Below are 70,980 nucleotides of genomic sequence, written 5' to 3'. Positions count from 1 at the left end.
GCCACATATAGGCTGGAAAGGTGGACCGGACAGCAAAGCTGCCAAACCAAGCTGGACAAATAGAGAACTGTGCCAGATCTCTAAAGTTATGGAACTTGTGCACAGAGGGAGGGCATCGGGTTGAGGAAAGTTTTCTTGTAGAAATATGCTAGAACTGGAGATTCAGCCTTCATACAAATCTGCCACTATAATATTTTGCCTGTCCCTAAAGAAGGGAGGGAACTAGTAAATCAATTGAATGTTAATTATGTTCCTTAGAGTTGGATAGAAGGCAATCGTTGATAGAAGTGAGTAACCATTGGTTCTCCAGATGTTTCTGTTGGCATCGTTGAGCAATGTCTACAAGATTGTGGGTTCTCTTAATCTGATCTACAATTACTGGGTTATTTACAGCTTAGGACAGATTTCTGAGTCTCACACAACTGGCTTACCTTGATATACAGCAGGTCACTGAGGGCTCGGACAGTGAAGTCAGCCATATATTGCAGGCTGGTGCTGGGGAGAACCTGGTTGGTGCTGATGCTGCTAACGAAGGCAGAACTCATATGTTCATAGCTCTTCCAGCTGATGCTGCTCAAACGAGCTGCAGAGCTGGCCTCAATCCCTAGGCAATGTAGACAAGGAGACAAGAATTGTATCCTCTGCTTCAATCCTCTCTCCAACTTGTTCGTCGTTGTATTCTCCTATCCAGTGGTGGGGTTCAAATAACTTAACAACTCGTTCTCTGCCTTAATGATTTCTTCCAACAACCAGTTCACCAAACTGTTCAGAAAGTTAACAACCGGTTCTCCCGAAGCGGTGCGAACTGGCTGAATCCCACCACTGCACCTATCCATCACTCCAGACTTAGTGTGATGACCCGGGGTGTGGCACAAAGGCAACACAGTCACATAAGTAAGAAAAGTCCCTTTAATACCTCCAACTTTTCCACCAGTGTCCAGTTAGTTACTTTCGGCTGGAGAAAAAACTCTCCCAAGAACAGTCTTTAAGTGGAGGAAATTCAGTCCGAAAAAAAGTACATACAAACTGTAAATAAAAATCCACACAAACCACATTGCAGCAATTAACTGGACAGGGCAGGATAAAGAATTGCAGACTTCAAAGGCCAACAAAACACACACAATTGGGAAGACACCAGGAACCCAGATAAGCCTCGATAAAACAAGATAATACAAAATTTGTTTCCAACAAGTTGCTGTGCACAAACTCCCTTTTTAAACACTGTGTTCCCAGCTGCAGCTAATGAAGGGAATCAGGCCCTTTCCTCCCCCGTAAGCCACGCAACTCACATTGCTCCCTTCTCCGTTCCTCCCTGTGTGCCCTAGGATGAAGAAGGGGTGGGCCTGGATCTTCCTCTGAATTCCCTTTGCCTTGCCCTACCTCTCCCCTGCTCTGCCCAGCCGGACTTTGCCCTTCCCCAGTTTCTTCCACAGCCAACAGAGCCACACTCCCGCTCCCTATCAGCTGCTCAGCCTCCCCCTCAGAATCAGATTCCGACAGGGGCATGACTCTAAGCCTTTTCAACTGGGGCATTTACTATGTACTAAAGCATGGTTTATTTAAGCTTCCTTCTTTGAAGATGCCATGGTCCCTTTAATTAGGTTTATAAACTATAATGACTGGATTCACACAGCAGAAGCAGGCCAACCCTTTTGGGACTGAGCAGGGTGGGGAAATGCAGCCGTTGACTAGTTGGGCTCCTCAGAGTTTCAGGAAGAGCTTCTCTAGCTCTTGAATCACCCAGAGCCAGAGAGAGTCGCTTTGAAATGAGATGGGCAGTAAATAAATGTAATAATTAACTAAATTACAGCCTCTTTGAGCAAATACAGGGGCAGCCAGATTTTCTAGCTACCACAAGTTCCCCCTTTTCCCCTTAGCTATCTTTCAAGACTTCAGAGAATGATTAGGACTGCAGAAAAAACAACTACTACCAACCTGCCTTCAATCAAGAACCTGTATACTGCACGAGTCAAAAAGAGGGCTGTGAAAGTATTTACAGACCCCTCACCCCATTTATTTATTTATTTGATTTGTCAATCGCTTACATAAACTGTTTCAACTCCTTCCCTAAAAACGATGCTATAGAGCACTGCACATCAGAACAACTAGACACAAGCACAGTTTTTTCCCAAACGCCACCACTCTGCTAAAGAAATAATTCCCTCAACACTGTCCAACTATTTACAAAGTCTGCACTACTATTACTATTAATCTTCTCATCACTCCTTATCACCCATCCACTCCCACCTGCGACTGTATGACTGTAACTTTTTGGCTTGTATCGTTACGATTTTTGTATTGACTGTTTCCTAGTATCATTCAATTGCTTATTGTACCCTATGACTATCATTAAGTGTTGTACCTTATGATTCTTGACTCTTGATGGTTGTATCTTTTCTTTTATATACACTGAGAGCATTTGCACCAAGACAAATTACTTGTGTCCAATCACACTTGGCCAATAAAGAAATCTATTCTATTCTATTCTTCAAGGTGGCTTTCATGAAGAAGACAAAGTAAAACATGCAACACTTTGGTTTTTACTTTGGTTGTTAAAACTCAGTTTGCACAACAGATTGAGTTTTAAGCTCACAGCTGCTTTTGCAAGATAGGCAACCATGCTAATTGGTTCCAATTGACAAGATACTAACTTGTTTTCATCTGGTTAATTTTGGAAAGGTTTAGCAGGCTGTATAACTCCAACTTGCACCTTTTGATGATGATACTGTAGGAAGCCCGCCCGCTTCTTCTAGAAGAATGAAATATTTTGGGAAATATTTAAAAAGGCAGGATAAAATATCTCTCCTAAAGGAGAAATGGGAAAAAAATCTTAAGGGAGGCAGACACCAACCCCAGTTTCACTGCCCCAAGCAGAAACTGAGCAGGCCAGCTTTTAGAAATGCAGATTTGGTCATCCATTCAGAAAGACTGGGTCAAGACAGAACCTCAGATAAGCAACAAATAAAAAGTTGACAAAATTAGCCCAGACAAACACCTAGGATGTACATTTCTTCTTTTGCCTATAGAGTCAGCCATGACCCTTACATGACCCCCGTAGGAATCCAGAAGGTATAAAATTCTACCCACTTTCAACTCCATTTTATCAGCTGTACCAGAACCACAAACCCTGGTGTTTCTGTTCACCAATAAACCTTTCTTTCCAATCAGCCTCCAGCCTCCATGTTGTTTCCAGTGTCTTTCTCCCAGCTTGGAAATGAACCAGGTGGGTTTTTCTTCCAACAAGTCAATGCATTGTGCAAACATGAGTTAATTCAATCACTAGCATAAGAAGGTTGTGAAAATGCAGCCTTTGCCTAGCTCTTTTCCAGAAAAAAATTGGACCATTTGTCTGAGATGAAATAAGATCTCCTGTCTTGGGCAGCTGGTTGGACTAGAAGACTGTGATTGTTATACTCTGAGCATAGTGATGGCATTCTACCGGTTTGGCCTGGTGCTGCCGAGCTGGTAGCGGCAATGAGCAGCGGAGACTGAACCGGTTCTCTCCCATGCTCTGCCGTTGGGCCTACCCGCCTGCATGGGCTCCCATATTCACCTTTATCCCCTGCTTTTGAAGTGCAGCTGCTTTGTGTGGCACAGCACATTGCCGTGGGCAGCTGCTGAAGCGTCAGGAAGAGCGCAAGATTGCAAGAGGTGACTCAAAACGCCTCTGAGTCAAAGTGCATTTGGGGGGGTGCATGCGCAAAGTGTGTGCACACACACAAAGCGTGCCCCACCAAGCCACGCCCATCGAATCAGTAATAAAAATATTTCAAACTCAACACTGCCTATGCTCTGTCTTACATATTGGCAGAAAAAATCAGAAAATAAAATACAAGCTAAATAGTCAAGACCTTTTTGAGGATCCAAACTCTGTCAAGGACCTTGGAGTACTCATCTCTAATGATCTAAGTGCTAGAGCCCACTGTAACTACATATCCAAAAAGGCATTAAGAGTTGTTAATCTAATCTTACGTAGCTTTTTCTCTGGTAATATCACACTACTAACTAGAGCATACCAAACATTTGCTAGACCAATACTCAAATACAGCTCATCAGTCTGAAACCCACATTATGTATTTGATATTAACACAGTTGAGAAAGTCCAGAAATATTTCGCAAGAAGAGTTCTCTACTCCTCTACTCGTTGCAGAATACCTTATGACACCAGATTCGAAATTCTAGACCTAGAAAACCTACAACTATGCCGCCTCCGGTCCGATCTAAATATAGTATATAAAATCATACATTGCAATGTCCTACCTGCAAATGAATACTTCAGCTTCAATCATAACAATACAAGAGCACACAATAGATACAAACTCAAGGTAAACCTCACCAAATTTGACTGCAGAAAATACGACTTCAGCAACAGAGTGGTCAATGTTTGGAATACTCTACCTGACTCTGTGGTTTCTTCCCCAAACCCCAAAAACTTTAACCTTAGACTGTCTACTATTGACCTCACCCCCTTCCTAAGAGGCCTGTAGGGGGCGTGCATAAGTGCACCAATCGTGGCTACCGTCCCTGTCCTATTTTTGTTATTTTTCTTATATGTATCTATCTCATATATTCAAAACTATATTTATTCTTTATTCTATATTTATTCTTTAAATAATCCTGTATCTTGTAAGCGATTGACAAATCAAATAAATACTAAAAATACTAAACTTTTTAAAGGTAGAGAATTAATATGTAAATGATGCTACAATTCAAACCACCAGAGGGCGCCAGATAGCATTAGACTTACCAGTGTCCTTGATTAATCAGCAAAGAATCTTAAATCACATCAAAGATATGATACGATGCTGGTAGAATCTTAGGCCAAGGACAGCAATTAAACCTTATAACTTGGATGAAGCTTCAAATCTCATGCTATAAGAATAGGGGTCTTCAAACTTGACAGCTTTAAGACTTGTGGATTTCAACTCCCAGAGTTCCTCCTCCAGTCATGTTAGCTCAGGAATCCACGGAGTTGATGAAGACCCTTGCTATAGAATTGTGGGTTTTTTTGTTAAAAACAAACAAACAAACAGCTGTAGTTTCTATCACCCCCTCCCCCACCCCATAAATGTTAGGTTTGCTCTGCCTTGGGCCCAGAAACAGAGAAAGCCCATACAGTATAGATGGTCCTCAACTTATGACCACAACTGGAAGCAGAATTTCAGTTTGTTAAGCAAGGCAGTCGTTAAGTGAGCCATGCCCCAGTTTACAACTTTTGTCCACAGTTGTTAAGTGAATCATGCAGCGGTTAAGTGAATGTGAGTTCCCATGTTGACTTTGCTTGTCGGAAGCCAGCGGTAATCAAAGACTCTGGGATGCTACAACCATTATAAATACGTGCCAGTTGCCAAGCATCTTAGTTTGTGGTCTTATGACTGTGGGGAAACTGTGATAGTCATAAGTGTGAGGACCGGTTGTAGGTCACCTTTTTCAAGGCCTGTTGTAACTTTGTACAGCAGCTGTTGAGGATTACCTCTACGCTACGATGGTTGCTTAGTAAAATAGGACAGGGAAAGGAGAAATAATAGAAAACTAGAATGAGCTAGAGGGAAGAGAGAAGGTGTGTGGAGAGGGAGGGGGGAAAAGTGGGGTGGAGAAGGAAAGAGAGGGAGGGAGGGAAGGAGAGAAGGATGGAGAGGGAAAGATAGAGGGAGGGAGAGGGAGGGAGGGGTGGAGAGGGAAAGAGAGAGGGAGGGAGGGAGGGAGGGAGAGAGAGAGAGAGAGAGAATTTGGTCTAGTGAAAGAAAAGCTACTTTGGTCTTGTGGTTAAGGCACCAAGCTAGAAAAACGGAAGATTGTGAGTCCACAAGCCTTAAAGTTGCCAAGGTTGGACACAACTGCATTAGGCAAAGCACACAGGTGAGCAGAGAATGCAGAGCGGCAAATTACCTGCTGAGATAGATGGCCCAAGAGCCATGAACCCGTAGTAGGAGAAGGGTCCATTCTCAAACTTCATGTTTTCTTTACACGCTTCTACCTCTACCTTCCCCTGGAATAGAGAGAAGGTTATAGTCGGGAAACCATCCTGGCGGTGAAGAATTGAACTGGGCTGCACCTGGGATGACAATAGCACTTTACGTGGAATATGGAAGTGGGGCTCCTGTGCCACCCTGTGCCACTCATTCAGCAGGTTCTGACCAGTTCTGAAGAACTGGTAGCGGAAATTTTGAGTAATTCAGAGAACTGGCAAATCCCACCTCTGACTGGAGATTTCCTTCCCCTGCCACGCCCACAGAACCAGTTGTAAAAAAAATTGAATCCCACCACTGGAGGGAACGGGATTATACAGTAACCTTCCCCCAGGAGTGGGGAAAAAATGGAGATTTTACAGTATCCTTCCCCTGCCATGCCCACCAAGCCCATGCCCACCAAGCCCACGGCCACCAATCCATGCCACGGCCACAGAACCAGTAATAAAAAAAGTGATTCCCACCACTGCCCAGTTGTATTAGTGGAAAAGGCCTATTCATGAGGCTGAAGGGAGAAGAGAAGACTGCATGGTACCTGCAAGATGAGGATGAAGTAATCTGCCATCTTATTCCGTGTGTACAAGTAATGGTGGGGGGAGTCCTTGAAGTTGTCGTCAAATTTCAGCTCACAAATGACATCCCGGTGCTTCAGCAGGCGCAACAGGTATTTTTCAGAGATGAGGCTGGGGCCAAATTGCAGGATCTCTGCAGGATAGGGGAAAGGCCATAGGCGTGAGTGTTCCCAAGAACTAAAGTCTCAGGGCATAAATATTCCTCCAAAGCTGTAACACACAGTAAGTAACAGAGTTGGAAAGGACCTTGGAGGTCATCTATTCCAACCCCCTGCTCTCGCAGGAGACCTATACTATTTCTGATCGATGGCTATCGATGGCAGTCTCTTCTTTAAAAGGCTCCAGTGTTGAAGTTGAACACTTTATTTCAGCTGCTGAAATAATAAAGTCTTCCTCTGCCAACTCAGATAGAGGTTGTCCTCAATTTACGAGCACCATTGGGATCGGAATTCTTTACGCTAAGGAAGATGGTTCTTAACAGAGTCATAGACTATTTTACCACCTTGTTTGCCCGGGTGGGGGGGAGGAGAGGGGGTTAGGTGAATCACTGCCATTATTACCAGAATCACATGATCATTCAACAAACCCAGCTTCCCCTATTTGCTTCGTTTGTCAGAAGCCCCTGAGAAGATGGCAAATGATAATCACATGGCCCTGGGGTGAGCAGTCATCATAAATACCAAGAGTCCAAATTTTGATCATGTGTCCGTGGAGATGCTATGACAGTTGTCCAAGAACTGGTCACCAGCCACTTTTTTCAGAGCCTTTGTGACTCAGGATGGTTGCTTAACAAATGGTTGTAAGTTGGGAAGGAGGCGGAGCCTCCTCACTGACGGACGGTAGATCGCGACTCTCTGCGGCTATGGTCCGTGCTCTTTCGTTGGAGAGCCCCAATTATTATGATTAGGGGCTGAAGCTGCCTTGGAGGGGCAGCGGAGTAAGGGGAAGCCGCAAGCCAGGTTGAGGGGAGCCGCATCTCCCCCCCCCGGGCTTGGTTTTTTTTCCCCCTGAAGACGACTGCAGTGGTGGTTTAAAATGGCCACCCTGAAGAGGACGACTCAGCTGGATTAAGATTTGTGCAGGAGGGAAGAAAGTTGTGGATAACATCTGAACCGGGACAACTGGGCAATACAACTAAACAAAAGTACCCCGGGATTAAGGTAACATGGAATTTTTAAGAAAAGAAAAATGAGCGGCGACATTACAAAGGGACAGAGAAAAAAAAAGAAAATATTTTTGACAGCTAAGCGGGGCTTCGAACCGGGAAAGGAAGAAGCTGGAACTAAAGATTTAACTAAATTGGACTAAAATATTTTGGGAACAAACAGGCATAAAATAAAGCTGGGTTTAAGATTGTCAAAAAATAATAATAATAAAGTTTACAAATTGGAGACTGGACTGTGCTGGAATATTGAGGTTCAAAAAACCCTAAATAAAAAAATAGGGGGAAAAGGTGAAGACTTTGTATAATGGAGAGTGTCACCTTTTGACAAAAACTTGAGCTCAAACAAAAGGGAAAGCATCCTGTTTCTGAATGAACTTGTGTGGATATAACATTATAGAAATATTGAAACAAAGTAAGAATCTTAGAAAGTAAAAGCAGAACCAGAATAAAGAAAAAAGCAAGGAAAGACTGACTGTGGGATTGATTGATGTTTTTGGTATAGACCCTGGGCTGGAATAACTGAGAACTTTAGAAAATTGAAAGAAGAAAGAAGGAAAGTAAAAGTGGGGTTTTTTGTGGACTTTAACAGTCATAAAATATAAGAGTGTGTAATGATGATATCTCTTTGGGAATTAAAAATGGAACTTAAAAATATGAGATAATTACTACAGGAAAGAGGTGAATCACTTTGCTCTGTGTTAGAAAAAATGGAAATGGCGATTGAAGAACAAGAAGAAAGAGCTTCAGAGGAGGAGGAGTCGACTCAAGGAGAAGACATTTTAAATAGACAATTAACACAAAGAAGTGGGGAAAGAAGGAAGGTTAAAAAGTTGAGACTTAAGAAGGCAATCAAAAGAGGGAATACCTGTGAAGGCAGGAAAGGCAGAAAGACCCAGCAGAAAAGGGGAAAGGAAAATATTAAGAAAGAGAGGGATATAAACTGGAATGAGAAAAGATATGGGGAAAAGAGGGGGAGGAGAAGCAGTAAGAAACAGGTGCATGAAATAAAGAAATAGTAAAACGTTGAAAAGAAATTGTTTTTTCAGAGATAATGGTTGATGGATTAAAAAGGGGATTCTGCAGGGTGGCAAGGAGTAATAAGAATATTTCTGCAATTAAAAATATTTAGAAAATAGGGTAATATAGATACTGATAACCCTTATTAAAAATCAAGGGGGGAAAATATGCTGCGGAATCCAATTGAAAAGATGTAATGATTATTATTGTAACTTCTTAAAAATAATGGTTTATTGGGAATCAAGATGAGGGAATAAAGGTATATTTTAATCATTGAGGGGTCACACTCAAAACAGTAAAAGGGGGGAAACCTAAACTTGTTTGTTTTTGTTTTTTAGTGTTAAAATTTGTATTAATCTAGAATTCATAAAAAGAATGTGTAATGGAAAGGGAATATGACAAACTAAAGAACCAGCTAAATTAATAAATTAATATAGACTATTAAAAGCAAGGAGAGACATTGGTAACTTTATTATTGTTGTTGTTGTTGTTATTATTATTATGCAAACACATATTGCTTATCTTTATTTTTAAAATAAATATTAAAGGATTATATTTGAAATAATTAAAATGAAACAAAAAGATGTTTCGATTGAGATTAATGGAAGAGGCTAGAATTAATGTGTTTGTTTCTCTCCTTACTGAAAATTTGGAATGGAAAAGGTAATAATAGAATTAAGTATGCATATATGAATGTATAATTGCTGTCATATTTGCATGTAAAGGTGATGACCCGGAAATATGTTGTCCACTAAAAAGAGATTTTTGTTTTTAAAGTGAAAAACTGAATAAAAGTTGTTTAAAAAAAACAACAACAAACGGTTATAAGTTCAGGGCTACCTGTTCAGTGCCAAGCATTGCCTCTGTTCCATTTATGCTGTTGCCAAGCAGGGCCAATTGATGAGGGATGAGTTGCTGTTGAGTTGCTGTTGCCAGAGAACTCCTGTGTAATGGAATGGACACCTGGAGAAGCAGTGGGGGTAGCGCCACAGAGAGAGGTCCAGATTAAGAGACTTCCCTGTCCTGAGCTGGATGGCAGGTGGGGGAAGAGATTCAGGGTAACCACACCCTAGAATCAAGGGTGGGATTCAATTTATTTAATAACTGGTTCTGTGGGCATGGCTAGGTGGGCGTGACTGGGTGGGTGTGACTTCTTGTGGGGGTTTTTTGCAACCCCCTCCCTTTTTTGCCACCTGGGCCTCAGGAAAACCTCCTGTGGGGGCATTTTTGCTCCCAGAAGGCTTTCCTGGAGCCAGGAAGGCAAAAAACAGAGCACAGTGGGGGAGCTCCCCCCGTTTCACCCCATGCCCCTTTTTGCCTCCTGGGCCTCAGGGAAGCCTCCTGGGTGAATCAGTAAGACAGCGAGGGGGATCCTGGCACAGTTGATCATCGGAACAGTGGATCGTCAGAATAGCCGATCGTCAGAACAGCCGATCGTCAGAACAGCCGATCATCGGGAGGGGGGGAAGAAATACCTTAAGGAGTGACTGGTTGGGGAAGAACGCAGTCAGTGATGGTGGGCATGCGCAATAAGGACTGACTGGGTGGGGAGGAGATGGGCGGGGCCAGCCAGGGGCACGATTTGCCAGTTCTCCAAACTGCGCAGAATCATAACAACCAGTTCTATAGAACCAGTTTGAACCAGTAGAATCCCACTCCTGTCTTGAACAGAAGTGGGCAATTAATCTTCCCAAGGAGGTCACATGGGAAACTGGAATTGTTATGGAGGACCAAACCAACAGGACCAACCCTTTACTGTCAAGGTGCATAGGCACACATGCATGCAGAAATTGAACGGGGAAAAAATTACAGTCACCTTCAAAGTAAAAGCCGTGGAGTTGCATTGCGTGCATGGCATACACTGATTTATTTTTGATTTCTAATGTCTGATTGACCTCACACAGACCGGGCAAGGACATTCAAAGGACCGGATGTGGCCTGGGGGCCGTAAAATGCCCTAGAAGTTCTGAGGATACATCAAGTAGGGAAGAAGGTTATAACTTTAGTTCAGCAAGATTCTGTCCATTTGGGTTTGTATTTTGTATTTGTATTTATTTGATTTGTCAATTGCTTACATGATACAGGTATAAGAATAAATATAGTTTTGAATACATGAAATAGATACTTATACAAAAAAAACACAATAGGACAGGGACAGTAGACACGTTGGTACACTTATGCATGCCCCCTACAGACCTCTAAGGTCAATAGTAGACAGTCTAAGGTTAAAGTTTTGGGGGTTTGGGGAAGAAACCACAGAGTCAGGCAGAGTATTCCAAACATTGTCCACTCTGTTGCTGAAGTCGTATTAAGCAAATAGAGGATTGGATTCGATTGGGTTGTGTGCGTCAGCTTTGGGCTTGTGCCTGGTGTCCTACCTGTGGAGAGGAAGCGATGGGCAGCCAAGAGTAGCTGCTTGGAGATCTTTGCTTCAGCTTCATAATCCCTGAAAGCAGAAAAATCCCACTTCCTGAGCCCAGTGACTTTTCTTTTAGATCGATTGTCAACTGCAAAAGTGAAAAGCAAAGAAAAGGTCACTTACGCATTCATGCAGGACACCCATGCTAGCCACTCGCTCTGTTTCACTGAGCACCACCAGGGTGGATGTTGTCTAGGAGATGGAGTTGAAGTGGAGAGAACCGGATTCAAATCTCCACTCAACTGTGTGCGACTCAGCCTACCCCACCAGCTTCAAATCCCATCAAGTCATATCTTTGTTACAGTCATAGACCAACATAAGGTGGGAGGGTGGTTGAAAAGCTGTAGAGGAAAAAAATATTTAAAAATTATAAAAAGTGAGAAGATATAAAAGATGTAGGGATGTAGTTCAAACAAGAATCTAGAAGAAAAAGTGGGATATAAATGCAATAAAATAGGAAATACAGGGAACTGTATTCCACAGTCACAAATATGGTTTATATAGAGTGTCCTGATGCTAACCCAGGAGCATATGGAAAGGAATGACAGTTATTTCCAGATGATAAAACTTTATGGGGATAGGAGGAGAAACCCATGTATTTTCCACCCCTTTGCATCAGTTTCAAGCAGTTCCAGCTAAATTGGAGGGAGGTGTTAAGAGGGGGTCTAGTTTAGAATCCTTGTGGTACAGAAAGCATCAGAAGCCTGACCTCCCACAGAATCCTTGAAGTTTTACCTGACCATTCCCAAGGGAATGCAGTTAGTCTTGCGAGATTCTTGTAACATAGGTGACTAGTAATAAAGCTTCTGTGTTCTGATTGTTTGCTCCTGGTAGTTCTCTTCCCTTCAGTTTGCTTAATTTTGCATATTTTTTCTTCATTATGCCTTCTGAAGTGACACAGAGACTGCCTATATTACATCAAGAAACTATGTTCCTGAGGAGCTTCATTTAAAGAAGCTGAATCTGGGGTAAGTTTCAACTTTTCTAAAACTCCTCACCCTTCAAAAGTGAGGCTCAGGTATATAATTATACAGGGTTTCTATCAAAACCATTTGCAGAAGAGAAACCATTAGCATCAGAAACAAAAAGGATGTTGTAGGATCTTCAAAGACTAATATGTTTATTATGATGATTACCAGAATCTTTTTGCAATAATAAACACACTCATCTTTAAAGTCCCACAAAATGTGTGACCATATAGAGTGAGATTCTGCCTGTTGTTGTCTCCCTCACATATGTGATTACAACCATTTTCTACAACTAATTAAGAATAAAACTAACCGTAAATATCTGATTCATCCACAATTTCAGACTTGATGATTTCTTCAATGACATCCTCCAAGGTTACTAAGCCTACCACTTCTGGTTCCTGGTTAAGATCATGCATCATTTGGACAATGGCCAGGTGAGACTTACCTGTGGGACAGATTAAGTTATTTTGTTGTGATCAGAGCCACATCAAAATAGTCCTTTAAAAATAGAATTCGGCTTTGTAAAATCTAGTAAAGGTTATGTCTGATGAACCTATTTCATGTCCTCTTGGTTCAGAGATAGGGGGCATAAAAGCTCAGTGGTTAAAGACGCTGAGCTGGTCAGGTGGAAAACTGACAGCCTGGGTTGAAGACCCGGGCACTGCACAACAGGAGGAGCACCCATTATTTGCCCCAGCTCCTACCTACCGAGCAGTTCAAAAGCATTCAAATGCGAGTAGATAAACAGGTACCACTTCAACAAGAAGGTTACTGTGTTCTGTGCACCTCAGCATATAGTCATGCTGACCACATGACCACAGAAACATTTTCGGACAATGCTGGTTCCCTCGGCTAAGAAACTGAGATGAATATCATGCCCTGGAGTCAGACACAACTGGACAAAGGAAGCCTTTATCTTTACCCTTCTGGTTCAGAGCAGGGATGCTTATTGCCTTACATATTGTCTTACTACAGTTTATACAAACTCTTGCTTCCATCTTGAACATAGAAGGCACTTTGGATCAATATTTTAGACCACGGGCGTCAAACTCGATCACATCACGGGATGTATCATGAGTTATTGTGGTGATTTTGGGGTTTGTGGAGCTGGGGTGGGTGTGGCCTACATGTGACACATCTGGCCCATGGGCTGCCAGTTTGAGTGGCCTGTTTTAGACATCTGTCTCTAGTCCTGTTCAATAATTATAGTATTAAAAGTGATAGAGAAATTCTACTGCAAATATACATTTTACAAAAAAAATTGTTACTGCTTTTTTTTTAAAAAGTAGGACAACCACTTTTGCCTGTCCTAAGCATCCCTTAATTGTTCTATTTTATAAACCATCCCAAAGCCGGCATGAAATCCACTCTGTCATTACCTTTTTTGAATTCTTCGAGCACAGAATCTAGCCTGGTGGTGTTGCAAACATAGTGGATTGGGTGATTGTAAAACTTGGTGATTGTCTTGAGCGGGGTGCGATCATCTGGATCGACAAATGCAAGATCTTTGACATACAGCATGTCAACAATGTTCGTCTTTTCCTTCGTGTAGATTGGGATCCGGGTGTAGCCACTCTGTAGGATTTCAGTCATTGTGTCAAAGTCCAGAATGGCATCGCTGCTGAGAAGGAAGCAGTCTTTTAATGGGGTCATGACATTTTCCACTGTCTTAGTCCTCAACTCCAGGGCTCCTTCAATGATATTCAGCTCTTCTTTCAACAAGTCGTTATAAGGCTGAGTCAATCGAAGCATCTCCATCAGTTTCTCTCGGTTGTATACAGTGCCCATTTCTTTCCCAAGGAGGTAGTCCAAGATCTTACTGATAGGGTAAGCGACTGGGAATGTGACTAGCATAACGAACCTGGTGATCAAGACAGTGTTGGCACCTACTGCCAAACCATGGCGGGAGCAGATGGCTTGTGGAAGGATCTCCCCAAAGAGGACGATGGAAATAGTAGAGAGCACAATAGACCAAATGTTTTCCCCAATAACTGTGTCCAACAATATGGTGAGAGAAGAATTGACTAAAACGTTACCAATCAGCAAAGAACAGAGCAAATAATTCCCCTTCCTTCGGAGGGGTTCAATCTTAGTGGCATATTCCCTCTCCTTAGGCGTGCCACAATTTTTCACAATGCGCAATCCCATTGGGTCAAGGGCTATTAGGCCTAGGGTGAGACCACTAAACATCCCCGAGAGCATCAGGAGGGTAATTACCACGGTAATTTGAAGCCAGCGCGGTAGGTGCAAAGCTTTGTCCTCTATCACTCGGAGGAGCAAATGACTATCCTTGAGCAACCGGCGTGATTTCCCATGACGGTCCTCAAGGCACATCATGTAGTCCTTGAAGTGGGTATTCTTCCGCAGGATTTGGACCTTCACAGAGAGTATGGCAGAAGTATTTTGCACATCATCGCTGTACGGTTGTATCAATAAATCGCTTGTTCTTTGAGGGCAGATTGAGAAGTTCCTCATAAAAGTAGTCAAGGAAGTCATCTCCACGAACCGAATCCTCCTCCAGCTGGATTTGTGGATGCCTGTGCCATAGATCCGAAGGTGGATCAGGCTTCCTTCCACCACTTGGATCATGCCCTTTTCCAAAATGCTTGTCTGGGCCTTGCTACTATTCTCCAGCCTCATGCCTATAATCTTGGTGTCATTAAGGGATGGCACTTCCTTCCCAGTACTATCTTGCCACGGGAAAAGAAAAAGAAGCATAAGAACCTTTGGAAGCATCAGTACCAGATCTGTGACCTAATCGCTTCCTTTCTGTCACCCACCAACACACCTCAACGGATCAAGTCTATGAAGAATTACCTTTATTTAGTGTATCCATGGATTCCCTCCAGTTACTCATTAAACCACGCACTAACTGGAGCTGTATATGTCATAAACCTATGCAGAGCCGCCCACTTCCTTTGCATTCTACATTCTTATCTGGCAACTTTGAATCTCACCACCATCATCAAAGCCTCTTGCAGTAGATTGGTTCGGTCTGAGTTGAAGGCACCAGAAATTTCTTCCTTTTTTTTTTCAAAAAGTTTTTTTTTATTTTTAACAACAAACATAAACAAACATAAACATAAAACAACAAATTAAACCTACTTTCAATTATACAGAGTGTCGGTTGGTACATATTTCTTGTGCACAATATCTATAGTCTTTTCCTCTTAGGTTTACATTCTTATTGCATTAATTAACTTTCTATGACATATTATTATTACATCATCATTAGACTTTAATTTCAAATCCACATTATCCTTTTGAGCAAAACTCAGTTCTTATTCATTTTTATTCATGTTATATAATTCATTCCAAAATAATCAATTGTAACATATCATTGCTCTTCAATTTCCTATCTTTCTATCTAACCATTGGTAAAATAAATCCCATATCTTATAATACTGTTTTTCTTCTTGGCTCTTTGACTGCTAATGTTAATCTACTAATTTCTGCACATTCCATTATTTTCTTAATCACCTCCTCCTCTATCGGAATTTTCTCATTTTTCCAATTTTGAGCAAATACAATTCTAGCTGCAGTTAAAACATTAATAATCAGGTATGTCAATTCTCTGTTGTAACCTTCAGATAAAATTCCCAATAAAAATGTCTCTGTTTTTAAGTCTATATGCTGTTTTGTCATTTTTCCAGCCATGTGTGTATTTTAGTCCAATATCTTTGAGCTTCCACACATATCCACCACATATGGTAATATGATCCAGGTATCTGATGACATATCCAACACTTCGCCAAATTATCCTTGAATATCTTTACTATTCTTGCTGTGGGTAGAAGCCACCTAGGCACCAGAAATTTCTATGTTCTGAACATGTTGAATGTTGTATTTTACAGAAGGGAGCTAGTTTTATGAAGACCAACATTGACCATCTCCCATAAGCTGATGTGTAGAGGGGTGGGATTCTACCAGTTTGGACCAGTTCTATAGAACCGGTTGTTACGATTCTGTGCAGTTCGGAGAACCGGCAAATTGTGCCACTGGCTGGCCTCTCCCCTCCTCTCGGATTTCTGCTTTCTAGCTAATCTAAATTGCTGTTGTACTGCTTTGTCTTGGCCTAGGAAGGTTTCCTGAGGCCCAATCAGGGTTGGTATTCAGCGGATTGGGAGGTGGGGGAGAAATGGCCTGAGAGCAGAGCTGAATATATAATACATAAATATTTACATAAATATTTACAATGTTTACATACAAGCCATGCCCAGCCAGCCACGTGACCACCAAGCATGCCCAGTCAGCAAGCCACACCCACCCAGTCACATGACCATGAAGCCATACCCACAAATTAGGCCATGCCCACAGAACCGGTTGTTAAGAAATTTGAGTCCCACCCCTGGATGTGTAGTATGTTTTATACTTCCATTGTCTCCAGTTAATGCCACTCTCATCGAGATGGACTTCTCGGTGCCTCATGAACATTCCTCTACTTCAGGGGTAGGGCAACTTGGCTCTTTTATTATTTATGGACTTCAACTCCCAGAATTCCTGAGTGAGCCATAAAAGGTTCCCCATCCCTGGCCTACTGGTTTTTCAGTTGTGGGGGAAATCAATTTTTGACTTGAATGGCACTGTTTAATATACAAATGTAGGACATATTTTAATATACAAATGTAAGACATATTCTTTATATGTCCTACATTTGTATATTAAACAGTCCCATTCAAGTCAAAAAGTGATTTCCCCCACAACTGAAAAACCAGTAGGCCAGGGTTAGGGAACCTTTTATGGCTCACTCAGGAATTCTGGGAGTTGAAGTCCATAAGTGATTGAAGAGCCAAGTTTCCCTACCCCTGCTCTACTTCCTTCCCTTATTTTGTTATGTGGGATATGAGACTGCCAATTACTGTAAAACAATATTTCTCAACCTTGGCATCTTTAAGATATGTTGACTTCTGCTCCCAGAATTCTGGAAGTTGAAGTCCACCCATCTTAAAATTACTAAGGTTGAGAAATGCTGTAGACAGTGGGTCTATGCTGGTATGGAGCTGATCTCCCTTTTTCCCAGCATATAAAAATCCTTGAATCCTGTCTTATATTGATCCAGAGCACTGATCTGAATTTCTGGATTTACCTCCTCGATTTCCCAGACACTAGATAGATATATTTTCCAGGTCTATTTGGAGACCCCCAGACTTGATTCAAGGACTTTTTTATACCCAAGGCATGGACCCCTAACCTCCCTTCATAACCTGTCTAAAATCCTGGCAGTTAAACTCGTGTTTCCAGGCCAAGGGGAAAAATGCAGCTGAAATGGATCCTTTTCTGTGGTTCCACAGCCCTCTTTGGATCTCAACCTCAGTTCACACACAGCTGCATTTACCTCTAAAACAAGGGTCTTCAAGACTCGTGGACCTCAACTCCCAGAATTCCTGAGCTAACATGACTGGAGGAGAAATTCTGGGAGTTGAAATCCACAAGTCTTAAAGCTGTCAAGTTTGAAGACCCCCTGCTCTAAAAGGACAGTCAGCGTGGAGTCTGCTGCTAAATCTTAATTGGAGAAAATTGTATTTTGTTCTGTACGTTGCATTGTTTTTCATCCCTGCCTACCACTCGTGTATGTCATCCCATCTAAGCAAGATATTGGGTTTTTATTTCCATATACACACCAATTTTGCAGGTTTTTTCAAGCACCCAACAATGCCTTTGCCTGCAATTTATAGTCTGTAGTGGGGGTGCTAAGTGTTTTCCCTCCCTCCAATTTCCATGAATCTAGCTCAGAAGGACTCCAATTTGGAATGAGGCTACTCTGGATTTCCCATGTGTAGATCAAAGGTATGAAATGCAAACTCCTGTACGCTTCTGCTGAAGGCTTTTTGAGTTGAAGGTGGTACTTTAGGCTCCATGGATGTTCATATGGTCCACAGGACCACTCACTCATAACCCACGTTCTTCTCCCAAGGTATCAATCTGTGTAAGATTTGCTCTCCTTGGCACTTCACCTTCCCCCACCCCAACCCACTTCTGATGCAATATCACGATTTACAGTGAAAAATATATTTATTTAGGTACAAATGATGCCTATGCTATAAAAACATACATTCATTGCAGGAATTATCCATCGGAAGTGATGGGGCCTTAAAATTATACAAGAAGTTGCTGTCTCTCTCTATATATATATAGGTGTCCACCTTGACAATTTTAAGACTTGTGGGCTTCAACTCCCAGAATTCCCTAGCCAGGATGGGTTGGCTAAGGAATTCTGGGAGTTGGAAGTCCACAGGTCTTAAAAGTTGCCAAGGTTGGACACCCCTTATGTAACTGGAGCTCTCCCTTGTGCTCCCACAAAGCAATTTTTGTAAGGGGCCTTTCCCCCACCCCCTCTATTTTTTAAAGCTATGCATAAAAGCTGCTCAAGTAACTTCAAGTTTTTTCCCACAGAGATACCATTGTAGGCAACAGAAGGCATTCCTGATGAAATATAATAAAGTAACATCAAGTTGTCCTACCTTTTTGACACAGGAATATTGCAGGCAGCTAAATCACAACAGATGTTAATCCTCCCTCAAAGTACATTTGGAACCTATGCCCACTTTTCTTTATCCAGCCTACTTTTTACTCTATAAATAAAAGCTGTTAACAAGCCATCTGGTGGACCAAAAGGCTAGGCTTTTTTAGGCTGCAATTCTATGCCCATTTAGCTGGGATTACAAAATGTCAAATTCTACAGGATTTACTTCTGTGTATACATTTTAGTATTACATTGACTGCTTTGGGAGAATATACTTAGCACAGTCAGCTAAATATCTAGCAGCTGTATTTACATTGCATGTTAAGTTCAGATAGCTTGGTTTTTAACTCATTTTCAGTGTGTTATATGAACCCAGCCAGTTAAATGATTCAATATACATCAACCCCGGAAAAAAAGATAAATCCAATAACCAAATCAATTATGGTGATGAACCCATCTGCTGTTAAGCCTACTGTATATTTCTGAGAAGAAAGTATTATATGCTCAGGAAATAGATGCACTTCATAGAAAACCTAACTTAATCAGGGAATGTGTTTTTGGTTTCATCCTAGCATCTATAATTTTCAATCAGGACAGCATTTAATTATAATTAAATCCTATCCAGGACTTCCATCTTTCCTCACCATCTCTCAGTCCTATTCTTCTGCTTTTAATAAAAACCTGACATGCAACCATTAAGACAACTCTTTTGGGTTTTTTTTGAATTGGTATATGATGCAATTTCAACCGTTGGTGCTTGTGTGCGCCTACAAATCATTGCTGATTCCTAGCAACTGCCTAAATAAGTCCCTGTAGTTTTCTTGGCAGGATTTAAGAAGTGGTTTGCCATTCTCTCTTTCCCAGGGCTGAGAGAGAGGGACTGGGCCCAAGGTCACCCATTTGACTCTCTGCCTAAGGGAGCACTAGAACTCATGGTCTCCCAGTTTGTAGCCTGGGGGGCTTAATCACCATACTAAATTGGCTCTAAGGCTGCTTAGACTGGAGAAGTAGTTCTAAATTGATGGAGCTACCCAATGGAAACTTAGTGAGACTTTTCTCCAAAAGCATTTTTAGGATGGGCTATTCGGTGTTCAGCTTCAAAGAAGCAGTGCAAATGTGGGGTGTGTATGTGTGTACACAGCATAACCTGCTAAATGAGATCAGGGTCACTGGGCCGAGCAGAATTCGACTGGAAGTTATGTATTATATTGAACGTTATAATTTTAAAGGCATAAATTGAAGCTTAAATAAGAGTTGAATGGATAAAATTAAAAGATATAAAGGTGTCATAATCCAATTAGTAACTATAGGGGAAAATTTGTTTAATGAGAAAAGATAATATGAAATGGAAACAGGACAGACAAAAGTATAAATATAATGATTGGAAAGACATTGAAACTTAGAAAAGGATATATAACTGAATTTAGATGTGAGATAATTAAAAATCAAAGTTGAGAAAACCAAGGGAGGGGAAAAATTATGGAGAAAATGTTAAAATAGTAATAAGATACGGAATAGAACACAAAGATGAATATGAAATTGAGTTTGTGTCTGTATGAAGAAGTGATAACCTGGGATCATGCTATTCTCAAAAAAAGATGTTTTATTTGTATTATGTTTTTGTGAAAACCCAAATAAAATTTATATTAAAAAAAAAAGATCAGGGTCACAACATTTTCTGCATATTGTGTTTCAGTTTAACACACTGCAGGAATTCAAAAGGCCAAGAAACTTGTATTGAAAGTGCAAGGGGGAAAAAAAGCATCCTAATTACTTAATTCTGCCCAGGCACATAAATTTCTCGTGTATGTCCAGAAACCTATGAATGTCCATCAATATTTCTTCTCCCTGGATTCCCAGAGTCAAGCAACCTTTGCCAGTGGCCATAATGATTAGGGATTCAGAGAACTGACGCTGTCAGAGAAGGGTGGACTAAAAAATGTTCTAAGATACAAAGATCACGGCAAGGCAACTATTGTCCTGATGACTAGAAATGAAGGTGACCTTATCAAACCAAGTCAGTGCACAATCCACCTTCTCCTGGCTATTTCCAACCTCTGCATCTCAGAAGCTGCAGCTAGATAACTGCAAAGCTGGTGTGTGTGTGTGTGTGTGTGTGTATGTATAATCAATTTACTAACATATTTTGTTTATGCCTGAACTAATGTTAGGAAATACGTTCCTTTTAAGTTTGTTGATAGAATTACAAGATAAGGTTGATAATTGTGTGAACATGAACTGATCTAGCTTTTTTAAAAAATAATGATTACTGCTTTGCGGGACATCATCAATACTCTGCATTAAAAATGTTTACTCAAGTATGGAATGTTGCAAAAATGAAATAAAATAAAATAAATAAAATAATTTAAGGTATCAAGCTAGGCAGATGAACATTGGAATTCCTGTCAGCTGGCAAGCATCTCCTCTCCATAGAAAATTTAGATATAACAGGAATTTCAACCACAATATTATTTAAAAAGGATTATATTGGAAAAATAACAGGAAGGGGTCCCCCAATATATATATATAGAGTAATATATTATAGAGTAATTATGGAATTAATCCTGTGTATTGGAAATTAATGCCCTGAAATGCAGAGCATATATATGCTCTGCATTTCAGGGCATTAATTTCCAATACACAGGATTAATTCCATAATTTATAAATAGAAAAATTACTAATGTCCCTGTACTTTTTCAGATATTATGCTAGCAGGTTATAAAACATTTCTCCAACCCCATCAGTTTGCTGAATTCACACAAGACACTTAACCCTGAGTCAACAAAACTCAATAGTGGTATTCATATAACATGCCATGCCCAAATAACTAGATGCTGGCTTGATACATAGCATAAGTCAAAGCTGTGGCTGAATTCCTGTCCATCAAACCCGAGATAAGTAAAGTCTAAAAGGCTGGGCAGAAGCCAGTCGGCGGGAGAAGAGCAGGCGAGCGGCCACGGGTTAAGGTTAATGCGGCGAGAGTCACGAGCATCGAAGGGAGGAACAGGTGCCGCCGCACGGTCCCCATTTCCCGCAGCCTCCTTTTCCCCTTCCCGGTCCGGATCGTCCCGGGTCTTGCGCGCTAGGTGTCAATCAATCATCAATCAATCAGAATCGAGCTGGAAGGGACCTCGAAGGTCTAGAAGGCTGCAGCCCTTCGGGGACGCTCACGAAGCGGCGCCTCTGCTCTTCCGCTGCTCCGCGTCGGACAAGGGCTCCGTCTCGCTCCGTTTCGGCGGGCTCAGAACCGCCGCACCTTGCAAACCCCTCCGGAACGGCGATTCCGGCGGCTCCGGGCCGCCCCCTCGCCTCATCCGGCAGGCCGCCCAAGGCACGCAGCTGCTGAGGGCCAGCGCCGAAGCCAGCAAGGCGGGCGGGCGGGCCTTTTTGTAGCGCCGCGCGGTCTTCTTCAGGCGCTGCCCGTGCGCCGTCAGGTGAAGCTCGGCCTGCGCCACGCCGCTGCCCAGCCGGCCGAGCGTCTCGGCTCGGGTGGCCATGCGTAGCTCGGCCTCGACGAAGACGCGATGCAGGTGCTGGACGCGGCTTTCCAGCTCCGAGACCAGGTGCCGCCGGCCCTCCGCCTCCAGCAACCGCCGCCGGGCTTCGGCCAGCTCCAGCGCGCCCCGCACCGCCGCGGGCAGCGAGGACGAGGCGGCGGCGGCGCGCACTTCCAGGTCCCGGCTGCTCGCTGCAGGAGCTGCCGCCGCCGCCGCCGCCGCCGCCACTTTCGCCGGCTTGGCAGCCTCCTCGGCTCTAGGCGACCTCAGGGCTGGGACGGCAGGAGGCGCAATGCCGCAGCCGGGCATGAAGGCTTAAGCGGCGAGGGAGGAAGGGAAGGAGCGTGCCGGTGCTTTGGAGCGCCCCCCAGCACCCGCACCCGGTGGAGATGCTGCGCGCCCGCGGGGCGGGGCGTGGGGCGCCTCGGGTCCAGGCGGGGAGCCCCGAGCCTTCCCACCGGCGCTCCACGAAAACGGCTTGCGGCAGGCGCGCTACTCCAACCCGGGAGAAACTCGGGTCGCAGCGTGCGGCCGCGCCCTTGACTCGCATCCACACATCAAACTCCCCTCGCTCAGCTCCGGTCTGGCCAACCGGCCTCCGGAACGCGCTTATAAGGCAGACATTCCCCCCCACCCGCCGGGGAGGGGGGGGAGGGACGGCGGGGAATTGAGAGACGCTTCGCTCAGCCAATCGCGGAAGCTGCCGGAGTTTCGCCCGTCTCTTTAAGTCCCGCCAGGCCGCTTTCCGGAGCTCATGGCGCCTCCGCCCGCTGTGCCGGCTTGTTTTCTTTCCTCACGTGGTCATAACGGCGCTTCGCAAATACATATAGGGCTGGGGGGGGAGGTCTTTTTCATTCCCTCGCCCCACCACCTTTCATCTCCGAAAATCAGACACGTTGTTCCTTCTGATCTGGCACAAATTGCTGGGACAACCGGCAGGAAACCTAAGGCTTTAAATTCCCAAGCTGGTGTCCTCCAAATGAAGATGGAAACTGATCAAGGAGAGATTCAGCCTTGGGTAGGGTAGGATAAGGGGGAAACCTTCGAGATCTTCTAGTCCAGCCCCCTGGAGAACCTATACCATTCTCAGATAAGTGGCTGTCTAGTCCAGGGGTCTTAAAACTTGACAGCTTGAAGACTTGTGGACTTCAACTCCCAGAATTCCTCTTCCAGACATGTTAGCTCAGGAATTTTTGGAGTTGAAGTCCACAAGTCTGAAACTTGTCCAAGTTTGAAGATCTTTGGTCTAGGCTCTTCTTCAAAACCTCCAGTGATGGAACACCCACAGTTTCTGAAGGCAAAGCTGTTCCACTGTCTACTTCTCCTCCCTGTTAGGAAGTTTCTCCTGAATTCCAGGTTGCTTTTCTCTTTGGTTAGTTTCCAACCATTGTTTCTGGTCCTGCCCTCTGATGCTTTGGAGAATAACTTGACCTCCTCACCCTTTTTTGTGGCAGCCCCTCAAATACTGGAATACTACTATCACATTACCCCTAATTCTTCTTTTCTTTAGACTAGACCCAAAATCTTCAGCTGTTCTTCATATGGTTTTGTCTCCAGGCCTTTGATAAGAAATTTCTGACAGTGGGAACAATCAACCAATGGAACAGAAGTTGCCTTCAGAAGTTGTGGGAGTTTTATCGCTCTTTCAAGAAGAGACTGGACTGCCATCTGTCAGAAAGGGTGTTGTCAGGGCCTCCTACTTGGGTGGAGGGTTGGACTAGATCAGGGGTCGCCAACCTTTTGGATCTCAGGGATCACCAAACTCAGCCGAGAGACCCTGGGAAACCCCCCCAAAAAAACTCGGCAGGAAAATTCCTCACCCCGTTTTCCTACTGATCGATCATTCTTTATTTGGGATCGCAGGATACTGTCTCCAGCTCTCTTCTCAGGGGGAGAGAGAGAGAGACTGTTGGCTTCATGCAAGGAAAGCAGCAGAAGTCTTTCTTTCTCTCCCCCAAACTCCGCCAGAAATGACTCTTTGTGAGACTTAAGATAAGATAAGATAAGATAAGATAAGTTTATTGTCATTGTACTCAGAAACCTGAGAACAACGAAACAAGGTGCTCCCTCACAACATACAACTGAACAACACCAAAAGACATATACAAACTTGTCACAACGGCGCAGCCTCTTGGAGCAGGAGGCCTTGCAGAGTCCCATGCTTTGAGATGACATTTCTATGCAGACCACCAAAATTTTCTCGTGGACCACCAATGGTCCCCGGCCCACTGGTTGGCAACCACTGGACTAGATGACCTCCAAGGTCCCTTCCAACTCTGTTATTCTGTTACTCCTCACATCTGAAAGCTGCTTAAAAGGCAGCTTTAGGTCTTAACTGTGCCCTTTCTCTCTTTGCTGTTTCATATAAAAGGTATCTATTGCAGGTCTGAATCAATTTCATTTTGTTCTGCTTTGACTCACCTTGACTTCAGGAAAAATAAAACAGAGATGGTTTAGAACAACCTCGTAACTTCCAGGAGGAGTTGTTTCTATAGCGATCCATGAGTAGTTATGGTCCCAGGGGAAGAGCTGTTGGAAAGAACATTTTATTGACAGAGTGAGTAAAAAGTCTCAAAGGCTAGCATATCTAAGCTGCAAAAATATAAATAATCACTAGTGGATATCTGGATTTTTGCTGCCAGATAGTGTAGCCCTAGTGACTTCATGACTGGGCTATATAAAGTTTTTTGACCCCAACATGAAAGTGGTTTATTTGTTTGCTTGTTTGTTATTTATTCAACTGGTTTTTTTCTCCATTTTGTTTAAGTTAGTCTAACAGATAACAGACAATCAGAGTTGGAAGGGACCTTGAAGATCATCTAGTCAAACCCCCTGCCCATATAGGAGACCCTACACCATTTCTGACAGATGGAAGTCCAATTTGAGACTCTTGAAAGTCTCAAATGATGGAACTCCCACAACTTCCGAAGGCAACTTCTGTTCCATTGATTGATTGTTCTCACTGTCAGAAAGTTTCTCCTAATTTCCAGGTTGAAACTCTCCTTGTTCAGTTTCCATCCATTATTCCTTTTCTGGCCATCAGGTGCTTTGGAAAATAGATTGACCCCTTCCTCCCTGTGGCAGCCCCTCAAATACTGGAAGACTGCTATCATGTCTCCCCTGCTCCTTCTCTTCACTAGACTAGCCCTGCCCAGTTCCTGCAACTGTTCTTCATATGTTTTAGTCTCCAGTCCCCTAATCATCCTGGTCTAACCCAGGGGTCCCCACCCCTGGACCGAGGTCCACTACCAGGTTATGGCCTGTTCAGAACTGGGCCACATGAATGGCTGGCCGGCACATGTGAATGCACAACTCAACTTGTGTGAGCAACGGGCTGGTGCACACATGCGTGTGCACGCAGGCCCACCCCTTGCATGGGTCAGTTCCCCTTTCCCCACACCCACCCACCAGGCAGCTAAGCCATAAAGGTTGGGGACTACAGCCTTGGTCAATAGGTCTTCCATCCTAACCCAAATTCACTGGTTTCAATGTATTCCAATTTGCAACAATGAAAGCTTTACATGAACTAAGAATATTTGCAGTGATGGAGAAACTCTTCCAGTTTGCCACATTTGGGCTTGTATTAAATGCTGTTAGAGAGGAAGAGTCTTTTGTAGAGATGGGGTATAAAATTTTGAACAAGAGCTAAGAATTGTAGAGAAGTATCAGGTAACTGATAACATCTAGATCAGGGGTCCCCAAACTTGGCAACTTTAAGACTTGTGGACTTCAATTCCCAGAGTTCTCCAGCCAGCTATCCACAAGTCCACAAGTCTTAAAGTTGCCAAGTTTTTTTGGCGGGGTAGATGGGGGGGACTGATTTAGATGAAAGAGCTGAGAGTCTGCCTGGTAACCTAAAATCCCAATGCAAACTCAACATAGCTGGCTGGAGAATTCTGGGGGTTGAAGTCCACAAGTCTTAAAGTTGCCAAGTTTGGGACCTCTGATCTAGATCAGTGTCTCCCAAACTTGTGGGCTTGAAGACGTGTGAACTTCAACTCCCAGGATCTCCCAGCCAGCCATTATGGTTGGGAAATTCTGGGAAGTCCACACCTCTTCAAGTTGGACTAATCTAGAGCTTTTTAACCTAAGAAGTGATACTTTGATCCTAATTCCACTTCATTTCAGAATAGAACCCCAATATGCTCCCTGCTCCCTCCATATTCTCTAAACAATGATTGAAGTTCTCACCGGTAGAAAATGAAGCTGAGGGAAATCGTTGCAGTTTTTGAATTATAGCATCCTTTCAAAAAATGGGCCACCTGATATTGCAGCGTGTCTGCCAATAGCGCGTTACATAATGATTTATTAATAAAGCTAAAGTGGGCTGATTTGGCAAGAAAGCAGAGTCGGTTAACGAGTCCTGTGACTGCTCAAATGTCATTGTCACATCTGCCTAGATTTAACCAAGCAGAAGGGAGCCTCATTTGCTAACCCTTTAAAGATCCGCTTTTGATTTTAGCTTTTGTACCAGATTGTTTAAAATTTAAAGTGGAGGGGGAAAGTCTGTACAGTTAGTCCTTGACTCAATAACTATAATTGAGGCCAGAATTTCTGTTGCTAAGAAAGGCAGTTAGACTTATATACCACTTCATAGTAGAGCCTTCTCTAAGCGGTTTTTCAGAGTCAGCCTATTGCCCCCCCCCCAACAATCTGGGTCCTCATTTTAGCAACCTTGGAAGGATGAAAGGCTGAGTCAATGTTGAGTTGGTGAGGGTCGAACAGAATGAGTTGGCAGAATTAGCCTGCAATACTGCACTTTAACCACTGCACCACCAGGAAGGATAATGAGAAAGGAAAGAAGAGAGGAAGGGAAGGAAGGAAGGAATATTATAAGCCACTTCATAATCCTTTTGCAGCCCTCTCTAAGGGGTTTATAGAGTCAGTGTATTGCCCCCAACAATCTGGCTCCTCATTTTACCGACCTTGGAAAGATAGAAGGCTGAGTCAACTTTGAGCCAGTGAGGAAGAGGTAAATCAACTCCGGTCGGAAAAAGGTAGACGGGAGCGAAATGAAAGAAAGTCAGAATTCCGTTGTGCCGGGTGCGGAGGAAACCATCCATGTTCCGAATGCCGTTTCTTCGACGCTATTTGCAGGTATTGTGAACAGCGGGGACACATAGCTAGGGCATGCCGAACTAAAAATAACTATGGCCCTAGACAAAGATGGAATACCCTACCAGAAAGAGGGAAAAGCAAATAGGGAGCCGTTGGAGTCAAGAAAACAGAAAGAAGCGATGGAAAGAAGCAAACAGAAAAGAGGAAACACATCAAACAATAACCATCGGGCACTTAAACTCAACCAATGCAAAAAAGGTACATATACAAGTCACCATAGAAGGCCAACCATGCGAGATGGAGGTGGACTCAGGCTCGTATTTATCAATGGTATCGTGGGATAATCTAAAAGGACTAATACCTGATATAAACAAGGGAGAGCTCAAAATACAAAAGCTCATCCTAAAGGACTACCAGGGAAACAGAATTCCTGTAGTGGGTACCGGACATTTCAAAGTTGAATTCAAAAAACAAATTAAAGTCCTCCCATTAACAGTAGTCGACCGGGATCAATCCAGCCTATTGGGACTCAAATGGTTTGCACCATTAGGAATCGGAGTAACTGGAATAAACAGCATTACTGAGACAGACTGGGAAGAGGACCTGATGAAAGAATTCCAGGACATTTTCAACGGAGAACTGGGCAAGTACCAGGAGTCCCCTATCTCATTTAACTTAAATCCAAATGTAGCCCCTATAAGACTAAAGGCAAGGCGAGTCCCTTTCGCGTTAAAACCAAAAATTGATAAACAATTAGATAAACTTATCGCACAAGGGGTATTAGAACCAATAGACCACGCAAGGTGGGAAACCCCAATTGTTACCCCTATGAAACCAGATAGGTCAGTACGTATCTGCGGGGACTACAAAGCAATCCTTAACCATGCGCTACAGCAAAGTGCATACCCAGTTCCAGTGGTACAGCACCTATTACATTCTTTGGGGGCAGGTAAAATCTTCGCGAAATTGGACCTTGCACAAGCCTACCAACAATTACCAGTTGATCCAGAAACAGTGGAAGCACAAAAAATTGTGACACATAGGGGGACATCAAAGGCTGCAATTCGGAGTTAGCGTGGCCCCAGGGGTATTCCGGCATTGAATGGAATGCCTATTGCAAGGAATAAAGGGGGTGGTACCATACTTTGACGATATATTAGTATCAGCCAAGGACAAAGAACAACTGAAAGACCACCTAAGGGAGGTCTTAAAAAAGTTTAAAGAGGTGGGATTTAAAGTAAAAAGAGAGAAGTGCCAATTAGCCACCGACAAAGTCGAATTCCTGGGATACCTCATCGACAAAGAAGAAATCCACCCCACTGAAAACAAAATCAGAGCAATAAAGGAAGCTCCCAGACCCCAAAATAAAACAGACTTGCAAGCCTTCTTGGGACTTATTAATTTTTACAATGTATTCCTACCACAGAAAGCAACAATAGCGGAACCACTGCACAGGTTGCTTGATAAAAAAGCCTGGACCTGGGGGCAACGAGAAGAAACAGCATTCCAGGAAATAAAAAACTTACTTACATCAGACTGTGTGCTAATACAATACAGCGAAACCCTTCCAATAACATTAACAAAAACTCTATCTAAACTGGAGCGGAATTACAGCCAACTAGACAGAGAGGCATTGGCCACAATAACAGGAATAAAACGTTTCCACGAGTGTATCTATGGCAGACCCTTTTCACTTCTCACAGACCATAAACCTCTTTGAGGAATCCTCACAGGAAACAAAGCTACACCTAACACACTGTCACCGCGGATGACGAGGTGGTCGGAATTCCTAGCTGCCTACAACTACAACTTGATCTACTGACCAGGAAAGAACATAACGCACGCTGACGCCCTGAGCCGTTCCCCCCCTACCTGACTTAGACGATGATCCTGCACCAACCACATCAACCCTTCAAATCGAGACGATGGCAAACATACCAATCACAGCCACAGACATTGCTATGGAAACCGCGAGGGACAAAAACCTGGCACGGATTTTAAATTGGATAGGTAAAGGGTGGCCAGAGACTGCAAGTGACGAGACTGTTAAACCATTTCGGAATAGACAAACGGAACTATTAACTTTAAAGGGGTGTATACTATGGGAGGATAGAGTCATCATACCAGACATATTAAGGAAATGAATACTTGAATTATTGCACGAGGGTTACCCGGGTATTGTCAGAATGAAGTCCCTGGCTAGGAGTTATGTATGGTGGCCAGGGATGGATAAAGACATTGGGGAATGGGTAGCAACGTGAAAATGATGCCAAGAATCTAGACCTACACCCTCTTCTGCACCTATACACGAATGGGAAACACCTAGAGGACCATGGTCTAGAATACACCTTGATTTTGCAGGACCAACTAAAGGACACACATTCGTAATAGTGGTAGATGCTTACTCAAATTGGCTGGAGGTAAGCATCATGCACTCAACCACAACAGAAGCTGTTATTAGACAACTAAGAAAACTTTTTACGACACATGGATTGCCGGATTTAGTTGTATCTGACAACAGACCACAATTCACGGCAATAACATTTGAAAGGTTCCTAGGGATAAGGCATGCACTAACAGCACGGGGACATCTGGCTATTAACGGATGGGCAGAACACATGGTCCGTTATACTAAGGAAACACTACACAAATTAGGACCTGGAGATATACAGGAAAAGATAGACAAACTACTAAGTATAACAACACATTACACCAAACACCACAACAAATAAAAGCCCAGCAGAATTATTAATGGGAAGAAAACTAAGATCAAACCTAGAGAGACTACACCCCACATATAGCCCAGAAAAGCCAGCAGACTCCTCCAGTAATGCCGCACATTCAAAACAGGAGACCTAGTATATGCAAAAAACCTCACGTGGGAACCATTGTGGATATCGGCAAAAATAACCCAAATAACAGGGCCCTGGTCATACAGGGTAGACACATAGGATGGGAGGAGCTGGAGGAGACACATAGACCAAATCAGATCGAGGACCACGCTGAGAAACACTAACAATCAGGAAGAAGAAGGGAGAGAACCTCCACAAACCTCTAACAAAAACAACCCAACCACAGAGGGGGGAGAACCTCCACAAATAAAAGAATTGACAAAATAAACCCTAACAACAACACAACAACCAATACTAACATTAGCCCCGATCGGAAATCGCAAACATGTACCTGAAACTGTAGAAGAAGAAAACAACTTGGGGATGCTGGAGCAGGCTTCAAAGAACCATTAGGAAGCCACGCCTGGCGGGAGTGGCTGAGCCAACTCAACCAGCCAGAAAAGGCCTGACGGGAGCGACATGGACGACTCTACCTTCCAGGAGGCCCCACGGAAAAGGATGGGAGAAACAGTCCAGAGGTGAACTCACGACTGAATTGCGCGGGTCCAGTCGGAACCATAAGAGCCTCACCTATTTTCGAGACTACGTAAGATAGGTGGGGCCCGGATTGGTTAGACTGGACCACATGGAGAAGGGTGTTATATATTTGCATATGTACCTATTATAGGTTGGTCCGAGGCGGCGGGAGATTTGAAGAGCTGTCATTGGACACGAGCCGCGAGCAGCCGGCTATAAGAAGACTGCCGCGGTTTCTCCAAAAAACGAGTTCCTAGAAGAAAATAAAAGTGAGAAAGTCAACTGGGTCTCGAGTCTCTTTTCCCACAATGCAACACCAGTAACCTGCTTTCCACCTCTGTTCTCCTGTGCAGGGCAACCAAAGAAGACCCAGCCTATCAGCTGGGACTTGGGAGGCGGAGAAGAGATGGGGGCGGGGCCAGTCAGAGGTGGGATTGGCCAGTTCTCCGAACTACTCCAAATTTCTGCTACCGGTTCTCCAGAACTGGTCAGAACCTGCTGAACAGCCCCTCTGATCTGGGTGCTCTCCTTCCATTTAGGCAGCTGGTTTCCTGGCTCCGCTTTATTCTGTTCCCGTTCTTCCTGCCAATTGATTAAAATAATAACATGCTCACCACCTGGTGGGTAATGTGGATGGATAGCAGTGATCATCTGCAGGTTAGAGAAAATTAAATACCAGCTCATTTCTGTGCTGCATGTTATGACTAAAAGCTTTCAGCCTTTCAAGCAGCTTGTCTCCCCCCCCAGCGCTACACACACACACACACCCCACGTCCTATTCATATCTGGACTGCCAGATACATCTGTTTATTCAATCCAAAGAAATGGATTATAAAGGCCTTTTACATAACGCCAGGCTCTCTCCAGGAGATTGGGAAGTGGGTTGATTCAACATTGCGTTTAGAACAAATCCCGGCATTCTACAATAATCTTTATCAAGCACAGCTGATTATCCTTTTTGTTCCACCACCCCCTATTACATCCTGCCAGTAAATTCGCCCCGTGGTTTTGTTTACCGATGGCAAATGTCAACCTACCCACCTCCTGTTCAATAGAGATAGTCCTTGATGGGCAACCTCTCATTTAATGACTGTTCGAAGTTACAACAGCAGCGGTGGTATTCAGCAGGTACTGACCAGTTCTGGAAAACCGGTAGCAGAAATTTTGAGTAGTTTGGAAAACTGCCTCTGACTGGCTCCACCAACCCCATCTATTCTCTGCCTCCCATTGAGTTCCAGCTGAATGGCTGGGTCTCCTTTTCTTGCCCTGCACAGGAGAACGGAGCTGGAAAGCAGGTCAGTGGGGTGGGAATCTTCCCCTGCCACGCCCACCAAGCCAGACACAACCCCCATGCTTATACTTATAGCTGTTATCTAATACTTGCTTGAGAAATAAAATAAATAAATAAACTGTTAGTAAAAAATTTGAATTCGCCACTGTACAACATCACTGAAAAAAGTAACCTATGACTTTTTTTTTTACACTTACGACCATAGTGGTATCCCAGGGTCACGTAATCAAAATTCAGACAGTTGCAGTGTCCTGGGATCATGGGATCATCTTTTGTGACCTCCTTCTGACCAGCAAATGGGCAAGCCAGATTCACTTTACAATCATGTTACTAACTTAACAACCACAGTGATTCACGTAAAGGTGGCAAAAAAAGGTCATAAAATGGGGCTTCGCTTAACAACTGTCTCACTTAGCAACAGAAATTTTGGGCTCAATTGCGGTCTTAAGTCAAGACTACCTGTATCCATGTTAAGTGGATATCCCATGGTCTTGTGTTTCCCCATTTCTGCTGAAAATAAACCCACCCCCCAAAAAATATTCTGTTGCCTTTACTGTTGATGCAAGAGATTCTCTACCATTTTCTCGGATTTTTCTCTCTGCCTTCATGCAACTTCCGTTCCTTCTTTTGCCTGAATTTTCTCTGCAATCCATCTGATGCCATGATATAGAGGTTTCCAAACTTGCAACTTTAAGACTTGTGGACTTCAACTCCCAGAATTCTCCAGCCAGCTCTGCTTCCGTTCCTTCTTTTGCCTGGTTTTGCTCTGCAATCCATCCGATGCCATGATATAGAGGTTTCTAAACTTGCAACTTTAAGACTTGTGGACTTCAACTCCCAGAATTCCAGCCAGCTCTGCTTCCGTTCCTTCTTTTGCCTGAATTTTCTCTGCAATCCATCTGATGCCATGATATAGAGGTTTCTAAACTTGCAACTTTAAGACTTGTGGACTTCAACTCCCAGAATTCTCCAGCCAGCTCTGCTTCCGTTCCTTCTTTTGCCTGGTTTTGCTCTGCAATCCATCCGATGCCATGATACAGAGGTCTCCAAATTCTGGGAGCTGAAGTCCACAAGTCTTAAAGTTGCTTAAAGTTGGGGACCCCTGCCATGATAGATGCTTTGTATCGGCTGGGCCCACCTAAGCAATCTACTGTTTTTGGCTTCATATGCTTTTCAATTAACCAGTGGGACAGCTTGCCTCCAGAAATCATGGGAGCTCCATCACTGGATGGTTTTTAGACTAGACTAGACAATGAATAATCTGAAATAGTATAGGGTCTCCTGTTTGAGCGGGAGGTTGGATTGAAGACCTCCAAGGCCCCTTCCAGCTCATCCTCTTTATTCTATTCTAGTCAAAGTTCTGACTTGAGCAGATTCTGCGTCCCAGCATGCTAGTAAACACTCACAGCCAATTCTGCAGCTATGCAAGCAACGTGAGGCCTCAGACTTTCCAGACGAGGTGACCCAGTGAAGCTAAATCAGCTTGCAAAAGGAGCTGGCTTTTGCTGATCCTTGTTCCTTTTGTCTTTGGAGCATAGGACGATTCCAATCTACAGGGCGTGAGGGTAAATATCCCAAAGCAGCAGAAAAACATGTACTGGTTCTTCATTTTTATGTACATAATTCAGCTACGGTGTTCTTACCCACACCCTTTTCCGACAAATCAAACACAATCCAAAAGGAACGGAAACCTTGTAATGCTTTTACAAAATAATTAGCTGTGATAAGCACAAGCCTTGCCAAACTGTGTGAGACTCGCCAAAAGATAACAGACAAGAAATAATTTGCAATACAAAAATGTTCAAATACAAACTCAGGACACTGGAATGTCCACGAGGCTGTAGTTTTAAAACGTCTTTGCCTTCTGCAAAGTACGTTCCTTTCACAGCTGGGTTTTATCTTCTTGTAGGAGGGGCCATTACCTTGCAGCCTTACTCCCGAGTCACCCATGCTGTTGTAGCTGCTCTTTCCTACGAGCAATCCTGTTGGCACAGGCTCCTTGGGAACCTCCTCATCACTGCTGCCAGCCCCCACAATCTCTGAAGGCAGCAGTCCACTCTCTAATGGTCCTGGCCCCTCATCTGAGTCCTCGCGCTCCTCAGCCATCTGCACTTGCTGCCGGTTAATCACAACATACGGAAAACAGTATATATCCTCCCAATATAATCCAGGCTCCATCTCTGGCAGGGAGGGGAACAGCTGGGGAAGTCTAGAATGGAGGCCTGCAATGAACAGCAGTCATTGGCAGGTGTTAGTGACCCCATACCCTCTCTTTTTTTAACATAATTGCCAGAAAGTTCTTCAAAGTTTAAACAAATCTGTTGTTTTCAATGGCAAAGTGGTGGGCATATATACATTAAGTAATAGACTGTACTCACTGTTGTGGTTCGCCGGCAGCCTGTGCAGATGGCAGCAGAGTCGGACAGTGGGGAGGAATGGGCCAGTCCGGGAGTTTGGGGAGGGTCCTACATCCAATGCAGAGATGGGGCCAGGACTATCTGGGAGTTATGTGCTGACTCCGGAGCCTCCAGAATCTGGCAACAGTGAGGCAGAGGAGCAAGGGGAGCCTGTTCCCAGTGCTTGTATGTGTAGAGCTGCCAGAAGGCAAGAGCAGCTAAGACAAAAGGGGTAACTCGGGAGTAAGGCTGGGAGATGATTGCCCCTCCCATAAGGTATAAAGGACATGCAAAGGTAGAGAAACCTTTGCAGGAAGCAATGTTGTTCACTCTGTTTGGATTAAACCTTGAAGCTCTGTGTGGAGTTTGTACTTTGGCTTTTTACAGTTAATTTGGCACTTTAGTTGTTGACAGCAATTCAAAGGAGATAAAGGTGGGTGCTTATCTCTTGGGACTCATTACAGGCTGGAAATGAACATAATTCCCAGCATTGAAATAAAACAAGAGTTGTTTGGATTAAGCGTGTGCTTAATTACAATCTCAGGAAGCCTTGGTCAGAACACTCACTTCCTGAATATAAATCTGATCCTCAAGATTACTCTGCATTGATAGGGCTCAGATTGTGTTGTTAATCAAACAAAGGCTTACAGGTACCCAGGGAGAATTTGTACATTACGCAAAGCAACTGATCCCCATAGTTCAGCATTATATTTAGTGGCTTTCCAGAGATCCAAGCTGGACTCCCTTTTAGCAGCATCCTGGGGTTGAACTTTGGAAATTGTCCAGGACAGCAGATGCTCCAGCAGTGAACTGTTACCTTAGAGAGGACCAAGCCCTCCACCTGAAGTCCTGAGAGGTGCAAGACAGATGAATCAGCGTTGCACTTGCCGTGAGCAAGGTCTGTCTGAAGATGCTAGAAAATGGATCACAAAATTTAGAGACACCCTACTTTCGCCATACAAATTTACCGTGGCTTTGACTTCACAGAGAGAAGTACTGCTCCAGCGTATTTTTTTTTCCTATGGTTATTATGTTACTTTCTACAGTGCCAGGTAAATGATAGAGACTTTGTTGTGGTTAGCCGGCAGCAGGTGCGGACGGCTGGGGAGAGGAAGAGTTTGGCAAGGCTTGTGCTTATCACAGGTAATTATTTTGCAGAAGCATTAAAAGGTTTCTGTTCCCTTTGGATTGTGTTTGATTTGTTGGAAAAAGTCATGGGTCAGAACAACCTTGTTCTGGCAACTGAATGAGAAGATAATACGGTTTTCAAGCTTCAGTGCTGTGGATGAGGGAAATTCAGAGAAATGTGGGAAATATTGCAGGTATTCCTCAGTTTAGAACCAGCACTGGGACTGGAAATCCAGTTATAAGTCATCGTGGTCGCCTTTTGAGGCATCTACACCAGGGGTATCAAGCTCAATTTCATTGAGGGCCACATTAGGGTTGTGTTTGAACTCGTGGGGCTGGAGTGGGTGTGGCCAGCTCGTCATTCATGTCAGGGGTGCCTATGGTGGGCCGAGTGGTCTGCCAGAGAAAATGGGCTCCCAAGCTCCGTTTTCGGCTGTGATGGCCTCCTGCAACCCTCTGCCAGCAAAAACAGAGCTCCGTTTTCACTGGCAGAGGCACTGCAGGCCAGTGCTTTGCTGTTTCCAGGGTGGCCCGCAGGCCCGAACTGGCCCCTGGGCCTTGAGTTTGACACCCCTGATCTACATGGCCAGACCAGTGGTGGGATTCACATTTTTTTACTACCGGTTCTGTGGGCGTGGCTTGGTGGGCATAGCAGGGGAAGGATACTGTAAAATCTCCAGTCGGAGGTGGGATTTGCTGGTTCTCCAAACTACTCAAAATTTCCACTACCGGTTCTCCAGAACTGGTCAGAACCTGCTGAATACCACCTCTAGGCCAGTCCTATTTTTTAAAACATTTTTGTCGTGGTCATTAAGCAAACCCATTTGTCTGAAAATGGGCAAATGATAATGAGACTGCTGTTCCCTTCACTTCAATGGGAAAATTTATTTTGCAGTGACATGGTAACACTGTATTTTTCTTCAGCCTCTTACCACCGATATTTTTTTTGGTAATCATGAAAGATGCTTCGGGACTACAGTTTTTCCTCTTACTCTGGAGATGCCATCCCAGATGTCAGATGGACCGTGGAAATGTTTGGAAAATAATTCCCATTGGTCTCCTGCCCTCATGGTCAACAAGATGCTGAGAATTACCACCTGATTCATTTGAGAGCTGTCAGGCTTGGGAGAGCAATTCTAAAAATAGAATGCTTAACAAAAAGAAAATAGGCTGCAACTCAATATTTCATGAGTAACTCCAATGACATAGATGTACATTTTTCCTTTCTTTTCGACCTGCTAGCTGGGATTCGCGTGATAAGACATCATAGCTCTGCCTTTTGAAATATACTTTAAAATAAAAAGCAAATTGGTTAAATCTCCAGGTGGATTTAACTGCCCGGATATAAACACCAGTGCAGCTGATCAGACTGATTTCCTGGAAAGCTGTCCTTCTCTGCAATTCTGAGATTTAATTAGCACCTTGTTTATTTGTTTGGCTAAGCATCTCTGGAACGATGGAATTTTCAACCAATCAATCATAGACAAGTAGGCAATAAATGTGGATAAAGTCACTTGGGGATCTTTCTGAGGAACCGACTGGCACAAAGCATTTCACTATACTCTGCCATGGCGGTTGAGCTTGGCAGCTGGAAAGCTGGTTACTAACTTATCAACTGCAACGCTTCACTTAACAACTGTGGCGAGGAAAGTCATAAAATGGGGCAAAACTCGCTTAACAAATGTCTCACTTAACAACAGAAATGTTGAGCTTAGTTGTGGTCATAAGTTGAGTATTACTTGTAAGGTACTTAATATAATTAAATGTTCCCCTCGTCCCCGGGGTGAGATTCAAATTTTTTAACAATTGGTTCTGTGGGCATGGCTAGATGGGTGTGGCCATGTGATTTGGTGGGCGTGGCTTTCTTTTTCTTTTTCTTTTTTTTGCAGCACCAACCCCCCCCCCCCAAAAAAATTTTTTGCCTCCTGGTTCTCAAGGAAGCCTCTGGGGGGGGGGGGGTGTTTTGTTCCCAGAAGCCTTCCCTGGGGCCATGGAAAGCAAAAATGAACACGGGGGGGGGTGGCATGCAGCATTTGCCAATTCTCCAAACTACACAGAATCATAACAACCAGTTCTATAGAACCGGTCAGAACCGGTAGAATCCCACCCTGGCCTTGCCCTCATCCTCCACCATGCCCCCCCTACATACACACAGACAAAGCTACCAAATAGTTCTGAGCTGCAAAACTTCAATGAATACTAAATGGCAGAAAAATATAATGAAAACCCCTTTTTGCTACCATCTCGTGGCTGTCTGTATTTGTGCAGACCTGTTCTGGTGGCCCTACCATTTTCAGTCATTTTTAGTAACTAGAGATGGCAATTTAAAAACTTATCGGAGAAAGCATTTATCTATCTTAGAGAAGGTTCCCTGACAGGTTGGCCTTCCGATGCGTTTGGATACCAGATCCCACCATCTACTACCAAATGGCCAGGGAGATAATGGAAATTGCCCTCTAAATACATTTGATAAACATCAGGTTAGAGAAGGACATCCGAAAAAAACAGCACTAGCAATAGCACTTAGACTTATATGCCGCTTCATAGTCCTTTTACAGCACTCTAAGCAATTTACAGAGTCAGCATCTGGGTCCCTATTTTATCCACCTTGGCAGGATGGAAGGTTGAGTCAACACTGAGTTGGTGAGGATCGAACTACTGGCAGTTGGCAGAATTAGCCTGCAATACTGCATTCTAGTCACCGCGCCACCATGGCGCAGAACTAGTAACCAACAAGAAAATATTTCCAAAAGTTCCTTTATTCATTATTTATTTAGCGTATGGCAAATACATGGACTCATAGTAGATCAAGTGTTAATGTCTAATCCAGCCAGCCATTCAAGGACAGGATGGTTTAAGTTGAAAAAAATCAGATATTGGGCCAGTGTAAGCTCTTGATGGACTATCGGATACAATGTGGTGGATATTTTGTCGAAGAGCACCACAGTCACACTGAGGGGTAGAGACAAGACCCCCACTTAAACAATGAGTCCTAGCAGATGCCATGTTGGTTACAGATCCTGTTCAGAATTGACCAATGCTGGCGAAGAAGATTAAAACCTGGCACCTTTTGTGTAGGGTCATCTATGTAACGGCCTGTATCTGGGCATTCAGTAGCCCACTATGTGTTGATGTCAAAGTTGTTAGACAGCTGTTGAGCGAGTGCCAGAGAGGGCTTCCTGGATTTAAGCCTGCCAATTCCTTTGTAATCTCCAGGATCTCTGTGTGTTTGTTCTCTAAGATTTGTGCATTGCTGCCTATAATGAAGGAAGTTCTTTCTTCTCCTTGCCTTTGTTTGTTTTTCTAAAAAGCAATCCAGAAACAGAAGCAATTTTCCATTGAGTCCTGCATGAGGCTGTTTGTTTGCCGTTGGCTCTGATTCTATTAAAAATAAAAATAATGATTTTAAGTTTTCAATCAAAATCTGGCGCACCAGCCTCTAAATTTACCAGGGATTTGCTCCACTGAGCTGAAAAGTCTTCCAGTTGCCAATCTATCCCGTTTCCCTGAAAATAAGACTCAACTGGAAAATAAGCCCTAGCATGATTTTTCAGGATGCTCATAATATAAGCCCTACCCCCCCCCCCAAAATAAGCCCCAGTTAAGATTGTCAGCCAGACAGACACATTTAGAACCAAATTTTCCCTAAAATAAGACCTAACCAGAAAATAAGCCCGAATGTGTCTTTTGGAGCAAAAATTAATATAAGACTCGGTCTTATTTTCGGGGAATCATGGTACCAATCCTCCAATCTTACAGGAAGTGCTTTCAAGTCTTCTGCCAGAGTGTTATCCATTTAAAAGCTCAGCTACTAATAGAAGTTTTGACATCAATGATTGCTGCTGTCAGGTGTAGCTGTCTCTGCAGCTCTGCTGACTAATAATGCAGCCTTTCTCTCTCTGCAGAGCAGCATTTAGGGGCCAATAGCATCTTCAGCTGCCTTTGTCCAAAGGAGGCAGCGCTTGCAGCCAGCGGTTCCAAAGAGGATATGACAAAATACATTACTGGGGTATTGCATATACAGCTAGTCCTCAACTTACCACCACAATTGAGCCCAAAATTTCCATTGCTAAGCAAGACAGTTGTGAGTCTTGCCCATTTTACGACCTTTCTTGCTAACGTTGTTAAGTGGATCACTTCAGTCGTTAGCAATACAGTTGTTAAGTGAATCTGGCTTCTCCATTGAATTTGCTTGTCAGAAAGTCGCAAAACGGGATCACCTGACCCCAGGGACACTGCAACTGTCATAAATATGAGTCAGTTGGCAAGTGCTTTGAATTTTGATCATGTGATCATGGGAAAAATGGTCGTAAGTCACTTTTTTCAGTGCCATTGTAACTTTGAATGGTCACTAAACGAATGGTTGTAAGTCAAGGACTACCTATACAGCTTTGGTTTTCAGAGCCCAAGGCCTTATGCTGGGTTGTCCAGACACCCCAGTGGTGTGTGATGTTTATCTACCTACCTACCTACCTACTACCTACCTACATTGTCTGTCTAACTCTATTTTCATCTATCTATCTTTATCTATCTTTATCTCTATCTATCTCTCTACCTCTATTTATCTATATCCATCTTTATCTAGCCCTATCTATCTATTTATCTATCTATCTATCTATCTATCTATCTATCTATCTATCTATCTATCTATCTATCCATCCTTCCATCTACCTACCTACCTATTATCTATCAACAAACTTATGAAATGATTCCAGGTACAACACTGAAAATCCACAAAATAAAACCCATCACTCCCACCCCACATCCAAAAGTGTTGCATGAATAAGTGTTGTTCAGCAGCCACATCTGGAATGCCACATACTGCCTACTGCTAGACCACCTGTGACAGGTGCATAATTTTTTCCTATGTTGGGAGGATGAACAGCAGAGGCCTGCAACTTTCATAACTTTGAGGGCCATACCAGACTTCGCATAGCTTCCAGGGACCCTTTGAAATGGAAACTCTGGCATATGAATGGTTTACATAAGCATCTGTAGGCACCCATGCTGCCCCTTAAAAGCTCAACCAAATGCTATGGCCCTTCCCACTCTGAGTGCCACAAGAGCAATGCTGCGCTTACACCCACCCATGAGTAAAAAAAAAAAAACAAGAAAGAAGGAGTATTTAACTCAGGAAAAATAATGAGCTGTGAAAACACTAGGCTGTGCTAGTGCCTTTTAAATCAATTTGCAAATCACTGTTTTCAAGAACACAAACACCCTGGCTTTTATAAGCCAGGAACAACAGCATTAATTAAAAGAGCACAGCGTTCTAAACTGCCACCTACTGGATGCAAATATCTAACACAGATTCCCCTTTTTATATCGATTTTCTGAAGCTTTTTTTATCTCAAAATATCTCAAAGCTGTTTATTTGCTTGGCTTAATTAACTGAGCCCAGTCTTAGAAAAGTCAGCGTCGTCATTTTCTTTTCATAGTTGCAGAACCACATACAGATAGTCCTGGACTTACAAACCAGTTGTTTTAACAACAATACAAAGTGATGACGGCAGTGAAAAAAAATGGCCTTTTGATTGGCACTTATGAACATTACATCATCCCGATAATCACATGATCAACATTTTGGCACTTGGCAACCAGCATATACTTACAATGGTTGCTGAGTCCTGGGATCACATGATTCCTCATTTGTGACCTTCCCAGGGGGCCTCTAACAAGCGAAGTCAATGTGCGGGGGAACTGGATTTGCTTAAGGACCACAATAATTTAGTTAATGGCAGCAACAAAGAAAAGGTAATTAAATCTGGCATGATTCACTTAATCACTGCATTGCTTCCCAATGCAAGTTCCAATTCCAGTTGTTGTTGCAGGTCAAGGACTACCTGTAGATATCTAGTGCTACTTTTTTTCTGGGCAGGCAGAAATCCTGCAGGTTCAGATCTTTCCAACCTGGTGGTTCAGAGATGGAGCACCAGTGAGATGGTAGCTGCTACCTTAGAACAGAGGGCAGAGTTGGTGTTGTCGGTTTTGCAATGTGTTTAGAAAAAGCCTTAAGCGGCTATAGGTAGTCCTTGACTTACAACCATTCTGTCATGCCCCTGTTGGAATCTGATTCTGAGGGGGAGGTTGAGCAGCTGACACGGAGTGGGAGTGTGGCTCCAGTGGCTGTGAAGGAAACTGGGGAAGGGCACAGTCCAGCTGGGCATTCAGAGGAAGACCCAGGGCCATCCCCTCTTTATCCTAGGGCACGCAGGGAGGAACGGAGAAAGGAGCAACGTGAGTTATGTGGGTTATGGGGAGGAAAGGGCCCTGATTCCCTTCATTAGCTGCAGCTGGGAAAACAGGATTTTAAAAGGGCATTTGCGCACAGCACCTTGCTGGAAGCAAAGCGTGAATTATCTTTGTTTGTCAAGTCTTATCTGGGTTCTGGCACCCTCCCAACTGTGAGTGTTTCGTTATCTTTTGAAGTCTGCAATTCCTTATCCTGCCCTGTCTTGTTAATTGCTGCAGTATGGTTTGTGTTGGTTTTTATTTATAATTTATATGTACTTTGGGTTCGGACTGAATTTTTTCCCTTTAAAAACTGTTCTTGGGAGAGTTTTTTTTTTCTCCAGCTGATGATAACTGGACATTGGGGGCCAAGTTGGAGGTATTAATGGGACTTTACCTACTTTTTTTTGTTCCTTTTGTGCCACGCCCCAGGTCATCACACATTCATTTAGTGACCGTTCAAAGTTACAACAGCACTGAATAAAGCGACTTATGATCATTTATCACAGTTACAACCGTTGCAGCATCCCCCATGGTCATGTGATCAAAATTCAGGCGCTTGGCAGCTGACACACATTTATAACGGTTGCTGTGTCCCAGAGGTCATTGTGATCCGCTCTTGCAATTTTCCAGCAAGCAAAGTCAAGGGGGAAACCCAGATTCACTTAACAACCAGGTTACTAAGTGAACAACTGCAGTGATTCACTTAACAACTGCAGCAAGAAAGGTCAATAAAATGGGACAAAACTCACTTAACAAATGTCTCGCTTAACAACATTAATTTGGGCTCAATTATGGTCGTAAGTCAAGGACTACCTGTATTGCCTAGGTGTGTTTTGTGCTTTCTTCCTCCTTCCTGTCCTTCTGAGCTAGCTTTTTCCAAATGGAGTGGGACTAGAGTTCTCCATATCCCAAACCACCATAGTATTGTTCCCACGAAATTCTGGGAATTTAATTCAAAGGCACTCACGCTGGACTCAGTTTAAATGGTGGAAATCAAACTTAACATGAATAGCTTGTCTCGTAGTTTAATCAGGGTTTGTGGATTAAATTGCAATTGGAAAGGCTCACACATGTGAAGCCGTTTATCATTCAATTTCAAAAAATGTGTCTCATTTCTCCAGTTACAAAATGATCGTTTTGTATCAGATGGGTTTTTTTTAATGTTACATACAAAGCATGCATTTAACAGTGGTTCTGAAGTCTGGGGGAGGCACCAGAGGTGGCATTCAGCAGGTTCTGATCAGTTCTGGAGAACCAGTAATGGAACTTTTGAGTAGTTCAGAGAACCAGCCAATACCACCTCCGACTGGCCCCGCCCCATCTATTCTCTGCCTCCCGAGTCCCAGCTGATCGGCTGGGTCTTCTTTGGTTGCCCTGCACAGGAGAATGGAGCTGGAAAGCAGGTTAGTGGGGTGGGGAGGGAATGGGGATTTTGCAGTATCCTTCCCCTGCCACACCCACCAAGCCACGCCTACCAAGCTACACCCACAGAACCAGTAGTAAAATAATTTGAATCCCACCATTGAAGTAGACCCACCAATAAAGTGGATCCTAGAACAGGAATAGAAAGAGGCTACCAGGAAGAGAGGAATGCAAGAGGATTCATTGTGAGACAATGGATTGATTACACCCCATTCCAGATAGATCTTTCAATTCATTCATTGATCATCACCCTGCTTTTTCATCCCTCCAGTTGGGTTGTTATAACCCCAATAATTTCCACCAAGGAGGATGGTAAAAGTAAAAAAGGAGCCTGTATGAATTTTACTTCACTAGTCATTGCCAACTATAGGGGGCAGTGCTGATCTCCATTTCAGGGCCATTGAGCCAACGGTGTCCACGCAGTCATGTGGCCAGCATGACATCACGGAGCGCTGTTACCTTCCCACTGAAGTGGTACCTATTTATCTAATCGTGTTTGCAATCCTAAATTGCATTAACAGAGGGATTCAATCAAGATCACATGAGGTACTCATACAACTCTATAAAGACCACACCTAGAATACTGTATCCAGTTTTGGTCACCACACTACAAAGAAGATGTTGAGCCTCTAGAAAGAGTGCAGAGAAGAGCAACCAAGGTGATTAGGGGACTGGAGACTAAAACATATGATGAACGGTTGCAGGAACTGGGCTGGGCTAGTCTAGGAAGAGAAGGACCAGGGGAGACATGATAGCAGCCTTCCAATATTTGAGGGGCTGCCACAGAGAGGAAGGGGTCATGCTATTTTCCAAAGCACCCTAAGGCCAGACAAGGAATAATGGATGGAAACTGAACAAGGAGAGATTCAACCTAGAAATAAAGAGAAATTTTCTGACACTTAGAACAATCAACCAATGGAACTTCGTGCCTTCAGAAGTTGTGGGAGCTTCATCACTGGAAGTTTTCAAGAAGAGACTGGACTGCCATTTGCCAGAAATGGTGCAGGATCTCCTGCTTGGGTGGGGGGTTGGACTAGATGACCTACAAGGTTCTATTTTATTCTAGGTTGCAGGAGCTGGGGCAAGAATGAGAGTTCACCCAATCGTGTGGCGCTCGGGTCTCGAATCTAGGTTGCCAGCTTTCCATCCAATAAGTCCAACTTCTTACCACCCAGCCAGCTTCTCAAGGTGGATGAAGACACAGATTTTTGTGCTACTGTACAGTACAACTGTCTTGAGAAGCAGTGTAGGAAGAGTATTGATAGCATTACACTGGTGTTGGAGAGGACTCTGAAAAATATCCTGGACAGTCAAGAAAACAAAATGATGAATCATCAAACAAAACAATTCAGGTTTCCTGCTTGAGGCACACATGACCAAGGTCAAATCATGGTACTTCAAACAGGTTGTGTGAAGATCCAACTCTTGAAAAATGGCCCAGTGGGGTGTTAAGGTGGAAGGAAAAAGGACAACAGCAGCAAAGTGGGTGCACTCAGTTACAATGCCCCAAAGGTGCTTTTTCCAAAAGGCAACCGGACTTGCTTTGTTTTTCCTTGAAAACATTTCTCACCCGCGAAGTTTCTTCTGTTCAGAACTGGAGAAACTTCTTGGATGAGAAGCAAAACATGTTCAAGGAAAAACAAAGAAAATCCAGTTGCCTTTGGAAAAAGCACTCTAGGGAGAACCATGACCTGGATAACTGAGAATCTCCATATAAACTAGTGATGACAAGGGCCCTGTTGGAAAGCTTTGAAAACCAGGGATTACCTCGAAGCAAACTTTTCTGTCTAGGTGGTTCTGAGGATTGAGAACAACTTGATGGAACATAATCAATCAATCAATCGCTTCCTTGCGATCTCTTGCCCTGCTGGAGGGCTCCAGACCTTGGAAGTCTGCTTTGAAAACTTTTCCATAAAAGTATTTATTTTGTTTTTTTGTTTGTTTGCATGTCCGCCAGCTTCGGAATTCCCCCAAGCGCTGTTGCCAAGGCTCTTACACAGAGGTCTCCCAAGTTAGCAACTTTAAGATTTATGGATTTCAACTCCCAGGATTTCCACCAAGGGGGATGATAAAGGTAAAAATTCTGGGAGTTCAAGTCCACAAGTCTTAAAGTCGCCAAGTTTGGGGACCCCCTGTTCTTATAGGTGAGTGGGCTCTCCGCCAGAATTCCGAATCGGAGAGGCGACGCCTCAGATGAGATTCCTCTGTGCCGTCGAGCATGCACAGAGTTCCTTCCGGAACCTCTCCCTCACTGCAAGATATGCTGATCTTTCTCGCTGCCCTGACAGTGCCCCGAGGGCAACCGAGCGCCCGCGATGGTCGGCGGCGCTGCTTCCCACCCCCCCCACCTCCCCGCCGCCCCAATCCTATCCCCGAGAGGGCTCGCCTGCCTTCCGGAGCGGCGTGTCCTTCCAGGCAGATCGTGCGTCACGTGGCCCAGGTAAAGGAGGGAGGGGCCCCAGACGCGGTTCACCTGGCTGGGCAGGTAATGCCAAGGCGGGGCTGGGGGGCAACGATTTCCCAGGAGGTGGAGGGGGGAGAGAGAAAGGCGACCCTCGGTGTCGGGGAAAGGTGAGCTCGTTCCCTCCCCAGGGAGACTCCGGAGCGGCTGGAGGCCTTCCGCCAGGAAGTCGAGGGCAGGCCTGGCCCAGGTAGCGTTTGGGGTGACACTTCCCCTTGGATGCTTCGCTCCCTTCCTCCGCCTGTGCAGCATTCCCACCCCCGGCTCAGTTTTTGGGGGACTCTTCCGTCGCTGCCCTTCTCCCCCCCACCCCACCCCCACCCCCGGAAGATCCCTCTGGGCAGGAGATCGGAGGCCAGGCCAACTCCGAAGGGCTCGGCCAGCGAAAGTTTGACATTTGCACCGCCGAGGGCTGCCGGCGCTGCGGACCAGGTAAACTCTTGTGTTTTGTCTTGTCTTGTGTAAAACTCAAGAAATGTTTTCAGCCCTCGCCTCCACCACCCCGCCAAAAAAATAAAAATAAAAATCCCTAAATTCGACGTCCTAAAGTCGGTTTGATCCCACGGCAGGCTTTCTATCTAATGAATAGGATAGGTTGCATTCTTACCTGTAGACAGTTTGTTGGGATCTAGGAGTTTAGCTACTCCGGGAATGGTGATGTACCCCCCAAAAAAGGGAAAGGGGGGAACGGTTCGACAGGCAGTTTAGTCTTGACAGGGAAAAATAAACAGCCCCCCCCCTTTTTTTTCCTGTCCAGATGTTTTGGACTTCAACTCCCAGAAGCCCCAACCAGCAGGGCCAGCAGCAAGGGTAGGGGTTATAGTTCGAAAAATCTGGAAGTCACGCAGTTGCCTTTCTTTCACAAGGCTGAGGTGCCTCTCAGGCCATTTCTTCAGAAGGGCTTCATTTGCATGTTTGATTAATGAATGTTATTGATTTGAAAGTTTAGCTAATCTGATGGAAGACTGTCTGCACACAGCTCTTCATAATGCTACAGGTCAGGCCAGATTATCAACACTCTGTAATATACTGTATGTATCCACCCACTTTCTTTTCAACCAGTGACTGGAACTTGATTTGAACCTTAAGTAGACCCCCACCTATACGTTTACAAGAGACTTCCTCAATAGAAAAGCCAGCTACTCAATCTTGTCTTTCCGTTCAGCAGAGTCCTGTATTAAAAGAGTTCAAATAATATATTCTTATTTTATTTACAAAGACAACATGACCAAAAAGAAGAGACACCTCTTCTCAAGTATTAGGTCATGGTTGATTATTGAGAAACATGGCTTTTTAATATTGGAAAAGTTGTGTGTGTCTTTTAGTAGGAGTAATAGGGGAATCAGAAGTATGATTGGGAAGTAACAGGAAATTAGTGATGGGTGGGGGCAATTCCCACAGGGAGTTTGTTAAAATGACACATAAGTCCATTCAAGTGATTTGGGAAAGGTTTGCAAATGTGAGCCAACTCAGATTTGTTCAACACAATATTGGTAAGTCACCTGTTTGTGTTCTAATGCAGAATATTAGCATGGAGGTTTATTATTCTTGGCTGTTATGCTTTGGACTTAACCTTTTAACCATATTAAGTGTTGTGTTACATAATGAAGCCTTATATCAGCCTCTTATGAAGTATTATTCTCAATGCACCTCCAACTTGTGAATGTACTCATTCCTTTCCTGTACAAAGAAATGAGATATTTATAGGACTATTCTACAAGAAGGAAAAAATCATGAATTTGTTCATCAGTTCACAGTATGAAAATAAATGTACTGCTGCCATCTAACACATTTTAATATGTTAGCCAGTCTGTAGCAAAAGCTTACAAAATATTAAATCCTATTAAAAATTTGGAAGCTATTGCCAGTCAATACTTTAATCCAAACAGACTATATAATGATTTAGTGTGATCCATGATTCTATTACATTTATATTTTATTATGAAATTTATTTCCTGCCCATCTCATATATAATGACCCTTGGGGGCTTACAACATAAAACATATATTTATATATTTGGTATGACCTAGAAAATATGGATTTATCAACGTTTCTTGATTAAAATGACCCAAACTCTGGAAAAGGGTTGACATTTGCAATTCTTTACCATGAAATCAACTGGACTAGAGCATTACTTCTCAAATAGATTTTCTCCTGGTCCGCTTTATTTGTTTGTATCCTACCTTTATTACTTTTACAAATAACTCAAGGTAGAAAACATATCCAAATAGGAGCTTTTTCCTCCTATTGTTCCCAAAACAACAATCCAGTGAGGTGAGCTGGGTTAGGGTTGGTGTGTGACTGGCCCAAGTCACCCAGCTGGGTTTCACGCCTAAAGCAGGATTAGAACTCATGTCTCCTGGTGATTGGCTCAAAGTCACCCAGCTGGCTTTTGTGGATAAGGTGGAGCTAGAATTCCCGGTCTTCTACTTTCTAGTCTGGTGCCAAACTGCACAATTTTGCATTCATCTAACTCAGGGATCCCCAAAGTTGGCAACTTTAAGACTTGTGGACTTCAACTCCCAGAATTGAAGTTGAAGTCCACAAGTCTTAAAGTTGCCAAGTTTGGAGATCTCTAACTAAAGGAAACCTAAGCCTTATTCGTGAATAGTTTGGTAACATCCACATTTTATTAATAGATTATTATATCACCTGAGCTTTGTTGCCTGTGTGCACACACGTTGAGCCTTGATGCAAAATGCTGATTGTCTTTAAAGCCTTCTCAACTTGAATGCGGCTATCAGACAGACCCCCCCCCACTTCCCCGAATTTTCCTCTGCAGGAGATTAAGCTAGCTCCCATTTCACGTTAAGCCATCGTTTCATCTCATGTAGCACATATGGAAATTCAGCCACCGTGGTTGCCAAACCATAATTATTGACTTAGTATGCAAGTGTGAAATTTGGCCTGTGTAAACCAGGACGCTAACTGATTTAACGTGCAGGATTAAAAGGAAAACCTGTGGCTGGATGTAAGAGCTGAACATGGCCCAAACAGCTTGTTCGGATGTGTTCACTTGTTTGGTGTCCTCAGATTGAGCTGTGATTGCTCTCACGCCACTAGTATAGAAATAACATTCAGTTGGCACCGCCAAGCAGCTTTTCTGTGTGTGTGTGTGTGTGTGTGTGTGTGTGTGTGTGTGTGTGTGTGTAGAAGGTGAAGAGTGAACCAGCTGGTCAGTGGTGGGGTTCAAAAAATTTTTACTACCAGTTCTGTGGGTGTGGCTTGGTGGGCATGGTGTGGCTTGGTAGGCGTGGCAAGGGGAAGGATACTGCAAAATCTCCATTCCCTCCCCACCCCACTAACCTGCTTTCCAGCTCCATTCTCCTGTGCAGGGCAACCAAAGAAGACCCAGCCAATCAGCTGGGACTCAATGGGAGGCGGAGAAGAGACGGGGGCAGGGCCAGTCAGAGGTGGGATTTGCCGGTTCTCCGAACTACTCAAAATTTCTGCTACTGGTTCTCCAGAACTGGTCAGAACCTGCTGAATATCACCTCTGCAGCTGGTCCTTCATGTCTTGGGAAAGCAATGAAAATGTTTCTAAACTGAAATTACGGTATTTCAGTTAATTCACTGTTGTTTAGCTCTGGTGCAAGAATTTTCTTCTTTGCCTCCTACATATGCAGGCTTGCATAATGGCCCGTTTCAAGCAGCATACATAACCCCGTCAACAGCATGCAATTGGTATGTCCAGATAATGTGCTAACCCTTACAGATATTCCTCAACTTACGACCACAATTGGAACTTCAACTTCCACCACTAAGTGAGTCATCATATGACCATGTCTGATTTTATATGACTTTGTTTGCCGCAGTTGTTAAGCAAATTACGTGACTCTGTCTACTGACTTTGCTTGTTGGGAGGGTCCTGGGACGGTCACAAATGTTGATCGTATGACCCTGGTAAACTGGAACCATCAGAAATACATGCTGGTTGCCAAGCACCCACATTTTGATCATGTGAGTGCAGGAAAACTTTGATCATAAGTGGGTGGATGAGTAAATAAGTCACTTTTTTTTAGCACCGTCATAAATTTAAATGATCCTTAAGTAGGTTGTTTATGGTTGAGGACTGCCTGTAGTTAACATGATGGCCTGGATCCCATAGCATGCTAAGATAATGCCTGTGTGTTGTCACAATGCTCTGAATCCACAAAGGATTAGGATCAACCTAGTTTGGCATATTGTGTGAATGTAGTCACTGCAGTTATATCACTAGTTTTGGAGATTATTTAGAAAATGGGAAATGTTTCAGAGTATAGTCTGATAGTGCTTTAAACCTACATGGTTGCTTAACTCTGCACCTCCATTAAATGTGCCCTTGGAGGATCAGGGTATTTGCTTAACTATTACTTTTTAACTGCCTCTGTTTGTAGGTGTTTTGCAGGCTGCTAGGTTCTTTGGATGCCCAAGTGACAAATATATTTTAAAATATCTCTCTTGCACTCCCCTTCCTGCCTCCAGATCAGGTTCTGTTGCCCTTTCACACAGTGCTGGAGGTATATGGCCCATAGTTCAGGAAAAGCAAGACAAAATACAACTGAGCAATAGGTAATGACTTGTGTGTGTATGTGTGTGTTTTATGTGCGTGTGTGTGTATAGAAAATCATCTCTGCAGTGGGGGTAGCTTTGGCAATCGATGTTGGAAGTGATTAAAAGGAGATGAGTGGATCAAATCTTCACTCTCCCCCAGAGAGCATTGCATTGCTATCATATAAGTGAGCCCTGTTTGAGCAGTGGTTAGAATGCAGTATTGCAAGCTAACTCTGCCCACAGCCAGGAGTTCGATCCTGACAGGTCTCAGGGTTGACTCAGCCTTCCATCCTTCCTTCCAAGGCCAGTAAAATAAGAACTCAGATTGTTGGGGGCAATTTGTTGACATTGTAAATTGCCCAGAGAGTGCTGTAAAGCAGTGGTTGCCAACTGGTGGACTGCGGACCACTGGTGGCTGCAAGAAAATTTTGGTGGTCTGTAGAGAAATGTCACCCCCAAAGCACTGTCCAAAGCAATTTATCCAAGCTGTGTGGGAACACAAGGCTGCGCCCCCCACATGGCCCCCAGGAACACAAGGCTTCTGTCCCTTGCATTGCAAACAACACGAAGTAGTGAGGGGAGGGGGGAAAGGGCAGAGGGGGGAACTTGCCCCACATGCCTGGACTGGCCACCAGGCTGCTTCTTTCAACTTCTTTCTTCTTCTGCTTATGGCTGCATGCAAGGAAAGCAGCAAAAGTCTTTCTTTCTCTCCCCCAAACTCCACCAGAAATGAGTCTTTGGGACCCTGCAAGGCATCCTGCTCCAAGAGGCTGCACCAGCAAAGACTCATTTCTGGCGGAGTTTGGGGGAGAGAAATAAAGACTTTTGCTGCTTCTGCTGCTTTCCTTGCACGAAGCCAAAAGTCAGTCAGTCTCTCTCTCTCTCTCTCTCTCTCTCTCTCTCTCCCCCTGAGAACAGAGCTGGAGATGGTATCCTGTGATCCCAAATAAAGAATGATCAATTTGCAGACAGAGACCCTGGGAAAATCCCAGAGACCCTGGGAAAATCCCCCCAAAAGTCTGCTGGAAAATCCCTCACCCCATTTTCCTACCAATCGATCGTTCTTTATTTGGGATCTCAGGATACCCTCCCCCCCACCCCCTGAGAACGGAGCTGAAAAGCAGGTTAGTGAAGGAATGTGGCTGCCTTGGAGGGGGTGGGGGTGTGAGGTACGTGTGTGTGAGGGAGGGAGGCAGGGAGAGGGGGGGGAGAGAGAGAGAGAGAGAGAACATCACTGCCAGCCCTCCGAGGTTAGATTGGATCTCTCTCTCTCCCACCAACGTGGGAGCCACTGTCAGTCAAAATTCATATTAGTTGTCAGCAGGATTTAAAATTATGAGTTTCGTGTTCCCTGGGGTCCACAAGGTTGGCCACCCCTGGTATAAATGATACCCCTCTGCTATTACCTGGATCTTGACTATCAATCAGAATTGCTCTTACAGGTCAACTTACAAGCCATTCATTTAGTGTCCGAAGTTATAACAGCACTAAAAAAAAGTGAATTATGACTAGTCCTCACACTTATGACCATCACAGCATCCCTATTGTTTCATGATCAGAGTTGACAACACTTGTCAACCAGTATATACTTACAACGGTTGCAGGGTCCCTGCAACGGTTGTCATCACCATTTGTGATTTTCCCAGCCTGCTTCTGACAAACAAAATCAATGAGGGAAGCTAGAATCACTTAACAACTGCACGATTCCCTTAACAACTATGGCAAAAAAAGGTCATAAAGTCAGGCACCATTCCCTTAACAAATGCATTGCTTAACAACAGAAATTCTGGTTCCAGTTATGGTCTTAGCTTGAGAACTACCTCTATTGAGTTACCTTACATGTTTCAAACTATCCCATGTGTTGTTCTTCAGCACAGGGGTCGCCAACCTTTTGGACCTCAGGGACCACCAAACTCCTAATTTTAAATCTCGCGGAGCAGAAACCCTGGGAAAAATTGCCCATCCCGTTTTCCTATCGATCAATCATTCTTTATTTGGGATTGCAGGATACCATCTCCAGCTCCGTTTTCGGGGGGGAGAGAGAGAGAGAGAAACTTTTGGCTTCATGCAAGGAAAGCAGCAGAAGCAGCAGAAGTCTTTCTTTCTCTCCCCCAAACTCCGCCAGAAATGAGTCTTTGTGAGACTTGTTGCACCAGCGCAGCCTCTTGGAGCAGGAGGCCTTGCAGGGTCCCAAAGACTCATTTCTGGCGGAGTTGGGGGGAGAGAAAGAAAGACTTTTGCTGCTTTCCCTGCGTGCAGCCAAAAGCAGAAGAAGAAAGAAGCAGCCCAGTGGCCAGGCAAAATGCGTGGGGCGAGTGGGGCAAGTTTCCCCCCTCACTACCTTGTGTTGTTCGCAATGCAAGCGACACAAGCCTTGTGTTCCTGCAGGCTATGTGGGTGGTGCAGCCTTGTGTTCCCACGCTACCTGGATTAATTGCTTTGGGGACAACAATTCTCTGCGGACCACCAGTGGTCCTCCAGCCCACTGGGTGGCAACCACTGCTTTAGCATATACCTGTACAGGCAGTCCTCAACTTACAACAGTTCATTTAGTGACTGTTCAAAGTTACAACAGCAGTGAAAAAAGTATCGTACGACCATTTTACACACTACCGATCTTTGCAGCATCCCCATGGTCACATGATCAAAATCCGGACGCTTGGCAATGGGCTCAAATTTATGAAGGCTGCAGTGTCCCAGGGTCATTTGTGACCTTCGGATCAGCAAAGCCAATGGGAGAAGCCACGCTAACTTAACAACCGTGTTACTAACGTAACAACTGCAGTGATTCACTGAAGAATTGTGGCAAGAAAGATTGTGAAATGAGGCAAAACTCAGCAACTGTCTCACTTAGCAACAGAAATTTGAGCTCAATTGGGGTCGTAAATTGAGTCCCATTTGACTCCCCGACATGTACAATTGAGTAGCGCTAAGCTAAACTTTCCCAGCTACTCTGAAGCGAGAGAAGGATTCTCCGCACATGGGCGGAGGAAGGTTGAGCATAACAAGCTGTTAGTGTAGCCCCGAGCCAAGAATTGGCCTTACGTCACAACAATCCAGTTTTTCTTAATAACCTTCTGTTATCCACCTACATTTTTCAAAGAAGAAAATCCAACCATAAGAAAACATAACCTACGAATAAGGCAACACATAAACTTCCACATAAACACATGAACACATAAACGTATGCAACACATAAATTTCCCGATGGCCGTTGCTTTAAATCATCAATGTAACATTACAAAAGTTGGCTGTTTCACCCCTTCTCAACCTCTGAAATGACAACTTTTGGCAAGGATCTCTGACACAAGCAATGCAGATAAGGATGGAAGATGCAGATAAGGGTTGCTGGCTTTACGATCACTGAATTCCTTTCCTTTGCTTTTTTGACGATTTCAACCCTGTGGCCAGCTCTCCCATTTGATAGGATGAGGCAACTGCTTTCGGCAGAGAGTTTTGGCTGCCATAAAAGGGCAACAAATACCTTATTTACTTAATTTATTCTCTCTTTTTTTTTTACTGGCAGTAGGCAGGACATCCTTGTGAAAATGACTAATATTTTAGGCTATATACACTCTGCGGGGGGAAAGAAAATATGCTCTGCTCGGTTTGAAGCCACAAATTATTTCACTTGATGTTTTGCATGGAGCCATTTTCTTCTTGAATTTTTCTTAACTATCTCATATTTTTTTCTGTGAATAATCTCTGGTTTGTTTCCAGATAGAAACTGTGCTGAGTCAGAGCCTCTCCGCCAAATCATTATATGATTTAATTATGTTATTCTGTTAATTCTCTTTTCCTCCCGCCCTCCCTCTTCAAGCACAGGGTCTTCTGTCATGGAGGAAGCATTTCCATAGATCCTCAGTGATTCCATAAGAAGGCAAAGAAAAAGGTAAAATAACTCAGAAAACAGGAAGAAAATGTAGGTGTAATGAAATGTGAGAATGACCTTGGGAGGGAGAGCCAAGATTGGACATCTGGCATGTCTACAGAAGGAGAGGAAAGTGGGAAAAGGAGGAAAAAGGAAGAAATACTTAGAGTCCTGTGAGACACCTTGTGAGATAGACAAGAGAAGAACTAGAATAGAATAGAATTCTTTATTGGCCAAGTGTGATTGGACACACAAGGAATTTGTCTTGGTGCAAATGCTCTCAGTGTACATAAAAGAAAAGATACATTTGTCAAGAGTCAAGAATCATAATGTAGAACACTTAATAATAGTCATAGGGTACAATAAGCAATTGAATCATACTAGGAAACAGTCAATATAAATAGTAAGGATACAAGCAACAAAGTTAGTCATACAGTCACAGGTGGGAGGGGATGGGTGATAGGAACGATGATAAGATTAATAGTAATACAGATATATTAGTAAATAGTTGGACAGTGTTGAGGGAATTATTTGTTTAGCAGAGTGATGGTATTTGGGGAAAAACGGTCCTTGTGTCTAGTTGTTCTGGTGTGCAGTGCCCTATAGCATCATTTTGAGGGTAGGAGTTGAAACAGTTTACATCCAGGATGTGAGGGGTCTGTAAACATTTTCACAGCCCTCTTTTTGACTCATGCATCCAGTTTTGGTTGCCACCTTGCAAAAAAGATGTTGAGACTTTGGAAAAGTCTAATATGTTTAAAGGCCTGGAGACAAAAAACATATGAAGAACGGTTGCAGGAATTTGGTACGGCCGGTCTAGAGAAGAGAAGGACTGGGGGTGACATGATAGCGCTGTTCCAGTATTTGAGGAGCTGCCACAAAGAAGAGGGGGTCAACCTATTTTCCAAAGCATCAGAGAAGGCAAGACGAGAAAACCATGGATGGAAACTAATCGAGGAGAGAAGCAACCTGGAATAAGGAAGAAACTTCCTAACAGTGAGGACAATTAACCAGTGGAACAGCTTTGCCTTCAAAAGTTGTGGGGGCTTCATCACTGGAGGTTATTAAGAAAAGACTGGACAGCCACCTGTCTGAAATAGTATAGGGTCTCCTGTTTGAGCAGGGGGCTGGACGAGAAGACCTCCAAGGTCTCTTCCAGCTTATCTCTTAGAAGGGAGCAATACAGGTCTTTATTCTATCACCATTTGGGTAGCTCTGATCTGATCTGATCTGATCGTATGTGGAATAATTCTCTCTTGTGTTTCTCCTCTTTCTGTCAGGTCTTTTAGGGGTGGTAAGTCATGCTGGGAAAGAAACAGAGGCCTTGCCAAAACATAAGCCATCTCCATCGGCCCCCTCAAGATGTTGCAATCCCACAGAAGATCCGTTCTCCTAAGTCAGGTGACATTAGCCTGGAAGTCTTTAACAGCTCTACTCCAGAGCTTAAATACATCCACAAGCTCAGGCGGGATAGAAGAGCCTACAAAGCAGATTCCCACGATTCCCACGGAGGGGAAGGAGAGACAAATACCTTCATCCCTAGAGCTGCAGAGAGCCCCCCGCCCCCATGCTGTCCCAGTCTTTCCCAGGTCTGGAACACCTCCAAAGCCATCTTCTGCTGCCTGATCACCTGTGGGAGCTGCTTCAAGGACTGCCGAGCCAGCATCTCCTACAACAGCACCCTGACGGAAGACGGGAAGAACCAGGAGTGCAACGGGCATCCCACTAGCAGTCCGGCCAACAGCTCCCCCAATGAAAAGAACGGGAGCCAAACTGGGAAGAGTACAATGGGAAGCAGCTTTAGCTACCCTGATGTGAAATTGAAAGGGGTCCCACTTTATCCAAACCGGAACCCCGGCTCTGCCACAGACTCTGATTCATGTTACAAGGAACCTTTGCCAGAGAAGTTCCCTCCACACAGCATTGAGAAGCAGCCTGCCCCTGCTAGCCACCGGAGCTCTGAGGAACATTATTCCTTCCACGAGTCCGATCTCGAGTTTGGTGAGCTGAACAGCTCCATGTCCAGTAGGGAGATCGACGGCCTCATCTTCAGGAAACTCACCGAGCTTTTCAGCGTCCACCAGATCGACGAGTTGGCCAAGTGTACCTCTGACACGGTCTTCCTGGAGAAGACCAACAAGATCTCCGACCTCATCAACAGCATTACTCAGGACTACAATTTGGATGAGCAAGATGCCGAATGTAGGCTAGTCCGGGGCATCATACGTATCAGCACACGGAAAAGCAGGGTCCGCCCCCGTGTCCCTGCCCCAAATCTCCCAGGTTCAGGGGAGATCACCAGCCGAGTCAACCCACTTCATGGCGGCAGTGAGACTATGCTGGCATCCGTCCTCCCTAGTGAAGAAGGTAGGCGTGAACTTCAGTTTTGGGAACATGCAGGGGTGGGATTCAAATTTTTTAACAACCGGTTCTGTGGCTGTGGCTTAGGTGGTGGGTGTGGCTTAGGTAGTAGGCGTGGCTTGGTGGTCATGTGACTGAGTGGACATGGCTTGGTGGTCATGTTATTGGGTGGGCATGACCAACTCAATATCACTCACATCGAGGCACGCATCTCCTCGCCTGGCCTCTCAAAACTGTGGGGATGCTGCAACAGTCGTAAGTGTGAAAAATGGTCATAAGTCACTTTTTTCAGTGCCACTGTAACTTTGAATGGTCACTCCACACAAGCAAAGTAGCAGCAAAGGAGGGGAAAACAAACTTCAGAGAGGTTCCTGAGACAGGAAGTCTAGTCCTGCCAAGAATGTCATAAGGGTTAACGGAGAGGCAGTTTCTGTCAGCAACACCAGAATGTTTCCTTCCTGCCTTCCATACAGGTAATTTCTTCTAACAACGGGTTCTCTGAACTGCTTACTATGTTAACAACCAATTCTAGCGAATAGGTGCAAACTGGTAGAATCCCACCCCTGGGAACATGGTACCAATTGGGGGAAACCAAACACACATCACAATTTGGAGTGCCATATATAGGGCAGTGCTGAGTACAGGTAGTCCTCGACTTACAACAGCTTGTTTAGTGACCGTTCAAAGTTACAGTGGGCCTGAGAAAAGTGACTTGTGACTGTTTTTCACACGACCATAGTAGCATGCTCGTGGTCACGTGATCAAAATTCAGATACTTGGCCACCAACTCGTATTTATGACGGTTGCAATTTCCCGGAGTCATGTGATCACCTTTTATGACCTTCTGACAATCAAAGTTAATGCTATATTGATATAGCAACAGAAATTTTGGGCTTGATTGTTGGTCGTAAGTGGAGGACTATATGTGTTACATGTGAAACACATCTAAGTCTTTCTCTTCTACTTCAATCAAATCTCTGTAAGGCATATGAATAGAAAAACTTCTCGGCATAACTTTTCACTAAAAATTACATCTTCCAGATCAGGGGTCTCCAACCTTGGCCATTTTAAAACTTGTGGGCTTCAACTCCCAGAATTCCTCAGCCAGCTCCAGATGTCCCAAAGGTGCTTTTTCAAGAGGCAGCTGGACTTTCTGTTTTTTTTTTTTCTTTGAAGATGTTTCACTTCTCATTCAAGAAGCTTCTTCGGCTCTGACTGGATGACTGAATCCTTCCATTCTCTATCACCCAGTCAGAGCTGAAGAAGCGTCTTGGATAAGAAGTGAAACATCTTCAAAGAAAAACCAGAAAGTCCAGCTGCCTCTTGAAAAAAAGCACCTTTGGGACAGCCATGACCTGGATGGCTGAGGTTCTTCAGAGACATCCTTCAGATGTGTTAAGCTACAACTTCCATTGGACTCAACCAGCACAGCTGATGGGAAAATCATAGGCTGCCATTTTGGAGATGCCATTTATTCGCAGGGTGCCATTTTGAGAGAGGCTAAAGGAAGCACATGACTTTAAGGGTGAGGCTGGCTGATCATGTAGCCCTCCACATTTCTCATGTCACACCTAGAGTAGCTGGGAGTGGGGTGCTATTTCCTCCCTGATCAAGTCAGCAATACCCATGTGGGGCCATTTGTTACCCTACATGCATAATCATTCACAAAATGATTCTTAGATTTCCCTAGCTTTATACCTAGACGTCACGTATGTAATTAAAGCACACTGCCTCAAATTCTAGGGGGTATTCATCTCAGTAGAAGACTGCTCTTTTCTGCAAGAAGGATTTTGCATATATTCAAAAATTATCACTTGCTTCCCTGGAATACAAAATACAACCTAGGAGAGCAGCAACGTTTCTGAACAGCTTTAGCTGTCTGGGTGAAAGTATCGTCCCACCACAAGCTATGGTGCCCAGGCAGAAGCTGGCATGGAATGCCTGGGACCAGGCACTGCCTGCATGGATCGAAATGATAGTTCAGAGAAGCAGTGATGATGGCAGCCCTGAGAGGAGGTGATGGCTGGGGGAGGCATGAATGGGAATATGGATCTCGAGGAAGATCTTTCATGAGGGCCTCATTCCAGAGGTGGTATTCTGGAGAACCGATAGCGGACATTTTGTGTAGTTCAGAGAACTGGCAAATACCACCCCTGACTGGCCCCACCCCCATCTATTCTCTGCCTCCCGAGTCCCAGCTGATCGCCTGGGTCTTCTTTGGTTGCCCTGCAAAGGAGAACGGAGCTGGAAAGCAGGTTAGTGGGGTGGGGAGGGAATGGAGATTTTGCAGTAACCTTTCCCTGCCACATCCACCAAGCCACACCACGCCACCAAGCCACGCCCACAGAACTAGTAATATATTTGAAAAATATTTGAATCCCACCACTTTTTCATTCCCCTGACAAAACAAAGGAAAACAGGGCTCTGTTCTCTCTGGCACCCCAAACAGAAATAGCCATGGAAACCTAGATTCCATATCTCAGTGATGGGGGTGAGCAGTTTTGCAACAGAGAACTGGGACGCTGTAGGTAACCCACCTCCCTCGGGATCCTCCAACACAGGAGATAAAACGTTCTCAGGCAAAGGGCAACAGACTGCAATGTTCCTTCCTCCCAGAGTAAAAAGGGACTGAGCCAGAGGTGGTGGCATTCTGACCAGTTCTGGAGAACCGGTAGTGAAAATTTTGAATAGTTTGGAATACCACCTCTGGCTCCCAACCCCATCTCATCTCTGCCTCCCAAGTCCCAGTTGATCAGCTGGGTCTCCTTTTGTTGCTCTGCACAGGAGAACGGAGCTGGAAAGCAGGTTAGTGGGGTGGGGAGGGAATGGGAATTTCCTCCTTTCTGATCAGCCTCCCTCCCCTGCCACTCCCACTAAGTTACACCCACCAAGCCATGCCATCCCACGCCCGCCAAGCCACACCCGCAGAACCGGTAGTAAAAAAGAAATTTGAATCCCACCACTGGGATCCCCAAGGCAAAACAATGATGGGGGGAGTAGGGCTGATCGGAGAGGAGGTTCGTTTAGGGTCCCGTGAAACATTATACAATTGAAAAGAAGGAATGGCATTTGAAGCTGCAGGCTGACTGTTGTTTTTTTGTGTGCTCTGAGAAGAAATGCCCTTCTGCAAAAAATACCCTTTTCCTTCAGCTGGGAACTACGCTTGCACCAGCAGACTTTTGAATGCTACCAGTACCAACCACAATTGGGACTGGCAACTTGGTCACTAATCAAAGTGGTCGCTGAGTGAAACCATATCTGTGCTGTTATGATCTTACTTCAGCTTTCCTTTGCTTTAGGAAATTGTAAGTGTGAGGTTTGGTTGCAAAGTTGCTTTTTATCACTGTTGTCACCATGTACGGCCCCTAAATGAGACAGTCACTAAATGAGGACTATATACAGGTAGTCCTTAACTTACAACAATTCATTTAGTGACCATTCAAAGTTATGACACTGAAAAAAGGGACATATGACCATTTTTCACCCTTATGACCATTGCAGCATCCCAGTGTCACGTGATTTACATTTGGATGCTTGACAACTGATTCACATTTATGACAGTTGCAATGTCCCAGAGTCATGGGGTCCCCTTTTGCAACCTTCTGACAAGCAAAGTCGGTGGGGAAACTTAACCACCATGTTACTAATTTAAGAACTGCAATGATTCACTTAGCAAATGTGGGGAGAAAAATCGTAAAATGGAGCAAATGAAGCAAATCACTTAACAAATTTCTCACCTAACAACATAAGTTTTGAGCTCAATTGTGGTCATAAGTTGAGGACTACCTGTGCATATTTTACAGTCCCATCTGGTGCCCACCCAGATAAACAGTTTCTTCCCTGGAGACCTTGAGTGGCTCAGGGAGCAAAATCTATTGCTCTTTGCAAAGCATTCTTCTGTCTGACATGCATAACTGATCCAACATTTTTGTCACTTTTGTTGACACCCTCGGGTAAATCCAGAAATATGTAACATGACTCACCTGAGTTGAGGCGTCTATTCAAATGTCAACCTTTCTGCTAACTGCCTTTCAGATCTACCTGTTCAGATATCGGTAGAAACTACAGCGGATATGCAAGCCAGAAACATGAGGCAAGGTATCTACAACGCAACAGGTGAGTTTTCTTGGCATATTTTAGGGTGTTGGGGAGCTTTGTTTGGGGTTTGAGGGTTTATGTCTGTTGGCCCATGGTTGCTTTCACAAAAGAAATGGGGCGATGGGAAAACTTACAAACATCTGCAATTTCACCTAGTGTAAGGAAGAACTAATGGGTTTCTACCAAGTTATTGCACTGATTTATACTGGATTGATTGATTGTGCCTTCAAGTTATTGTTAACTCCTGGTGATTTCCTGAACAAGGTCCCTGACCTTTTCTTGGCAGGATTTCAGAAGTGATTTGTCATTGCCTGTTTCTTCCTAGGGCTGAAAGACAGTGACTGGCCCAAGGTCACCCAGCTAGTTTCATGCCTAAGACAGAACTAGAACTCCTGGTCTCTCAGTTTCTAGCCCAGTGCCTTAACCACTAGATCATATTGGCTCTCTTTTTTAAAAAAAATACAGTGCAATAATAGTTATGTGTATTGGGAGAGTGAGACTGTCTTTCTGCATTTAGAAGGAAGTCTTTATCTGGCTTTGGTTGTAGAGAATTTACTGTCGCATTTTTGCAAGCTATGGTGGGCTGCTTCCTCTTCTCCATCTCATGCAATTATTTATCTGACCATTAAAGGTGACCTTCATTCAGCTAGTTTAGATGTGGAGGTAAACCCCCTACCCAAATTCCTAATGCATTTTATGTTGCTTTTGAGGTCTCTGGCCCATCCGGAATTATATACACAAAATCCTTTTTGGAGCTCACTGGAACAGGATAAAGCAATGGGGTAGTTCTGTTTTGCTTTATAGAAGTGAAGACCCGTGTTCCTTTGTGAAGACTTCAAAGCATTGTCAAAGTGAAGCTCCCCTTCAGAGCTTTGCACAGGCTTACACTATAGCACTCATGCTGAGCATCCAGGCAGATCTATGGGTATTGGCTATCATGAACTGAACATCCTTTTGGTGATCCAGCTGTGTCGTAATTCTCAAAAATGTGAGCCATAGAAGAGAATATTTATAGCTCAAGGTTGAACTGTGGGTTGATTTTCTTCCCACATATCAAAATATGTATTTCCTGATATTAACCCCATCAGGGCATAGATAGTCCCCTTTGGTAGATCCTGGGACACCTTCATTTGCAAGAATATTTTTGGTTCAGGGGTGAACTGTGGGGTCCTCGGTGCTCCCTGAGCTTGGTGGTTTTCTTTCAAACATTTCATTACCAAGCTAGGTAACATCATCAGTGCATTGATGATGTTATCTAGTGTGGTGATGAAATGTCTGCAAGAAAACCACCAAGCTCAGAGATCACCAAGGACCCTGCAATTTGAACCATGCCAAGAACAATTCCCTCCCTTCCTCCCTTTCTCCTTTTCTCTAACTAAACACCACTTGGATGAAACAAAGTTATAAATGGAATACTAGAGATGTCTAGGGAGATTCTCAGTCCTTCAGGTCATGGTTCTTCCAAAGGTGCTTTTTCAAGAGGCAACTGGACTTTCTGGTTTTTCTTTGAAGACGTTTTGCTTCCCATCCAAGAACCTTCTTCCGCTTCTTGGATGAGAAGCCGAATGTCTTCAAAGAAAAACCAGAAAGTCCAGTTGCCTCTTGAAAAAGCACCTTTGGGACAATACTAGAGATGGTTCAACATTGCTAATTAGTTCAAAGGTGGAACCAGTTATCTAAGAAAGTGGTATCCTCTGTCCATTGAATGTAGTATATTTAAGCATAGCCTGGATAGACATTTGGTAGGACTGCTTTGATTTAGTTCCCTAAACTGAACAAGGAATTGGATGACATGGTCTAATGGCCAGCTTTTCATTTCTGGGATGGCAAGGCTAGAGGATAAAGTCTGATGGCTTTGCTGTTGACTTCAGTATGTGTTTTGTTCGTGCATTCATATGACCCTTTAGTGTGAATTCTCTACGCATTCCTTTATCAAGGAACTCAGAAAAATGAGACACCCCATCAAACTTGGATAGATTTTCACTTGTTTCAATATAGAGTTCCCTCACCTTGACACTTGAAACTTCTGGTATAAAAGAGAGAAAGTTTGTGTATGGGCCTTCAATTATCTATTTGTTTATGGCCATGCTCACGATCATTCATGCTTTTTCACTCTCTCTTGGAATACTGCGATGCACTCTAAATCAGGGGTCGCCGACCGTTTGGACCTCAAGGACCACCAAACTCAAAATTTTAAATCCTGTGGATCACTAATATGAATTTTGACTGACGGTGGCTTGCTGACGGTTTCCCAGGGTCTCTGCAGAAAGCAGCAGAGACCCTGGGAAAATCCCAAACAAAGTCTGCAGGAAAATTCTGCACCCCATTTTCCTACTGATCGATCATTCTTTATTTGGGATCACAGGATACCGTCTCCAGCTCCATTCTCAGGAGGGGGAATTGAGAGAGAGAGACTTTTGGCTTCATGCAAAGAAAGCAGCAGAAGCAGCAGAAATCTTCCTTTCTCTCGCCCAAACTCCACCAGAAATGAGTCTTTGTAACACTTGTGCCAACGCAGCCTCTTGGAGCAGGATGCCTTGCAGGGTCCCGAAGACTCATTTCTGACAGAGTTTGGGGGAGAGAAAGACTTTTGCTGCTTTCCTTGCGTGCAGCCAAAAGCAGCAGAAGAAAGAAGTATAAAGAAGCAGCCTGGTGGCCAGGCCCGGCGTGTGGAGCAAGTGGGGCAAGTTTCCTCCCCTCCACCCTTTCCCCCCTCCCCTCACTACCTCGTGTTGTTCGCAAGCCTTGTGTTCCCAAGGGCCATGGGGGTGACATTTCTCTGCGGACCACCAAAATTTTCTCGCGGACCCCCAGTGGTCCCCAGCCCACTGGTTGGCGAACACTGCTTTAAATGGAGCTGCCCTTGAAGACTATCCATAAATGTCAGCTGGTCCAGAATGCAATGATGGGGCATCAGTCTTCCTGTGTAACGTCTCTGCTTTAGAAGCTGTGCTGGTCACCAGTTTTCTTCTAGGAGCAATTCAAAATATCACTTGCCGCAGCGGTGGGCTTCAAAAATTTTAGCAAAGGGTGCTCTGCCCAGTTGCTGGATGGGCGTGGCCATGGTGGGCGTGGCCTAGTCGGCCTTCTGCACCATGACGGGGGGGGCGTTTTTGCCCTCCCCGGCCTCCGGAGGCTCTCTGGAAGTCGGAAATGGACACATTTCTGGCCTTCCCGAACTTCCGGGAAACCCGTTTTTCACCCTCTCCAAGCCTCCCTGTGTGCCCTGCACTTACCTGCATCCAAAACAGGCAACCTGGGGACTCCTGGGAGGGGCAGGGTGGGTGGAGCCAGCCAGGAGTGGGATTTGGGGCTTCTCCGAACTGCACAGAATCTTAGCTAGGGGCTCTCGCAAACCCCTGCAAACCCCCAGCAGCCCACCCGATTGTCCCCTTTAAAGCCTTTCAAAGTTTAGGACCTGAATATCTCTATTTCTTTCGGTGGCATCTGCCTGTCTAATAAGATTTGGAAAAGTGTGTGATTCCCAAATCTCTCTTTTAAAGGACTGGCATCTTCAGGGACTACAGCCTCAGCCACAATGTCCTTTGGAATAGCACGTAGATACCCTGAAAACGTATGACACCCCCCCCAACCTGTTGATTTTTAGAGATCCATCCCAAATGTGGCTTTTTAAGACTACCTTAGACAGGGAGTGCCCATTGATGTAATTCTGGACATTGCTTTGGTTGTACTGCATGTGCTGGGATTTACTGCTTTGGGGTATTAAAAGAACACATAACTATGTGCCAAGAATATTTTTGAGCTACCTTTTAATTTAAGCCCTCATAAACTTCTGAAATAGCACAGACATAATGATTATTTATTTATTTATTTATTTCTATGTGACCACCTATCTCACCAAGCGACTCTGCAGTGAAGGAAATTTAAAAAATAGAAGAGCTAAAATAATACAAACATTAAAATATAGGGTAACTAAGAATAAAGCATTCGTGTAGGCAAATGATTTAATTTAAACGATACAGATAGGAAAGACAGCTATGGAAATTTTGCCCTAAATAAGACGGCTCTGGGTTAGGTCTTTACTAAGTTATTTATTTATCAAATTTATATGACCATCCATTTCATGAAAAGTTATTCTAGGCAGTGTACAATAAACAAGGGATAAAATCAAACATGTTAAACACGGTCATATTGAAACACACAAACAAAACATTTGATCAGCAAGGAGCCATCTCAAGAATCATATATCCCTTGTTGCTCTGGTTGTTAAGTGAATCATGGAGTCATTAAATAAATCCAGCTTTCCTCACTGACTTTGTTTGTCAGAAATGCCCTGGGAAGCTCATAAATAATAATCACAAGATCACAGGATGCTGGAACCATCTTAAATACAAGCCAGTTGCAAAGTGCCTGAATTTTCATCATATGAGCATAAGGACAATGCAATGGACATAAGTGTGAGGATTTGGCTGTAAATCACTTTTTTCAGCGTCATCATAAATTTGAACAGTTATTAGACAAATGGTCATAAGTTAAGGATTACCTGTAGCTATCATGACATGCAAAAATATTAGTTTTGAAATCATGGTTGACTGGGATATTTGCCTGTTCATTCGAAACAAAATAAACAACTCAAAAATGAATTAAATCCATTTGAATAATTCTAATACTGGGTCTTAACCATGAACAAGTGCCCATATACACAAATAACTAAACATAACACAGTTTGTAATATATATATATATACAAACTATAAAATGTAATATTATTCTTTTCCTGATAGCCGTGGAGAGAGGCAAATGGTATTCAAGGTATGAACATTTTGTCCTTGGCTTGCTGTAATGAGGTGCTTCAGGTTTTGCTGGCTTCTGATGTTTTTTAAGGCATCTCAGAGCCTTAAGGGCTAGGAACTTGTCGTGGCTTTTTAATGCCATCTGAAATTCTCCAATTTCTAAATTATGTTATTCAGTGCCTGATAACCAAAACATTCAAGGGAAGGGGGAGGGTGTTGTAAGAATAAATGAATATAATTATGCATTATAAACTGTGGCCTTTAAGGGAGACTATTGTGCCAACTGGGAAGTAAACAATCCTTCAGATTTTACTAAAAGGAAGAATCTAGCCCTCATGGCTGCTTATTTCTAAGAGGGCTCATTGCTTGCCTGGGACTCTGAAAGGTTTCCGTGTTACTACAGTATATTCCTTTTCATAAATATATTTCCCCTTTTAAAATGATTGAGAGAATGCCTCAGCAGCGTGGGGGCTTATATAGCTTTTGTTATGGTCCTGAAGCCACCCCAATGAAGTCAGGTGAGTAATAGAGCAGAGCGAGCATAAACAACAAGGCTCAAACCTGTGTAAAACATATAGGTATATGATCAGCCAATTAGCTAATTCTAAACTTCCGAATTCGCTTTGCGCATTCAGATTGAAGTCAGGGCGCAGTCTTCATCAAAAGCCTTCTTTTAGCACACCCCAGGGTTCTTCATTCCAAGTAAATGGAAAAACAATTTTGCCATTCACGTTTCAACTACAATTGAACACAGTCAGAAAATAAGCAATGGATTTTGGTTTTTTTTTAAAAAAAATAGAGATTAAAAATTAATAAGGAAAAAATAATTTTAAAAATGGAATGTATTTTTTACTATTGCCCCTTGATATAGGGCAAAATAGAACAAGAGGAAAGGATTCTAATTATTGAAACCATCATTTTTAACTGTGTTTTATCTAGCTGTAAGTATTTTGCCCAGTCCTGTTTTGAAAAGAAGTCACCGTCCCAAGTGGCTGTTTTACACCTTACCTACTGCCTCTTTGGGGAGTTGAAGCACTTTATGCTACATCAGGGCTCTTCAAACTTAGCAAGTTTACAACTTGTGGACTTCAATTCCCAGAATTCCTGAGCTAATATGACTGGAGGAGGAATTCTGGGAGTTGAAGTCCACAAGTCTTAAAACTATCAAGTTTGAAGATCTGTGTGCTACATCAACAGTGCTCTTTAGCTAGGTTTGAAGGACATGTAATCATGATAAAGGGGGCAAAACATTTCCCTGTTGTTCCCAAGAGAATCACAGGCATGTCTTCATGTGCTTCCCAGGAGTTGAGACCAACTCCTCCACTATTTCTATTCTCCACTATTTCTAGAATGGCTTGGTTGAGCTACACCCTCTCAGCTCTCAGCTGGACGTGGGAATGGCTGGGTGAATTTCTTTGGTTTAACATGGGCTCTTGGGGCAGGTATAAACAGGGCTAGATATCCATAACTGCAGTGTGGTTAAAGTTGGCTGAGAATGTGCGCTTGTCATCTGTCTGGTTTTCAAGGCTACATCCTGCTCTCTTGGCTATCTATAGAGATATATGTACAATGGGAGGTTGATGGAATGCGGTTCAAGGTCTTGGAGTTTTTAAGGCTGTAGTGTTCTTTCTCTTGACAAGCAGAAATGGGATTTTGAAAATGCTGAGAAGGATTTTTCTTTTAAACAAAAACAAGAAGAACCATTTTCTCAGCATCCCCAATTCTTGAATGCAGCGCATGGATTACACTGCTAAAAGAACAGAAACCAAGGAAGGAACTCTATATCTTTCTTGTCCATTATTTCAACTGTTTAAATTTGTTGGAATTTGTAGCATTTGACTTTTTTCCCTCCCCACTTGCATGGGTGGCTTCCTGTCCTGTTGTGTGTGGATGCGTGTGTGGATGATTTAAAAAGAATTTTATGTGAGATGAAAAAGTTACAAAAACAGAGAAAAGAAGAAGAAAAAAAAAAGAATGGGAAAAAGTGAATGTCTGCAGAAAGCAAAGAAAGAAAAGATATTTAAGGAAGCCATGTCTGACCTCCTTTTTAGCACTTATAAACCTGATAGTTACCATCTAAACCCTCGCAAACGCCATATCTTAGTTCCCTCCTTCTCATAAACAACCCATTTTAATCAGTGAATCCCAAAATCAACAGTTCATATGCATCCATTTCCAGCACTTCCTGTCTTATTTTGCAGGGAGGGGGGAGCAGCTAAAAATTATAGCAGTGTCACATGTCCATTCTACAACAGTCGTCTTCACGTTCTAGATTGTAAAAGAGTTTTATGCAAATCAGTACAGTTTTCAAATTATTCACAAAATTGAGACATTTTCATTGGGGCGTGGGAATTATATATGCAACCGCGGTTACAAAATATTGTTCTATCTTATCCTTTCGGCATGCTTTATCCAGGGGTGGGATTCTACCGGTTCAGACCTGTTCTATATAGAACCGGTTGTTATGATTCTGCGCAGTTCTGAGAACTGGCAAATCGTGCCCCTAGCTGGCCCCACCCATCCCCTCCCTGCCCGGTCAATCTTTATCGTGCATGCGCAGCATCACGTGCATGCCCGACATCGATGACCGCATTCTCCCCCTCCCAGTCACTCCTTAAGGTTTTTTTTTCCTCCCAACGACCAGCTGTTCCGATGATCAGCTGTGCCGGCATCCCCCTCGCTGTCTTACTACTTCGTCCACGGGGCTTCCCTGAGGCCCAGGAGGCAAAGGGGGGCTTGCAGGCGGGGCTGCGCCCCCTGCGCTCCATTCTTTGCCTTCCTGGGGCCCAGGGAAGCCGCCTGAGAGCAAAAATGCACCCCCTCGGGAGGCTCCCCTGAGGCCCAGGAGGCAAAAACAACAATGGGGGAGTGGCGTATGCTGCAAAAAAAAGAGAAGAAGCCGCACCCACCCAGTCACATGGCCACGGCCACCTAGCTACGCTCACAGAACTGGTTGTTAAAAAATTTGAATCCCACCCCTGGCTTTATTCTAACTTTTATTTCTTGTTTGTATAACTCTTTGCTTCCTGTTTCCTCCCGTTCCTTTGCAGGATCCCCATTAAGTAGAGGGTCTTCTTTCCAAGATACGGAGACAGAGTCCTCTGGAGCCCCTCTGCTTAGAGTGTATTGCTGAGAAACGTGGACCTGGCAAATCCCCAGAAGCAGTGAGGCCTTTAAGTCAGCCTCACTTAGAGACCAGTTCAGAAGCGATGGACAACGGAGTCTGATGCAAGCCATTCTCAATTGTGCCTTCCAAGGAATACTTGATTTCTCTTGCCATTTTCCAAGGTTGACCCTAGTGTAGACTTGCTTTAAGGTGACCGTTGGTGCTTTTTGACAATTTCCTAGGCCCAGGGGTCTCTGACCTTGGCAACTTTCAGACTTGTGGACTTCAACTCCCAGAGTTCCTTAGAACTTCTCAGTTGAAGTCCACAAGTCTTAAAGTTGCCAAGGTGGAAGACCCCTGGCCTAAGTCCACAAGCTTTGCTGGCTGAGGAATTCTGGGAGCTGAAGTCCACATCTTAAAGTTGCCAAGGCTGGATACCCCTGTCCTAGGCAATGTTGATCTCTGCTTCAGAAGTGAACAGAAATGATGTAGCAGTTACAGCTTTTTGCACATATCCTTTCCTTCATCCATTCTGCTCTCCCCTGACCCTTGTCAAACAAGAACTGACCTCTGCATTTTCTTTTCCACAATGAAAAAGATCTTTCTTCTGCCTATCAGGCTTATTCATCCAACAGACTTATCTGTTACTGATTTGCCAATAATTTTCTCATTTGGAATTCAGACTTGATTGTTCTCATGCAATTCCTCTAGGCCTTAAAATATCCACTCTTCATTGTAAATAGTTCACCAGAACTCTGACGATGAGACGTTGTTGATTTAGGAATATGACAATTCCTCTGTTGAAATCTTCAGAAACTCTTGCTGTCTTTCCTGTAGTTTAATTTTATTCTTTTTTCTTTTCCCCTGCCTCATTTGAACCATGGGGGGTGCCTAGATTGGAAATGCAAAGTTTGAAAGGGAAGCTGTTACTGCGTCTTAGGGTATTTTGATTCCTACTGTGCTTTGGTGGTGTTATTTTTTTAAAGCAAATAAAATTATATTTAAACAATGAATGTTGAAAAGTCACCCCCTTTGTCTCATACAAAGGGGCTAATTTAATGGCTAAACATGGTGAGAGCTGTAATTCCAACAAAACTGGAGAACACACCAGATACGAGAAAGATAATTTAAAGGATGGCATCTGAAGAAAGGAATAAAATGCTCTCCTTTTTTTTTGTAAATAAAGATTTTGCACAGCGCTCTAGTGGTTGCTTCTGGCTTCCACTGGGAAATAAAATGTGACTCATGTATATAAAAATGTCATTTGGCATCAACAGTATCGCTATAAAGAAGTGAAGTATCATTAATGTGATCTTACTTGAAAGTTGTTTAAGAAATATTGCCTGGTTCTTTCTCTACCAAAACGATACAGCCCATAAAATGTGTCTTACAGGAGCAAACTAACTCTAAATAGTCTAACATGTGGTTTTCCTGATGTAGGAGGTCTATGGCTAGTTGACTTCCTCCTTGCTTCCTACTTGTTGGTATTTAGAGGTAGATCATCTCATCCCGTTTTGGGGCCTTCTGGGCCTCCGGGAAGCCTCCTGGGGGTGCGTTTTTGCTCCCAGGAAGCTTCCCTGGGGCCCAGGAAGGCAAAAAATTGAGAGGGCGGGGGGTGCTGCACCTCCCTCTATTTTTTGCTTTCCTGGGCCTCAGGGGAGCTTCCTGGGCGAAGCAATAAGTAAGTGAAGGGAATCCTGGCACAGCTGATCATAGGAACAGCTGATCGTCAGAAGGGGGGAAATACCTTAAGGAGTCACTAGGCGGGGAAGAATGCAAAAAGCTATGTCGGGCATGCACGCAATGTTGCACATGTGTGATAAGGATTGATGGGGAGGGGAGGGGGGAGGGGCCATCCAGGGGCACGATTTGCCGGTTCTCTGAACTATGCAGAATCATAACAACTGGTTCTATAGAATTGGTCCGAACCAGTAGAATCCCACCCCTGCCTTGAAAGGGATTTGACCTGTGAACATCTTCATTGCCAGCAATTCTTAACACATTTGAAAATACTGTAAGACAGTCAGTAGTCGTTCCAACTCATCAGTAGAAGCTAGCAAAGAACGGCATTCAGTCGCTATTTCTCTTCATCCATGCTTTAACTCACGTTGCATTATTGCTTGGAAATTTAAACAGCTGAATGGTTAGCTAAATGTCTATGGAGATTCTCAGCCATCCATCTTCATGAGCTAAAGAAACTTCTTGGATGAGAAGCAGAACGTCTTTGAAGAAAAACAAGGAAGTCCAGTTACCTCTTGAAAAAGCACTTTTTGGACAGTTGAATGATTACTGTGAGGAGAAGATGCAAAATAACAAAGCTGCTATACTTCTTTGCACTTGGAAGACCTTACCTTGCCTGACTCTTTTAGGAAAGGGTAAGAGGAGCTAACATGAACTTAGGAAGCAGATGAGTAAAGTTTTCACCAGTGGGAAAGCAGCCCACTCAGAAACCCTGCAGGATTCATTGTTTGCAAACGGAAACATTACTTTGGGGGGGGGGGGGTATTTAAGATCACTGCAGCTTCATACCTAAAGCGAGATTAGAATTCACAATCATCTGGTTTCTAGCCTGATGCTGCTACACCAAGCTGGCTCTGTAATGTAGCTGGGCCAGAAATAATTTGATTCTAGCATCAACACAGACAATCATATGGTATTGTCTGCTACTTCTGGAGTGATGGATAGATTGCTATTTTGGTTTGAAGATTTGGAGGTGATCAGTGCCAATTATTTGCAGGGCTGAACTGGGGAAGGATGCTGGACCCTACACTTCTCCAGAGAAAGTCAGAAACCCACAACAACTCCACTATCAAACCAAGGATGAATA

General features: G+C 43.9%; 3 protein-coding genes and 1 long non-coding RNA gene across 8 annotated transcripts in view; 1 reads left to right on the top strand and 3 right to left on the bottom strand.

Annotated features, from left to right (window-relative positions):
• LOC113437714 (metal transporter CNNM4-like) overlaps positions 1-14,877 on the bottom strand; it is a 16,281-nt gene extending 1,404 nt beyond the window's left edge. The window contains exons 1-6 of one of the 2 annotated variants that reach the window (XM_087939687.1): positions 13,493-14,877; positions 12,424-12,558; positions 11,102-11,230; positions 6,505-6,674; positions 5,890-5,989; positions 432-604 (exon numbers count right to left, since the gene is read on the bottom strand). In XM_087939687.1, the coding sequence (XP_087795813.1) occupies positions 432-604; positions 5,890-5,989; positions 6,505-6,674; positions 11,102-11,230; positions 12,424-12,558; positions 13,493-14,849 (2,064 nt within the window). In that variant the 5' untranslated portion in view covers positions 14,850-14,877. The remainder of the gene's footprint in view (positions 1-431; positions 605-5,889; positions 5,990-6,504; positions 6,675-11,101; positions 11,231-12,423; positions 12,559-13,492) is intronic. The other variant, XM_087939688.1, reaches the window with a different exon arrangement.
• A 6,304-nt stretch (positions 14,878-21,181) lies between these two features.
• TRNP1 (TMF1 regulated nuclear protein 1) lies at positions 21,182-22,665 on the bottom strand. The gene has a single exon (XM_087939686.1). The coding sequence runs from the start codon at positions 22,380-22,382 to the stop codon at positions 21,744-21,746; it is 639 nt and encodes a 212-aa protein (XP_087795812.1). The 5' UTR covers positions 22,383-22,665; the 3' UTR covers positions 21,182-21,743.
• Positions 22,666-24,187: 1,522 nt separating this feature from the next.
• Positions 24,188-31,182, bottom strand: LOC148124902 (uncharacterized). The gene is made up of 3 exons (XR_015744771.1): positions 30,824-31,182; positions 30,642-30,752; positions 24,188-24,602 (listed from the first exon to the last, which is right to left on the bottom strand). It is a non-coding gene; the product is annotated as an uncharacterized LOC148124902 (long non-coding RNA).
• A 14,122-nt stretch (positions 31,183-45,304) lies between these two features.
• On the top strand, positions 45,305-69,352 carry KDF1 (keratinocyte differentiation factor 1). 4 transcript variants are annotated; one of them, XM_087939703.1, is made up of 5 exons: positions 45,305-45,410; positions 53,785-53,856; positions 55,116-56,202; positions 60,232-60,312; positions 68,098-69,352. In XM_087939703.1, the coding sequence occupies exons 3-5, from the start codon at positions 55,137-55,139 to the stop codon at positions 68,178-68,180; spliced, it is 1,230 nt and encodes a 409-aa protein (XP_087795829.1). In that variant the 5' UTR covers positions 45,305-45,410; positions 53,785-53,856; positions 55,116-55,136; the 3' UTR covers positions 68,181-69,352. The 4 variants fall into 4 exon arrangements, with proteins under 4 accessions (XP_087795829.1, XP_087795830.1, XP_087795828.1 ...); XM_087939704.1 differs by having other exon boundaries at positions 45,368-45,410; positions 53,790-53,856; XM_087939702.1 differs by having other exon boundaries at positions 45,404-45,863; positions 53,790-53,856.
• Positions 69,353-70,980: the final 1,628 nt, after the last annotated feature.

This window comes from Pseudonaja textilis, chromosome 10 (genome assembly GCF_049901715.1).
Source record: "Pseudonaja textilis isolate UNSWEBS1 chromosome 10, rPseTex1.2, whole genome shotgun sequence".
Taxonomy (NCBI): Eukaryota; Metazoa; Chordata; class Lepidosauria; order Squamata; family Elapidae; genus Pseudonaja; species Pseudonaja textilis.
This window is presented reverse-complemented; position numbering and strand designations above follow the sequence as displayed.

What these genes read in the sequence shown, in the direction of transcription:
- TRNP1 (XM_087939686.1), bottom strand. Translation starts at nt 22,382, where the DNA reads ATGCCCGGCTGCGGCATTGCGCCTCCTGCCGTCCCAGCCCTGAGGTCG.
- KDF1 (XM_087939703.1), top strand. Translation starts at nt 55,137, where the DNA reads ATGCTGGGAAAGAAACAGAGGCCTTGCCAAAACATAAGCCATCTCCAT. An exon ending in CGTCCTCCCTAGTGAAGAAG is followed by an intron (nt 56,203 to 60,231) that starts GTAGGCGTGAAC and finishes ACTGCCTTTCAG; the next exon opens with ATCTACCTGTTCAGATATCG. An exon ending in AGGTATCTACAACGCAACAG is followed by an intron (nt 60,313 to 68,097) that starts GTGAGTTTTCTT and finishes GTTCCTTTGCAG; the next exon opens with GATCCCCATTAAGTAGAGGG.